The sequence below is a fragment of the Zalophus californianus genome, chromosome 5 (genome assembly GCF_009762305.2).
Source record: "Zalophus californianus isolate mZalCal1 chromosome 5, mZalCal1.pri.v2, whole genome shotgun sequence".
Lineage (NCBI taxonomy): Eukaryota > Metazoa > Chordata > Mammalia > Carnivora > Otariidae > Zalophus > Zalophus californianus.
The window spans coordinates 47961306-48033394 of record NC_045599.1 but is presented as its reverse complement, the minus strand read 5'-3'; positions in this window follow the sequence as shown (position 1 = coordinate 48033394).

The window sequence follows — 72089 nt, the reverse complement described above, 5'->3', positions numbered from 1 at the left end:
CCAGAAATGGACCCTCAACTCTATGGTCAACTCATCTTTGACAGAGCAGGAAAGAATGTCCACTGGAAAAAAGACAGTCTCTTCAACAAATGGTGTTGGGAAAACTGGACAGCCACATGCAGAAGAATGAAACTGGACCATTTCCTTACACCACACACAAAAATAGACTCCAAATGGTTGAAAGACCTACGTGTGAGACAGGAGTCCATCCAAATCCTAAAGGAGAACACAGGTAGCAACCTCTTCGACCTCAGCTGCAGCAACTTCTTCCTAGAAACATCGCCAAAGGCAAGGGAAGCAAGGGCAAAAATGAACTATTGGGATTTCATCAAGATAAAAAACTTTTGCACAGCAAAAGAAACAGTCCACAAAACCAAAAGACAACCGACAGATGGGAGAAAATATTTGCAAATGACATATCAGATAAAGGGCTAGTATCCAAAATCTATAAAGAACTTATCCACCTCAACACCCAAAGAACAAATGATCCAATCAAGAGATGGGCAGAAGACATGAACAGACATTTTTCCAAAGAAGACACCCAAATGGCCAACAGACACATGAAAAAGTGCTCAACATCGCTCGGCATCAGGGAAATCCAAATCAAAACCTCAATGAGATACCACCTCACACCCGTCAGAATGGCTAAAATGAACAAGTCAGGAAACGACAGATGTTGGCGGGGATGCGGAGAAAGGGGAACCCTCTTACACTGTTGGTGAGAATGCAAGCTGCACTCTGGAAAACAGTATGGAGATTCCTCAAACAGTTGAAAATAGAGCTACCCTACGATCCAGCAATTGCACTACTGGGTATTTACCCCAAAGATACAAATGTAGGGATCCAAAGGGGTACATGCACCCCAATGTTTATAGCAGCAATGTCCACAATAGCCAAACTGTGGAAAGAGCCAAGATGTCCATCGACAGATGAATGGATAAAGAAGAGGTGGTATATATACACAATGGAATATTATGCAGCCATCAAAAGGAATGAGATCTTGCCATTTGCAACGACGTGGATGGAACTGGAGGGTGTTATGCTGAGTGAAATAAGTCCATCAGAGAAAGACATGTATCATATGACCTCACTGATATGAGGAATTCTTAATCTCCGGAAACAAACTGAGGGTTGCTGGAATGGTGGGGGGTGGGAGGGATGGGGTGGCTGGGTGATGGACATTGGGGAGCGTATGTGCTATGGTGAGCGCTGTGAATTGTGCAAAACTGTTGAATCACAGATCTGTACTTCTGAAACAAATAATGCAATATATGTTAAGAAAAAAAAAGAAGAAGATAGCAGGAAGGGAAGAATGAAGGGGAGTAAGTCGGAGGGGGAGACGAACCATGAGAGACAATGGACTCTGAAAAACAAACTGAGGGTTCTAGAGGAGAGAGGTGTGGGGGGATGGGTTAGCCTGGTGATGGGTATTAAAGAGGGCACATTCTGCATGGAGCACTGGGTGTTACGCATAAACAATGAATCATGGAACACTACATCAAAAAAAAAAAAAGAAAAAAAAGAAATGCAAGGTACAGCATGACAACTATCACCTGACATTTACTACCCAGAAACAACTTCTTGTGTTTCTTTTGCACCGCACCCCTTTCTCTGGGCATATTTTTACATGGTTGAAATTCAACTTTCTATAAAATTTAGAATCCTTTAGTTTTTTCCATTGAGCAGCCCAGCATAAATGCTTCCCATGTGTGAATATATATTTATGAATATATACTTACACATATCCTTATGAAGTGTATCTTTCAATGGCAGTGTGCTATGTTATCTTAAGAAACATAATTACTTAAGCAGTCTCCTATTACTGTAAATAGAAGTATTTATAATAATTACTGTAAATACTCCTATTGCTAATATTTTTCTCTGATACATAAGCCAAAGTATACATGTTTGTGCAGATTTTTCTTTTTTCTGTTTCAAATATAGCCTTGGACTAGAGTTGCTGAAGTTAAATTATTAGATTAATAGATTAGAACACGGTGTCACACTCCTTCCCAGATAGGTTATATCAATTTATGTTTATAGTTACACAGCGTGAGAGTGTTCATCTTGGTATATCGTACCAGTAGCAGCTAATTTTAAAAACTGCTATTCTACTCAGCAGAAAACGTTTCATTAGAAGAATTTCCCCTTGGGGAGCCTGGGTGGCTCAATTGCTTAAGTGTCTGCCTTCATCTCAGGTCATGATCCCAGGGTCCTGGGATCGAGCCCCACATCGGGCTTCCTGCTAAACGGGGGATCTTCTTCTCCCTCTCTCTCTGTGATCTCTCTCGCTCTCACTCTGTCTCAAATAAATAAAAATCTTAAAAAAAAAAAAAAGATTTGCCCCTTTAAATTTTTCACACTAACCTTCTCAGTGTGAAACTGAACAAAACAAAGCAATTCTCACCTGCTTACTTTGTAGATGGCAATAGCCCTGACTTGCGGTACAAGGGTAAAGTGGCTACAGAAAAATGGCATTGACTTGAGCTGAACCAGAAGCCACGTGGCATATGTCATGAAGAAACTGAATATGGCAGAAACACAGTGCAAACTTAAGAGTTACTCACGATGACAAGTAAAAAAAAAAAAAAAAAAAATGATCAGTTTACTAACAGCTTGAAAGATAGCAGAGACCGAGAACAAAATAAGTACGATCTGGAGAGTTATTTTCTCTTATATGTATTTTAGTTACCTGTGTATTTGCTTGTATTTGCTCTTATTGAGTATGACTCAGTGAATCAGGATTATAGGTTTTCATTATAATCGACAGGTCTGTTTATTACCTCCATGAATCTGGTTTTATTCTTGGAATATTGCCTTAGGAAATCTTCCAGTGGTGTTGTTTTGTGCTTTGTTTTGTTGTGGCAGACCCTAGCACAGCACCATGCTTATTTTAGAGATGTCACATTAGCAGTTAGTAACACGGGCTCTGGAGACAGATAGGAGTTAAAAATCATAGGTCTTAACATTGACCATCCCTGTGTTCTTGGGCAACTTATCTAACTCCTTAAAGTTTCAGTTTCCTTATCTATAAACTGAGATAAGAACAGAACCTGCATATGGTTGGGGGAGAATTCAATGAGGCATTGCACACAGTGACATTGCTTCAGGAAAGATCTGTGAATAGTGATTTCTATCATCATTCTCATCCTTGTCATCATTCTCCTCATCACCATCATTATAATCTTTTTACCTTTTTGATTCTTTTTGTACCATGAGTTATTGTTGTCTCAACTATAAAGTCTAAAAGCTCTACTCCTACTTCCTTATCTTTTTAACATTCATTCATTTATCAACACACATTTATCTAGAATGAAACGATAGAATCTGGATGCAAGGATCTTATAATCTTGTGAAGAAAGATTATGAACAAACAAGCAAATAGATATTTAGTATGTCAGACAGTGATAAGTGTTATGGAGAAAAATGAAATAGGGCAAGGAAGACATGGAGGTCCAAACATTGCAGTGGGCGTGACATAGAGGGAGGGTAAGTTATTATTTTTACAGAGGGATAAAATCCTCTGACAATGACATTTGAGTTGTCTTGAAGAGAATGGGAGAGAAGAAAAACATTTTTGATGGAGATGTATCTGGAATGTTCAAGAATCAGGAAGAAGGGCTGTGTGGTAGGGACAGAGTCATGAAAGGGAAGAGTAAAGGGAGAGGAGTCAAAAGGAAGGAGAGGCACACCACATAGAGCCTTATAGGCCATTGTAAGGGCTTTGATTTTTACCCACTGGACAATTGTGAGCAGAGGAATGACCAGGCAAGGGCAGAAGTAGGCTATCAAATACATGGCGGGGGGGGGGGGGGGGCTCTGTTTCAATAACCCAAGAGAAGGTAATGGCTTGGACCAGCAGAAGCAGCAACAGTGATAGAGGACTGGTTGGAATATATATATATGTTTTCCATATCATATTTTATATCATATGCATATGTGACTATCATCTTTGTGTGTGTGTTATACAGCAATGTGTCTGGACTCAGATACAGGGGGGCTGAATCTCATATGTGACGTGAACATGATGTCAGAATGAGTATTAGCCGGTAGAAAACAGATATATTTCAAATGCTTGACAATTTTGCGGGTGGCAAGGCTTACAGCATTACCTTAAATATTTCATTCCACTCCATTTTGTGATCAACATTAGTACCTCAGAGTAAATATTTAAAACATACACATGCAGCCCGCTCCAGATATATTGTGCCCTGTTTTTTTCCTGAGGCTCCTTTTCTTCATCTCCAGTAATCTCATTCTCTTCCCTGCCCTCCCAGATGCCCCACTTTGATGTCTCAGTCAAGACTCTATTTCTTAAGGGTGTCATTCATTCAGTAAACACTTATTGACTGCCTCCTGCACCAATCAAGGAGCAAGCAGTAATAATATGTGATATATTGTCCTGAGTGATTTACAGCATACTGAGGAACAAAAGATAGCAGAAGACAGTAAGATAATAATTTATAATAAATCAGCTTATAAAGGTAAACTTCCCTGATTTTCCAGTTGAAGTGGAAGTTGGGTGTTTTTTAGCTTCCAGCATGATTTGCTGAGGGAATTCACCACATTACATAGAAAAATGTTTTGTCTTACACTCAATTTCCATTGAGGGGGCTGGAGATAGCATGGGCTGTGGGAATGACTCTTGGACAATTCCTAGAATTTAACTACGTGTATTTGAGTGAGCTTAAATAGGCTTGGATATTTGAGGTGCACAGATTGTATTACAGGCCTTGTGGTGAGGCATTTATGTGGTGTTATGAAGAACAAAGCTTGTGAGCCCTTCAGATGTGAGAGGTGCCATGAAGCAGGATTGACGGGGGCTTGTAGGTAGGCTAGTAAGACCCTTCTCCACTTTCATGGTTTTAGTCTTAGCATACGTTATTCGTCTGCTTGCCCACAGGATCCACCTCTTCTCCTGTCTCTTTCCCAGGTAACAAGTAACTATGTTATTTAGTGAATCTATGTTGAACCAGCTACTTCCTGCTCCCTCAGCCTGGAAAGCTCTTCCTCTGCACACGGACATGACATGATTTCTTTCTTCATTTTATTCAGATTTCTGCTCAACCATTGTATCACCTGAAATACCTCCCTTGGTTGTCCTATCTCAAATAGAAGCCTCCCATGATTCTTCACCTCCTTACCCATTTTTTAAAAGATGTATTTGTTTATTTAGTGTGTGTGTGTGTGTGTGTGTGTGTGTGAGAGAGAGAGAGAGAGAGAGAGAGAGAGAGAGAGAGAGAGAGAGGCAGAGGGAGAGAAAGAATCTCAAGCAGACTTCCCACTGAGTGTGGAGCCCGATGCAGGGCTCGATTTCACGAAGCTGAGATCATGACCTGAGCTGAAACCAAGAGTTGCACACTCAACCACCTGTGCCACCCAGGTGCCCCATCCTTACTCTTTTTTGTGTATTTGTGTATTTAGCCATTATTACAATATAAGTTCTAGGATACCTTGAAAATTGTTTCATTCTCTGTTGTATACTCAGAGCTTAGGACAGTGTCTAGCTTAGAGTAGTGCTCACAAATAGTATTGAATAGATACCAGGAAAATAAAAGAGGATGAGACTCATTCCCTGCCCTCAAGTGGCTTAATAAATAATGGGGAACAAAAATTTTTAACAATTATAGGATAATAAGAGGAATTAAAGAAATGGCTAGAAAATACTTTTTTTTTTTTTTTAAGATTTTTATATATTTATTTGAGACAGCACAAGAGCATGAGCAGGGGAGAGAGAAGCAGACTCCCCGGTGAGCAAGGAGCCCAGGAGCCTGAGATCATGACCCAAGCCAAAGGCAAACACTTAACCGACTGAGCCACCCAGCAGGCCCTAGTGAATACTTTTTAAAGCACGGGAAAAGGCACAACTCAGTACTTGGGAGGAGCTAGAGGGGGCGGAGTCTAGAAAGATCAGCTAGGCTATCTGCCTGTTTTTCAGTTGACTTGGACATATTTCCTGTTTCGATATTCCGCTCCAGCTGTCAGAGGCCGTGTATGCTGTTCACCACCTTCCTTCAGCATTGTTCGTGTGCTGCTTGGAGAGAGAAAACGGGAGTTTTTTGAACGATCATAATTTATTCCAGGGAGTGTGAAGAGTAGTGTCTCAACCCTATTGAAGATACCTAGTCTGAAAACTAAACCATTTGAATCCTGCTCCCTCCGAATCACCCTCAGGGTGCTGGTAACCACGCAGTGTCTGGCAACAGGCACGCTCTCACTCTGGGTTTGGGAGGAAAAGCGTGTGCATCTCCCTGGAGCTCGTCCCTTCCTTTGCATACCCACAGAGCCGGCCGAGGAGACACCGGGTGCTCTCGGTTGTTAGCAGTGCAGCAAGTGTGTCTCCGAGCAGGAAGACAGCCGGCATCTTTGAGTGGGTGTGGGTGTAAATATTTCTCTTGGATCTGGTTCTTTAGCTGCTGCTAGCCTTTGGGAATCATTGGAAGAGCTGCATTCCACGTCAGAGATCAACTTGTTGCCTGGCTGAAAATGCGTCTGCCACTCGGCAGATATCCGCAAGACATCTAGACTCTCCATGACCTGTGCTAGAGAGGCATGAGTGTCTTTCCTTTAACCTTGGGTGTTCTGCATGAGCTTTGTCTCCTTTCTGTAACTGGCTCAAGGAAAAACTTTGAGATTATTCGCTCAATATTCTATGCAACAGATCATCTGAAGCTTGAGTCAGAAAACACTTGTTATATCCAGGCTCTGCTAATAACTGTCTTTAGAACCATAAAAGCTTTTCATGGAAGCTTTCCAGTTCTTCAAATTAATACAATAAAACACAGTCTTTGGAATCAGCAGCTTTTGACAAATTGGAGAAATGAACCAAACAAACATCACATTTACAACTGTAAGTTGAAAGACAGTAAGTTGTGATGGCTAGAGGAATAAAAAAGGAGACGAAATTTGATACCTAGTTTTGAACTGAACACTAGCTGGCTCTGGGACCTCGATAAATCAGTTAGCCTCCAGGGGCCTGCCTTTGCATATTAATAAAATGAAAGATTTTTGTCTAGGCCAGTACTGTTTAATAGAAGTTTTTGTGATGATGGAAATGTTCTAGATCTACAATGTCCAATATGGAAGCAAATAGCCATGTACGTCTATTGAGCCTTGGGAATGTGGTTAGTATAACTGAATGAGTAAGTTTTTTATTTATTCAGTACTTGTAATGGATATTTGCATTATTTGGGGGCCAGTAATCTAGAACCATCCTGATTATCTAGATCAGTCTTATAGGGAGGCAGAGTTTATCTCTCTCTGTCAGGATTGAAAGTTCCAGATACTTGCCTCCCTTGAATTTAGAGGGTGGGCATGTGATCTAGGCTCAACTAAGTAAGATGCACCCACTCTAGTTTTTGAAATAGAAGCTCATTAGACAAAGAAGCAGAAGCTGAGGAGAATACATTCTGGAAAGGTGGTAGCCACAATATCAGGTTTCCAGGGCAATGATTGCAGTTGTGGTGGGGATCTCTTTTTCAGCACTGGTGATGGAGCAAACTCTGGTGTCCTTTGTTCACCAGTGCTGAACAATAACTTTAGGTAAACTACTTAACCTTTCTAATCCTCAGGGTGAAATCTGTAAAAATAAATGCTTATTCTCTGTCTAAACGCAAGTGAACAAGTTTGGCAAAGAGAAAGGTTTGGAAGAATTTAAAATAATCTCCTTGAAGTTTTATTTATTTCCTTTTTGTTTGTTTCTTGTTGGGGGGCAACTCTCCCTTTGTGATAGTAGTTATTTTTATCTCTCCATACAGTTTTTTTTTTTTTTTTTTAATGAATTTTCCTCTATACAAAGTTCTCTAAGCATCTAGTAAATAGGGATGCTGTGGATACGCGGGTGGCTCAGTCAGTTAAGCGTCTGACTCTTGGTTTCAACTCAGGTCATGATCTCAAGATTGTGAGATAGTGAGATCGAGCCCCACTTTGGGCTTTGTGCTTAATGGAGAGTCTGCTTGAGATTCTCTCCCTCTGCCCCCGCCCCTGCTTGCTCTTGCTTTCTCCCCCCTCTCTCTCTGTCAAATAAATAAATAAATCTGTTTAAAAAATCTTAAAAAAATAGAGATGCTAGCTATTATTTAAAATAAGAGCTCTTCTAGAAAAAAATATATTGATGGTAAACAGTGATTTTAGTGTCTTTCCATTCCTTTTGTGTGTCTTCCTTTTCTTAGTCAGTAACTTGGCTCTCCCACTGCCTCCAGTGCCCAGTGTGCCCTCCCCAGCACTACTAGCACCCTGCCTTCCCTGCCCTCTGCCCCACCAATAGGTCACCTGTACAACTCCTGGGCCCCGTTCTCAGTAGGAAAATCATATACCCATTAAAACCAAGGAATTCATGGAACATTCAAGTTTAATTAGACACCCTTCCCACACAGTTTCATTTGAGCTAAAGCCTCCTTATTGTGGTTTGAGGAAGATAATTGATAATACACTAGACCCACTGAAAAACACACACAGGGGATAAATAGGGACTAGCATATTCAATTTATTGCCTGTAAAGCTGAACTCGAGAATTTAGCCTGAATATCGTGGCAAAATGGGTTTCCTAGTGCTTTCTCTACCCCCTGTTCCTCAGCATATCATCAAGTTCTGAGCTGGAGACCCATCTGGGTGTGGGAAGTATTAGTTTGCAGAGAATGCTTATCCAGCCAGCCGCAGGGAGAATTGTCTCTTCTTGCCAAGAGCAGGGACAGGGAGCCTGAGGCCATATATTCATAAAGACCTTTAGCATATAACACTGCCAGATAGAAAAATAGGAATGAACAGAAGTCATACTCTTACTGCCTCATCAATCAGATAAACCACTTCTCACACAGGAAAAGTAACTGAGAAATGGAAAAATGTCTGGTTGTTTCTACCCATTATATACAAGAAGTCAGAGGTTCCTCTAGTATAGACAAGCAGAAATCTGAGACAAGGAGTGGATTATTCCTCCTACTTTCCTGTGCCATAAGAAGGACTTTAGAAACACAGGAAACTGAGGTGCTTTTCAAGGGCAGATCTGGGCTAATATAGGCTTTCCTGATGCCATTTAATCGTAACTTCTATGTAGAAATTTCCTGTTTTGTGATTATTTGTTATTTTACCTAGTCTCTGCTGTTCCCTTGCCTTTAAAAAAAAAACTCATCTTTCATAATTTTGTTTTGTTTTGTTTTCGTTTGGTTTTGGTTTTACTTCGTGCAACGAAAAGTTCCAGTGGAACAGCAGATAACGCATCTAACTGTAATCAGAATATTTCAGGTTCACTCCTGGTTAGACTACTTACAACAGGTAGTAAGTCTTTTGAGTTCTGAAATAAATTTTTTCTTCCCTTATGGAAAAGACCTACCACAGTGCTTAGCACATAGTACATATTGGATACTTAATAAATGAATGAATGAACCTCACCCTACTCCTTTTCCTCTCTTCTTAAAATGTTACTTTGATTCTTTACACTTCTTTCCAATTTCTTGTGATCCCAATGAACATCCTCGTTTTCTTTTCCCTCACTCATCTTTCTTTCTCCTAGGCTACTGCTTTGTCCCTGTAATGTTTATTCTGCCCTTCTTTCCTCTTACTTTCTCTTTCCATTCACACTTCCCTTTGTTTCTCCCTTGCCTTTATAATTATCTAAAAATCACCTTTCTAATCCTGACCTGTCTAACTGGACAGGAACATTATGTGATATTAAAACCAATAAATTATGGGATATGAGATATTGAAATGGATAAATTACCAGTTGGTCATGGGGAAGGGCCAGAGATCCATCTTGGACTGCCCTGAGACATAGCTGTACCAGTATCTATTTTGGTGTCACAAATGTTTTCAATGGACTGCCAGTCTTTCTCGATTGGGCATTTACTTGAATCTAAAACTCACTCCCAAAAGCTGATCTATACTTTGCTAGCATGTATATTTATGTGGATGTACTTATAGAAATAATAGGTTGCCTATTATGTCTCTCCCCATCTAAATACCTAAATTAAGAAATTCTAAATTAGGGGCACCTGGGTGACTCAGTTGGGTAAGTGTCTGCCTTTGGCTCAGGTCGTGATCTCAGGGTCCTGGGATCAAGCCCCACATCAGGCTCTCTGCTCAGTGGGGAGTCTGCTTCTCCCTCTCACTCTCCCTCTGTGCTCACTTGCTCTCTTAAATAAATAAGTAAAATCTTTAAAAGAAAGAAATTCTAAATTAACAGAAGGGATAATGCCTTTTAATTACCTAGAACAAACAGAACCCATCTTACGACCTTGTGTAAAGTAATAAATATTAATTTGAAATAAGCAATTCAAATTATAACCGTGCAACTCCCCAATTGACAATATTTTGAATTTTCAATGGATCTGAAGATATATGGAATATTTGCTGTCTTTTCCAGTAATTCTCCCAACCATAAAATTATTGAATTTGCTTATAACCCAGCTAAAGACAAAACAAATAATAAGGAACAAATACAGTTACCTGGGCAGATATAACTTTCTCATGAGGACTGTATGCTAGAAAATTGAAATGAAGCTTATTATTGGCAGATGAAAATTAAATTAAAACAAAAAAAAACCCAAATAAACCTGTACATACTTAGTAAGGGAAATTATTCAGAGGTTGTTGATTTGAGGCATAGGGTCTTAAAGAAAAGGAATAGGGAGGTAGGAGGGAAATAAGAGGGGGACCCATGTTTAAGATCTAGTTATATGGGAATGAGAAAGATTTGGGAGATTAGATTAACCCCCAAACAAATGACAGCTTGAGGAATAGACAGCAGGCAGAAATTCAGGGAGGTCAGGAGTTGACATAAGAGAAGGACAGCAGTGGTTATTGGGGATCAGTTACTGGGTTTTAGGAGCAGAACTGTGTCTATTTTAGCCTCATAAAGACTGGGGAATCATCCAAGAAACCAAAGGAAAGACTTATATAATAGGAAGAATGCGATAGCCAGGGTTTGGCTGGCAGGAATAAGAAGACAGCCTAATCAAGCTCAAAAACCAACATTAGAGCAGAAGCAGAAGTCAGGCCACCTGGCTTTTGATTCTCTAAGTTATGGTCTTCAAGGTCCTAAGATTTCCTGTGGCCAGGGACAGAATTAGTTCCAGGGGAGGGGGGGTGAGAAATAATTCTTTTTCTAGTATGGATTTTGATTTGTTTGCTCTGTGACTTGATTCTCAATTACTGGGACAAGTTTCCTATTACAAAAAACCAAAGGCAAAAATTTCAATGACATTAAATTTAATCACCTTTTTATTTACTGACAGGCACCATCGACAGGGCTGAAGGCAGAAGAAAGAGTTCAGTGAAACATGAGTATAGTTGATAACAGAAACACAAATGGAACCCTACTCAGCACACTTGCTATTCAAGAATCTGTTGATCTTCCCTCTGTTGAACATTAGATATTACATTAGTTATTAGATATTAGATATATCATTAGCTACAAAATACATCAATTAGATATATAATATATAATTAGATATATAATATATATTATCCTAATAATATATATTATATATTATCTAATAATATATATTATGTAAAGCTAATCTAGCTTTATATTACTGCAGCTTAAAACAATAGACATGTATTATTTCACTTAATAAATTTAGCAGCTTACAAATTAGCTTAAAATGAAGAACATATATTATTTTAGTTTCTGTGGGTGGGGTGTGCAGGAGCAGCTTAGCTGTTTGGTGCTAGCTTAGGGTGTCTCATGAGGGAGCAGTTAAGATGTCAGCTGGGTGTCCCCATCTGAAGGCTTGACCGTGGCAGGAGGATGTGCTTCTAAGATGCCACCCCACCTGGCTGCTGGGAGAAGGTTCAGCAGCCACCCTTGACATGTGGACCTCTGCACAGAGTGGCTTGTGTGTCCTCTTGGCATGACAACTGGCTTCTGCCAGCGTGAAGGATCTGAGAGAGGAGGAAGAAATATCCACATGTCTTTTGTGACACAGCCTTGGCAGTTGCACACTTTTACTTCCACCATGGCCTTTCATAAATCACTAAGCATGATTTTCATTCAAGGGGAGAGAAATTAGACTCTCCCTTTCAGAGAAGAATCAAAGAATTTGTTGAGTTTTAAAAATCATTATGAATATATTTAGTTTTGGGCCAAAATATATAGATCATTCTCCCCATTGTTTAATAATTGTCACTGCAGCTGTATTCTGGTCCTATAAGGTCACAGTCCTTGATTTAATAATTGTGAACAATTCTGTTACCTCCACAAAATGACTCTGTTTATGCTGCTGGGAAGGTAATGCTCTTCTTTTCTCCCTTCTTCTCTTTCCTTTCAGTTCTCCCCACTTGCTCTCACCTCTAAGCCCGTTTGTCCCTGCAGCCTCTACAACAGAAGGTACATATATGGGCTGGGGGATAGTGTATTTACCCAGATCTGAGTAGTCATGCAGTTCTGACTTTTGGATAATTAGCTATAACCTATAACTCAGACTACCTATAAAACTCTGAGAGAAAATCATGGAGCATCTGGCTTCTTCACATGCAGCACATTGCCCTTTGCAGCTTACACTCAACTTAGCCATGATGATAACACTTTTATATTCTAAATGTGTGACTTTCTGCTTCATCCGATAGTGACTGAGCCTGGATTGTTTCACCATTTTTACAGAATAATTTTTTTTTCCATTTGTGCCACTACATTCTCATTTGTTTATATTGAATTGTAACAAAAAGTTCTCAAATATAATATTTTGCCTTTCCCCAGTCATCTCTGTTGGTTGACAAGGTGTTGCCATGCCCTGAACTGTGTTCCCCCAAATTTCATTAAGCCCCCAGGGACGGAATCTGGAGATAGAGCCTGTGAGGAGGTGATAAACATTAAATGAGGTCATCAGGGTGGGGCTGTAATTCAATAAGACTGGTGACATTTTGTGAAGAAGAAGAGATACCAGAGCTCTCTTGTTCTCTGCCGTATGAGGACACAGTGATAGGCTGGTCATCTGAAATCCAAGGAGAGAGCTCTCATCAGACACTGGCCCTGCTGTCACCTTGATCTTGGACTTCTAGGAACAGTGAGAAATAAATTTCAGTTGTTGAAGCCACCCAGCCTGTCATATGCTGTTATGGCAGCCCAAGCAGATCAGTACAAGTGTCATCCATCTCTGTCCCCTTCCTCCCCCACAGATTGCCCTTTTCCAGGGAGGGGTGGCAACATGTTCTTGCTTTCATTTCATAAAATGTTCTTTTCTGTATATGGCAGTATAGCTATGCTATTTTTAAAAGTCCTTACTGTGAAAAACAAAAGATAAAAAAGAAGAAAGAATATCTTTCCTTTCCCCCTCTTGCAAATGTTGTTACTAACTTATGAAATCCCACCATCTACAAAAGATTGGACAAGTACACAGAGCTTTCTGGATTTACATGCAGGAGATTTTATTATTTTTTTTTAAGTTTTAGAAACTTGGTGTTACAACTTTATAGGGTATTAAAAACCTAATAAATGATCTTGTCATATTTTTTAAGTCTTGCATTATGACATTATATTCTTACTTAAATTTGTATGAAATTAGCCTCTGGGAATAGTCCTGGAAACTTTCTAGTGAAATGTGGATCCCAGGAAAGACTTCTAGCTAAGAAAGTCTTCATATTCTATGAATTCATTTGCTTTAGAGGTTTTAGCTGATTTCAAGTCCAGTATAAGTCAACCAGACTGAAAAGTAAATTCCCTAGAGAATGAGAAGACAAGCCACAGACTGGGAGAAAATATTTGCAAAGATATAACTGATAAAGGTCTATTTTCTAAAATATACAAAGAACTTTTAAAACTCAAGAGTAAGAAAACAATCTGATTATATAATGGGCCAAAGCCCTTAAAGACATCCCATCAAAGAAGATACACAGAGGGCGCCTGGGTGGCTCAGTTGGTTAAGTGACTGCCTTTGGCTCAGTTCATGATCCTGGAGTCCCAGGATCAAGCCCTTGTTGGGTTCCCTGTTCAGTAGGGAGTCTGCTTCTCCCTCTGACCCTCCCCCCTCTCATGCTTTCTCTCAAATAAGTAAATTTTTTTTTTAAAAAAAGAAGATACACAGATGGCAAATAAGCATATGAAAAACTGCTCCAATCATATGTCATCAGAGAAATGCAAATGAAAGTAACAATGAGATAGCATCACACACCTATTACAATGGCCAAAATCCGGAATACTGACAACACCAAATACTGGCGAGGATGTGGAGCAATAGAAACTGTCATTCTTTGCTGGTGGGAGTGCAGAATTTTACAGCCACTTTGGAAGACAGTTGGGCAGTTTCTAACAAGAACTAAATATACCCTGATCATACGATTCAGCAATTTCACTCTGGTATTTACCAAAGGGAGTTGAAAACTTATGTCTACACAAAAACCTGCACGTAAATGTTTACAACAGCTTTACTCCTAGCTGTCAAAACCTGGAAGTATCCATGCTGTCCTTCAGTAGGTGAATGGATACATAGACTGCCAGACAATGGAATATTATTCTGCACTCAAAAGAAATGAGCTGTATCAAGTCATGAAAAGACATGAAAGAACTTTAAATACATATTACTCAGGCAAAGAAGCCAGTCTGAAAAGCCTACAGACTGGATGATTCAGACTATAAGACATCCTGAAAAACTGAGGAGACAGTAAAAAGACCAGTGGTTTTTAGGAATTGGGGTGGGGGGAGGGATGAATAGGCAGACCACAGAGGAATTTTGAGGATTACTAATTACGTGTGACCTAATGACATATTTCTCAAAGTGCTTCATTTCCCCAGGGCTTAAAAATCTCTGCACACATGGGAAAGTGTTCCTTTTGCTTATGTTGATTAGTTGTATTGTTAAAGGAAAGTACATTAGAACAATTGGTGAACTAAGATGAGTTTGGAGGACAGATTTCTTTAATATATAAAATGCTTGGGAGTCATCTTATTTCATCCAGTTTTAACCGGTTTGAGACTCAAGATTTTCAGACTTATCTTTAGTTCTCCCTGTAGCATCTAGTGAAGTGCCTGGTAGACAGTAGAAATTGCATAGCTAATGTTTGGAAATAACTATTTTTTTCCTAAAATTTAATTTCCTAACCCGCTTATCCTCTTTTCCTCTGATATCATTGTCTCTGTCTTAGGAAGAGTTTTCTTACTGCAATACACATCCCGACAGGTGCTAGGTACAGTATTTGAAGATGACATTTGATACATTGTCTTCAAGGTATTGAATGTCAAGATTTGGGTAGGGATAGCCTAGTCAACTTGTTTCAGAACAGGTGAGCCACCAGCGAGAGCTGGTGTGATGGAGTAAAGGACAGACTAAACTACTTAGTAAAGATTCACAGGGTTGTACAGCGCTGCCTCCTAAGGTTTCCCCACTAACATGTCATAAAAAAAGTCAAGTTTGTCATCATGGACTCCAGAGAGAGTTGCAGGGAGCTCTGGCAGGTAGGAAATAACACAATAGGGCGTCAGAATGCAAAGTGTTATCTACAAGGAGCAAACCCATAGGCGGGGATTCTTCTATGGGAGGGCAAATCATTCAGTAACAATTATTCAGCAAACATCTTGAGCATGTAGACTGTACAAAAAACTTGGCCATGTAAAAATAGTCCCAGGGAGAGAGGAAACGGGGGAAATGGCCCCAAATTTTTTTGAAGAAATAGTAGATAAAAATTTCCCAAATTTCTTAAAAACATTAACTTATCTATTCAGGAAGCTTAGCAAATCCCAAGTGGGGTAAATACAAAATCAAACATGTAGCAACATCATAGTCATACTTGTAAAAATCCAAAGACAATGAGAAGATCTGTGATGCCAGAGAAGATAATTTACATACAATTTAATTCTCATCAGAAACACAGAGGCTGCAAGACAATGAAAGAATATCTTTCAAATACTGAAAGCAAATATGTCAACACAGAATTCAAGATTCAGCAAAAATATAATTCAAATTATAATTCAAAAGTGAGGATGAAAGTGCCATTTTCAGATAATTAAGAGCTGACAGATAATTGTGCCAATACACCTGTCTCAGGCAAACTGCTAAAAGAAGTTCTACAGGCTGAAGAGAATGCTAGCAGATGAAACTCAGATCTACGGACAGAAACAAAGAACACTGGAAGTTGTAAATCTGTGACTTAGCTGTTTTTTTTTTTTTCCTTCTCTTGGCTTATTTAAAAGACACCTGACTATTTAAAGCAAAAAAAAAAAAAAATAGTATTGTATTTTAGAATTTATAACATAGGCAAATGTAATATATATGATAGTTGCAGAAAAGATGAGGTGCTAAATGGAATTCAAGTGTTGCATGTCTATTAGTTTTACATCAAGTGGTACCATCTTACGTCTCAATGGATTGTAGTGAGGTAAGGATGCATATTTTATTTTATTTTTATTTATTTCTTTTAAAGATTTTAGTTATTTACTTGACGGAGAGAGAGAGAGGGAGCGCACAAGCATGGGGCGACACAGGCAGAGGGAGAGGGAGAAGCAAACCCGACGTGCGGCTCGATCCCAGGACCCCAGGATCATGACCTGAGCTGAAGGCAGATGCTTAACCGACTGAGCCACCCAGGCGCCCCAGGATGCATATTTTAAGGACTAGAAGCACCCACTAAATATAATACAAAGAGCTAAATGGAAAAGCCAAATAAAGGAAATCAAACGTAACTAAACAAATATTCAGTTATCCCATAAGAAGTCAGAAACAGAGGAACAAAAAACAATTGAAACAAATGGAAAATAGAATTAAACCCGACCATATTAATAATTACATAACGTGTAAATAAAAAATCAAGGACTTTAATTAAAGGGAAGAGATTTCCAGACTGGATGAAAAAGTTTTATTCCCAAAGTGATATACAATAATTACCTATCGATGAGAGAAGAAAAAAGACACGACAACTACTAGAAATGTCATGGCATCGGCCAAAGTAGAAGTTTCAGCCACTTTGCAACTGACTCTGTTTTTGTTTGGTTTTGACCCTTTTATAGTGAACTGTGAAGACAGTGTTTAAATCCAGGTTCTATTACTTACTCGTGACATGACCGTAAATAAGTCACTTAATCTTTTGTGACTCCGTTTCCTCATCTATGTATAGAGAGGGAGAGAGGGAGAGGGAGGAGGGAGGGGGAGACAGGTTTATTATCCGGAATTGGCTCATGTGATTATGGTAACTGGCAAATCCCAAGATCTGCCCGGTGAGTGAGCAAGCTGGAGACCCAGAAGAACTACTTGTGTAGCTCCTGTGTAAAGGCTAACAAGCTCAAGACACAGGAAGATCAAAAGTCCCAGTTAAAGTCTGATGGCAGGAAAAAAGTGACGTCCCAGTTCTAAGGCAGCCAAGTAGGAAATATTCTTGCACTCAGGGAAAGATCAACCTTTTTGTTCTACGTAGGCCTTCAACTAATGTGGATGAGACTGGGGTCCACATCAGACATTAGGGAAGGCAATCTGCTTTACTTAGTCTACTAATTTAAATGTTAATTTTATCAATAAACACCCTCACAGAAATACTCAGAATAATATTTCACCAAATATCTGGACACCTTGTGGCCCAGTCCAGTTGATATATAAAATTAGCCATCACAACCACTACTTAATATTAAAAAAGCAAATCAAAATTTTCATTGAAATAATAAGGGGTTAGCTAGGTCATAGTGTTCTGGTGGCCAATTGAATTAACTGAAGAACCCGAAAGGGTAAGCCATTATACTACCAGGCATTGCCACTACAGATCTGGCCATAACATATACATCATGCATAATGCGATGGCCTTACACTGCATGAATGAGAACTTCTGAGCTAACTCTAGCAACACGCGCACACACACACACACACACACACGTGCACAAACACATGTGCTCTCTCTCACAGCAAACACAACCTAAATCTAAAAAAAAAAAAATGAGCATACTAATGCTACTATGGTGAAATCATATCTGAGTTCCAGGACTTGCTACAAATTTGTCTCAGATTACATATTTTTTGTGGACTCTGTTAAAATCTCCATCTAAACAGTATAAATACTATTTTGCAAATGTAGTTTTTGAAGTGTTTGGGTAAAGGGTACCATGAAAGCTTTTCTAAATGAATTTTAAATGAAATCTGTATTTTGCCAATATGAAAATTAATTTGTGTTGATTTAAAAATTGAAATATATAGAATAGCAGAAAGCAGAAATAATTCTTCCTTAATCCCATCATCCAGTGATACTTCTGCTATTGGTTCAGTTTTTCAAGAGTAATCATCAGCACTCTGATTAATTTGTCATGTTCCTTACCAAGTCACTTCCCCCAATATTAGTGCAGAGGTAGTAAGGACCCTGGGTTGGGAAACAGAGGACCTAGATTTTTAGCTCCACTGCTTTTAATGTTTATCTGGCTGATATTAGGCTAGTCTTGGGATATCATTTGTCAAGAAAGAAGATTGGACTAGATGACATTAATTACTTATTTTGACTCTAATGCTTTATGATGTTATCATACTATGAATACCTTCTGGTAGACTGATTAATGTCTACCAAGAGAAAATTGGCCATCATTAGTTTAAGGAGTTAATGTTGAGTATAAATGCTGATATTTTATATCCTCTCATTTTCTCCTCCCCAATTCCTAGTGCTTTGTTTCTTAAGTGTTTCATTAAAGACACACTTAGGAAGTGTGTGTGTCCTTTATGTTAGGTTTATTACCCAGATTCAGGCATCAAGGGACTAATGCCCACATTGTTAATCACCATGTCACTTACCAAAAATGAGCCATGGTTGAAATCATTAATTATCCATATCTTATGAACGTACTTTGAGGTCATGCAATGTGATTTCTTTAAGAAGTTGCTCTCTGGATTGGTCAAATTTGGGATCGGGGCTGACATCACTCTGAGCCCGATTTCATCCACGTCTAAACTTGCTTCAGAAACCCAGTGTTATGATACCTAGCTTTTGAGTGCATATCTCAAGTGTTGTACAACCTACGGTCAGTGTTTCTCTAACTAGAACTTAGACCTTCATATTTTAACACTAAAATGTCAACAAATGCATTCAAGGCAATAACATTATTTTTAATTTCCAGAGTCCAACGTGGCATTTTAAAACACAGTGAGATGCTTTCCTAGAATTTAATTTAATAAGACATGGTTGAGCAGATGGAGCATAGAAAGACAAGCTGTGTTCTAGTTTATTTTCTAAGCAGTGCCATTTCCCCATGAACCAATCATTCTCTTGGACTTAGGAAAACATCAGCAAATCGGAACTATAGGAGAAGGTACCAGTAAATTAAGTCTTATTGCAAAACATTACAAGTAAAGTGACTCATTTAAAATCACGAGGCCTCTTAAGGAACTACTAATTTAGTTAATCAAGGTGATATAGCTTTGGAAAGTAAATTATGCTTAAATGAGGTTCTGATGTGGCTCTAATCCTTTAAATGGCTCCCAGAGCATGTCTCTACTGATGACAGAATTTCAATGGTAATTTCCTTGGATGCTGTGAGACCTAAGAGTTTCATGTCAGAAAGGGAAGACTGAAATTCCAAGTTAAGCTATTACATATTGGATAATTTACAAAGGAAGACTCCAAAGCTTCTCCATGAAACTGCAAAGTCGGGAATCAAGGGTACACAATCCCTGTCCTACCAAATACAGTGGGAATAAAGAGTTCTCCTTTCTCTCTAGATTCTATCACCAAAAATAGACAGTCTGTCTTATCATATGTGTTAGATATGTAAGAGCTGCATGCGGAAGTTCAGAAGGAAAAACAAAAACAGGGTGGCGAAGAGAAATTAAGTCCTGGGGGACAGAAGGATCTGGATCATCCTGTGGGAGGTATGGTCCATAACCTCCTTTTCTTCTTTTGGCAGGACTTAAAGATGGTCCCAGATACTTTTCTCTTTGGTACCAGTTTTATTTTTGGCCACCATTTCTGCTTAATAGTTGGGCCAAAAACAAATGCCCTTTGCAACCCTTTGTTTAAAATGTATCAGTCATGGGGCGCCTGGGTGGTTCAGTCATTACACATCTGCCTTCGGCTCAGGCCATGATCCCAAGGTCCTGGGATCGAGCTGCATCTAGCTCCCTGCTCGACGGGGAGCCTGCTTCTCCCTCTGCATGCCACTCCCCCTGCTTGTGCACGCTCTCTCTCTTTCTCTCTCTCTCTGACAAGTAAATAAAATCTTAAAAAAATAAAAAATTAAAAAAATTAAATGTATCAGTCATGAGAGGATTCCTGCTTCCAAACATGGTGATGCAACAAGAACCAGATTCACCTTCCTGATTTAAGCAACAAACAAAACAACCAATGTAGGAAGCAACTTTTTTCAGACATGGGACAACAGGCAACATAGAAGAGTGATCCCTAAGAGAAGCAAAACAAATGAATTAAGCCTTACCATTGCCCCAGCTCACTGCTTAGAGACAGTATCCAGCCTGTAAAAAAATGGAGGGGAACTTAAACAGAGAAAGAGTACTCTGGAAATCTGCAGAGATTCCTCTTGCGTCAAGAGCAAAGTACTGGTGATAAATGCATGCACATCTACCCAAGGCTGGAGGAAGAACCAATATAAAGGAACAGGTAGTACAATGTCTAAGGATCACACAGAGCAAGGAATAGTTCACAAAAATGGAAGGCCCCCTTTTTATTTATTTATTTATTTATCTATTTAAATTTTATTATGTTATGTTAATCACCATAGATTACATCTTTAGTTTTTGATGTAGTGTTCCATGATTCATTATTTGCATATAACACCCAGTGCTCCATTCAATGCGTGCCCTCTTTAATACCCATCACCGGGCTAACCCATCCCCCCACCCCCCTCCCCTCTAGGACCCTCAGTTTGTTTCTCAGAGTCCATAGTCTCTCATGGTTCGTCTCCCCTCTTAACATATGTGTTGTCAAGTAAAGTTCTCAGAAGATTATTACCTCAGTAATGAGACCACATTAGCTACAGACTAAAGGCTTTTCTGTAACAGTCTAACACAGCTTATAAAGGTAAGTCTCCAAAGGTTTGCATTGTTTCAAATTAACTGTGTCCCAGAACAAATCCCTAAAAATACAGGACTACAACAAAATCCAATACTCAACGGCATAAAATTTACAATCTCTGACATTTAATCAAAATTACCTAGCAAGTAAAGACAGAAGAAAGTATGATCCATAATGAGGGGGAAATCGATCAAGAGAAAGAGACCCCCAAAGGCAGAAGATGATAGAATTCATACACAAGGACATTAAAACGGCTCTTCAAATATATTCCATATGTTCAAGAAGGTAGCAGAAAATATGAGCATAATGAAGACATAGAAGAACTAAAAGAAGACACAAATCAAATTTCTAGAGGTTGAAAATATGTTGTCTTGGGACGGAAGCACACTGGATGGGATTGACACTGCAGGGGAAAAAGAGCTGCGAACTTAAAGCTTTATCAATATAAATCTCCAAATTGAAACACAGTAAGAAAAAAGACTGAAAAAAAATGAACAGCATCATCACATGGAGGGCAATATCAAGTGTGCTACAAAAATATGTAATTGGAGTCCCAGAAATGGAATGAGACATCAAAATATTTAAAGAAACAATAACTAAAAACTTTCCCAGACGGATGAAACTATAGATTTTGTTCTCTACCACAGATATAGTGAATCAGAATTTATTGGTTAGGTCTCTGTCTCTGGTCAAAAATAAACCACCGAAGTGGGAAGGTGGAATGGGAAAATGGAAAGTGCCTTTGAAGGAAGCCTGTAACTCTCAGCTGGAATAGAGAGGTGATCTCCAACCCCAGGGTTTATCATCTTGGAGTGGCATCCTGCTTTTGTGCCCATTGTGATGCATGCAGGCACGCACACAAACACAGGCACACACACAAGCACATTGAGTTGTGAATTCTAGTAAAACATATTTAATAGGTGTTTTGAAGAAAAAGTGGAGCTTTTCTAAAAATCCCATGCAAACTCTAAATGAACTCCTCTCAGTCTCTTGGCCCCCAGCTAAGTGGTTAGGCTGTGATAACACTGTTGGTAATTATACACATTGCCTCAGGGGAAGATAAGCAGGTTTCAGATAAGGTGGGAAGTGAATTAGGAAGGATTCATGCGCATTTCAAATAGATCTGCTCACTTTAGCAGGATTAAACTGAAGATGTCGTCAAGGGCTGGGCAAATACAACAGCACCCCTTTGTCCGAGAAATAGGGAGAGGAAAGAAAACACAAGTAAAGCAACTGGGTTGAAAATAAAACATAATCTAAAGAACGAAAGAAAATTCCTCATTAATACTGTACTGCAGAAGAGGTTAATAAAAGGGAAAATTCAATAAATTGAGAGACAGAAGTCCAGGAATGAAAACACCAAAATAAAATGCAAAGAGAATGTACAGAATTCAACAAAAAACCTGAGGTCCAAAAATCACTTTTACTGAATTAAAAATATGAATTAGAAATACTAAGCAATGGAATAAACTGGACTAAAATTAAATTATTTCAAGGAAGAAAGTATTAATACAATCACCTTGAACACATAAGAAATAAGCAAAGAGGGGCGCCTGGGTGGCTCAGTCGTTAAGCGTCTGCCTTTGGCTCAGGTCATGATCCCAGGGTCCTGGGCTCCAGCCCTGCATTGGGCTCCCTGTTTGGTGTGAAGCCTGCTTCTCCTCTCCCACTCCCCCTGCTTGTGTTCCCTCTCTTGCTGTGTCTCTCTCTGTCAAATAAATAAATAAATCTAAAAGAAAAAAAAAAAAGAAGCAAAGAGCTCAAAGCAATGAGGCAGATGTAATATGTGAAGGAGAAAGAGCATGGGTATAAGAAAATATGTATTGCTCAATTATAGACCATAACTCAGTGAAGATAAAAATAATTAAAAATAAAACAGAAAGCAACAACAACAACAAAAAACCAGAAAGCAACATTCCTTGAATTAATGGCACAACTGAATATAGGGATTAAAAAACACATTCGTTTAAGAAAAACTGTTATAGAATTATAAATAACAAGACATGCCTAGTTAAATTATTGAGCTTTCAACAAAAATACATCATTCTTTAGGCATAACAGTAGAAAGTACAAGTCACCTATAATGAAAAAATAATACCAGTGTTTTTTAACATTTTCCTCAGCAATAGGCAAATGAGTTAACAGGATTCTGAAGAAAGAGAGACCCCAAAATATTAGAGTTGGCCAAGTTGGTTTTCATTTGTTAGGTAAATGGACTAAAATTCTTGAGTAAAAAAGCAAGCAAACAAACTTTTTCAGATGCTACCTTGCCAGCACCTCAGTGGAAACTACACAAAACTATAAATGGAGGCTAAGGTACCATATGTCAAAATTCACAAGATTATGTCTAAGATTTTATATATATATATAGAGAGAGAGAAAGAGAGAGCTAAGAACTATAAAAAATATATTCTCTCCTCCTACCTTGATAAATATACTTCTCAAAAATCTGGTTTAAATTTAGAATTTTTCAGCTCCTCAGAGGAACAAACCAGAATATTATTGTACAGAAAGAGCCAGCCCTGGCCCCAGGACCCTTGTAAATGTTTAGAGATGTCATATGAATACCTTAGTCCACATGGGTTGTGGTGGTTTGGTCCACATTCAGGAGATGCACCTGGGGAAGACATCTGTGTAGGCTCTGGAAACAGGTTCACGGCTGTTTGGGTAGAGAATGTTGGGCTCTCATGTGCTCCAAATGCGATCTAGAATAGGCACAAGCACAAAGTCCCTTAAAGCTGCAAACCCTTTGCTCCCTGGGGAAAGATCTGAATTGGGATAAGCTAGTTCAAGGCACTTTTAAAGTACAGGGTTTGGAGCAGGACCACCTTCTGCCCAGGCTTTGGTGTGCTGGTGTGGCCATAGCACCCATGATTTCTTCCCCCACCCCTTTTTTTTAAGATTTAATTAATTTATTTATTTGACAGAGATTGAAGGAGAGCACAAGTAGGCAGAGTGACAGGCAGAGAGAGAGGGAGTAGTAGAATCCCCATGAGCAGGGAGCCCCACGTGGGACTCGATTCCGGGACCCTGGGATCATGACCTGAGCCGAAGGCAGACCCTTAACCGACTGAGCCACCCAGGCGTCCCCCATGATTTCTTCTTGAAGAAACTACTGAGGATGAACTCCTGCCAACCAACGAATGGACAGAATAGTAAAGGATTAAGCCACTGCTCATTTCCAGAAGATGGTGGAGGAATGTCTACAGAATTTAGCAGGAAGAAGACCAAGGCAACAACTTTATAACCTTCAACATGTTTTTCTAGTACAAAAGGCAACAGACTGGCGTTTGAAAGCACATACAAATTCACGGAATAGAGGAATTATGAGCCTTTCTTTAAAAACAAATGAATGATTAAACCCATTCAACCAAGAAATGACTACTGAAAAGTATAGCAAAAGGACTGGTATTTATCATTGCATCTATTTAAATATAGAAGCTTAGGCTAAATAACTGAGAGAATTATGGTTATAGAACAGAAAATAAATGTTATAAACCTGGTATCATAAGAAATTATATACCCAAAATTAGGGGGTTGGAAGTGAAGACTGAAGTATATGCAAGAGTGCTAATTTCTTTATTTTTAAAAGCAAGGAGTCAATTATTCTGCCTAAAATTGAAACATGTCATTTACAAGAAATCATAACTCTAGATATTTAATGTTGCTCCATGTCTATGTTTCTTACTCATAAAAGAGTCAGAAAATTATAAATTGAAATGAAGAAACATGTATTTAAGTTCCAGCCATTTCTTCAGCTTCCCCTGGGTTTCTTCTTTTGTTAAATGCAAAAATTAAATCTTATTTTTTTTTAAAAGCAGCATGCAGAGGACGATCAACTTTTTATGCAATTACTTTTGTCTTTTGATTAATCTATCTTTTCCCTCCCTCCCTACTGATCTATTCACTTAGCCAGATTTCTATTTACCATCTATCTGTCCACTCCTTGATCTGTACATCAAGAGATTTCTGGAGTGATAATTATTTAATACATTTCTGTAGTGGTATTTAGATTGTTTTGTTAAGTTTTCTTCATAACAAAAGCTTCACAAAAATAAGTTGTTATTTGAGACACCTGGGCTTGCGAAAAACTGAGGCAGAATATTTTGCATGAACAAATTTCTTGTGGAAGTTTTTTTGCAGATGCAGAGGACCAAGGAAGAGAAAGAATAATAATGAAGGAAGAAGAATGGGATTATTGACCTCATTGTCAAGAGCCTATATTAAACTGACGGCTAGGCTTAGGTCCTATTGATGCAGACATACAGGTCAATGTACTTGCCCACCTTTGATTAGAATTTCATTTAATTTATTTTTAAAAGATTTATTTATTTGAGAGAGCGAGAGCAGGCCCAAAGGAGAGGGAGAGAGAAAATCCCAAGCAGACTTCCCTAGGAATGCAGGATTCAGAGGTGGATTTACTGTGCACTCACATCTCTCATTCTCTCTGCCTGAGCTGGGCTGCTGAAATTTGCAATGGAGGCAGAACTGATGAGAAGCGGCCACAGGTGAGAACTCTGGCGGATGGAATGAGGAGTGCATTACCCCAGGGGATCTCTGTAAGGGGTTTTGCATTGTAGGGGGATGTCTTCCGGATTTATTATGCAGTTAGTCCTTTCTTCATTCTATAGAAAGCAAACTGAGGATAGAGGCATCTGGGGAAATGCAGTGGAGCCAAAGGTCCTGCAACACACTGGGGGAGTCAGAGGGCTTCTGGCTGCTAGGGAATTACAGAAAGCTAAAAGACCACAAGAAGACTTGGAATGGCAGAAGCAGAGAAAGAAGAAAATGAATCCAGGACCTTTGGGTTTAAATCTGCAGAGTGACATTGCCAAAATAAGTTGGACTGAGAATTTCAAGTGACATCTCTGTTCCTTAGACATGTGCATCTGGCAGCTTAATTTTTGAAATTGAAATTTAATTTCGGAGGGTGTGGGGGGTTGGTAAGACAGAATCAACCATGGGAAATTGTTTCCAGCTATTTTACGTGGTTCAACCTAATACTGACCTCACTATCCCCCTGATCTCCCCGAGGCTCAGACAGATTTGAGTTCCAGTTGTGGCTCAGTCCCACTCTAGCTGTGTGAACACTTGGCCAACCCTCTCTACAAGATTCTCACTTTCCTTATGTGGAAGGTGGGAATAATATTATTCTAGGGCTGTAGCACAGACGAAAGGTGTGCTTACTAAGTATCCCTGGAAGCATTCAGAGGCAGTTCTTACTACTTTTGTTACCATTAAACCCATCTCTCTGTCAGCCCTCCCCTCTCAAGCTCCTTCTCTGATGTTCCATTGCCCTTGAAATAGGCAATTTTATCCTTGAGATAAAATCAAACTTCTTGACATGTCCGACAAGGCCCTTCATGGCTTCTGGCTTTGGCCTATTTTGCCACCCTGTGTTTTTGCCATTCCCATAAAATCTGTAAGTTCTTTCCACACTCATGTCAAAGTGAAATCCTTCCATTCCTCAGCAAGCTGCCGTTTGCTCTCATTTCCTTGGCCTGGAACACCAGTCCCCCATCCTATCTGTGCCCATCCTATTAACAGGTGCCATTTCCCCCTGGAAACTTTTAGACTTCTAGCTACATACTAGCAGAGCTCCCTCAGGACATTGTATTTTGCTGCTCAGTTCCCTCGCTACCCTGTATTATAATTGATTGTTTTATTGGCTCTCTCCCCCTCTGGCTGCAGCTGTACCTGGCTTATTCTCCATCATCCTCCCACAACTGATAGCGCTGGACACATTTTAGGGGCTCCATCATTCTCTGCCAATGCTGCCACATCTTAGGAACTTACGTTACAGGAAATTCATTTTTTCCCTATTCTCCCGGATACTTTTTCCTTTAGACACAACTCACACATGTGAGGACGAGCTGATGAGGACAAAAATTCCTGCATCACTACCAGGTATATATAGAAGATTTAATTCATAAAAATAAGCAATCCTTAAATACAGAGGATCTTAGTTTATCTTAGTAGGGAGTCTTTGTTCAGATTTCTTTGCAATTTAAAAGGTCCATGAACACTTCAAGTTATGAATCTAAAAGAAAATGTTCTAAACATGATTGAAAAATATTGTTTACAAGATATTTAGGGTAATCAGGGAAGGAGAAATTTAGTTTTCATGAAATGATACTTTAATCAATGATACAAAATACTTAATTTTTTTCTTTCAAGTTATTGTTTTCAATTTTTTATTTGATTTATTTAACTGACTTTGCTTCATATAACTAAGAGGTTAATTTACTCCAGCTCAGTAGAAGCAAAAACAAAAAACATGCAAGATATTTGGATAAAAAAATGAACACTTTTACACTTTTATTTCAGGATGGTGTACTCTCCAATTTGGAAAGAGGCTTCAAAAAAAAACACAGTATCATTTTCCTTCACAGTACACAAAATAGTCTTAACACTTCTGTATTCTGGTCATCAAATGGGTGATAGTTTTCCCTCTCTAAGCAATTCTGAGATGCTAGGTGGGTTTCCTATAAGTTTGAGGCAATTCTGATGCTATCTACTTAGAGATACTGTCAGATCATGCAGATGAGGGGTTCAGTCCCACAAGATGGCCGCCACTTCCAATGCCAAGTGTAAGTACAAGTTGCTCTTTCTACTTCTGACAGACGGACCAGATATCAGGGTCTCCCATGACCCCCTCTTCAGGTTTGACTAATTTGCTAGGGCAGCTCACAGAACTCAGGAACCAGTTGACTCACTACATTCCCAGTTTATTAGAGAAGAATACAATTTAGGAGCGGTCAGATGGAAGAGTTGTTTTCATGCCCTCTCCCTGAGCATGTCACTCTCTCGGCACCTTCACAAGTAGGACGTTCTCCCTCCTCCTTCTTTCTGGGTTTTTTTGGAAGCTTCATTACAGAGGTGTGATTGGATAAATCACTGGCCATTGGTGATTTTTTCTCTAAGTTGTATTGAGATATATTCACATATTGTGTACATTTAAAGTGTACAACATAATCATTTGCTACTGCAAAAGGACTACCACAATATGTTAACATCCATCACCTCATGTAGCTACAAATATATATATTTTAAATTTTATTTATTTATTTGACAGAGAGAGACACAGTGAGAGAGGGAACACAAGCAGGGGAAGTGGGGGAGAGAGAAGCAGGCTCCCAGCTGAGCAGGGAGCCCGATGCGGGGCTTGATCCCAGGACCCTGGGACAATGACCTGAGCCGAAGGCAGACGCTTGATGACTGAGCCACCCAGGCACCCACTGCAAATATTTTTTTTTTATCTTGTGAATGGACTTTCGAATATTTACTCTTAGCAGCATTCATATATATAATACAGTATTGCTAACTATAGTCACCACTATATATCACATTTTCTTTATCTACTCACCTATCAATGAACACCTAGGTTGTTTTTATGTCTTGGCTAATATAAATAATGGTGCAATAAACATGGGGGTGCAGATGTTTCTTCCAGATAGTGAATTATTTTCCTTTAGATATATACCCAGCAGTGGAATTGCTGGTTTATATGGTAGTTCTATTTTCACTTTTTTGAGGAGCATTCATAGTGTTTTCCAAAGCGGCTACATAGGCTACACCAATTTACATTCCTACCAGCAGTGGAAAAGTGTTCTCTTTCCTCTGTATCCTTGCCAGAACTTGCTATGTTTTGTCTTTTCGATAATAGTCATTCTAACAGGTGTGAGGTGATATCTCATTGTAGATTTGATTTGCATTTCCCTGATGCTTAGTGATATTGAGCACCTTTTCATGTACCTTTTGGCTATTTGAATATTTTCTTAATGTATTTTCAGGTCCTTTCCCCATTTTTAAATTGGTTTATTTTATTTTTTGCTATTGAGTTGTATGTATTTGGGTATTAAACCTTTCTCAGATGAATGGTTTATAAATATTTTCTCCTATTTCATATGTTGCTTTTTCATTTTATTGATTATTTCTTTTGCTGTGCAGAAGCTTTTATACTTTGATGTAGTCACTTGTCTATTTTTTATCTGGTTGCCTGTGCTTTTGGTGTCATATCCAGGAAATTGCTAACATGACCCACATGTTTTTCCTGTGTTTTCTTCTAGGAGTTTTTTGGCTTCTGGGCTTACATTTAAGTCTTTCATCCATTTTGAGTTAATTTTTACGAGTGGTATAACATGGATATGTAGTTTCTTTTTCAAGTGAATATAAATTCTACCAACACCGTTTATTGATAAGACTATCATTTCCCCCCTGAGTATTCTAGGCTACCTTTTCAAATATTAGTTGACTGCATATGCATGGGTTTAGCTCTGTGCTCTTGATTCTGTTCCATTGGCCCATGTGTCTGTTTTTATGCCATTACCACTCTGTTTTAATTACTATCCCTTTATCATGTAGTTTAAAATCAGAAAGTGTGATGCCTCTGGCTTTGTTCCTCTTTCTCAGGATTGCTTTGGCTATTTGGGGTCTTTTGTGGTTCCAGACATATTTTAGGATTGTTTTCATATTTTTCTAAAAACTGTCATTGGAATCTTGATTGGGATTGCATTCAATCTAGAGATAGCTTTGGTTAATGTGGATGTTTTAATAATATTGATACTTCTAATCCATATACATGGGATATTTTTCCATTTTTTTGTGTCTTCAATTTCTTTGATCAGTATCTTAGGAGTTTTCATGGTGGAGGTCTTTTACCTACTTGATTATATTTATTTTTAATTATATTATTGTTTTTGATGTTACTGCAAATGGCATTGCTTTCATTATTTCATTTTTAGATAATTTGTTGTTAGTGTATAGAAACTACTAATTTTTGCATGTTGATTTTGTAACCTTTAACTTTACTGAACTTGTTGATAGATTTAAATAATTTTTAGTGAAGTCTTTAGGGTTTTCTATATATAAAATCATGTCAACTGCAAAGAAAGACCATATTACTTCTTCCTTTCCAATTCTGATTCCTCTATCTATCTATCTATCTTTCTAACTTTGTCTGACTGCTATGGCTAGGACTTCCAGTGCTATGTTGAATAGTACTGATGGGAGTGGGTACCCTTCTGTTGTTCCTGACCTCAGAGGAAAAGTGTTCAACCTTTCAGCTTTAAGTATAATGTTAGCTGTGGGCTTGTCATATATGGTCTTCATTATACTGAGGTATGTTCTTTCCATACCTAAGTTGTAGGGAGTTTTTATCATGAATGGATGTAGGATTTTGTCAAATACTTTTCTTCTATCTATTGAAATGATCATATGATTTTTATCTTTCATTCTAACTAATGTGATGTATCATATTTATTCATCTGCATATGTTCAACCATCCTTGCTCCCATGAATGAATTCCACTTGATTATAGTGTATGATCCTTCTACTGTGCTGTTGAATTTGGTTTGCTGGTATTTTGTTGAGGATTTTTGTGTCTCTATTCATCAGGGGAATCGGCCTATAGTTTTCTTTTCTTGTAGTCTCCTTCTTTGGCTTTGGTGTCAAATGCTTGTCTTACAAAATGAGTTTGGGAGTTTTCCCCCTCTTTAATTTGAGAATTTTCCTCCTGTTACCAATTTCTAGTTTCATTACACTGTAGTTGGAAAAAAATGTATGATTTCAATTCTCTCAAATTTCTTTACTCCATTAAGTTGACATCATTCTCAATGTTTACAATTAACTAATTAGATATATAGAAAGTAAAGGTTTTTTTTTTAAAAAAAGATTTATTTATTTATTTGAGAGAGAGAGAGAGAGAGTGCAAGTGCATGGGGTTGGAGGGAGGGACATAGGGAGAGGGAGAGAGAATCCCAAGCAGACTCCATGCTGAGTGTGGAGCACGCCTTGCGGCTCCATTTCAGGACACTGAGATCACAACTTAAGCTGAAATCAAGAGTCAGACGTTTAACTGACTGCATCACCCAGGTGCCCAGGAAGTAAAGTTTTTACCCATTTGCTCCTAAAGATTATAGGATATAACATGGATCATTCCTTGCATTTTCTATAGCAAACTGTTTCAATGTTTGGGGCCTCTCCTTTTGCTTGTATTTACTGTAGAAAAATGTTTTATAATCTTATTTGAAAATGTGCATTTGCTCCATTACCACTCTGTTATTCCCTTCACAAATGTTGTCCTTGGAAAATCCAAACAAAAAAAGTACTTGTGCAAATGGGACTTAGAAAAGAAATTGTATTTATTGCCTGGTGTTTAGCATTCTCAGAGGACTTTTAATAGCATAAGCTATTGATAAAAAAAAGAAAACCCCTCTGTATTCATTGCCCTTTCACAGTGTAAATGCTTAACCTCCAACAAAACATTATTTGAGATTATTCTTTTCTCCTGAGGAATACCAGGGAATAATCAAAATTTTCAAGCTTTACATAAAGGAAGGATGTTTTCCCTTTTATTTTATGACTGATTTTTCTGATCATAAAAAAATAAAATGGACATTGCTAAATATTTTTTAAACTTTGAAGGGTAGAAAGAAAAAAAATCCTTATAGTTCTACCTACCAGAGATAATACCCTTAAACTCTTCTTCCCATTTTTTTTTTTCCCTAGAGAGAGAGTGAGAGTGGTGGGGGGGCTGCTGTGAAGGGGAGGCAGGAGAAGCAAAGAGAGAATCTTCAGCAGGCTCCACACCCACTGTGGAGCCTGACATGGGGCTCGATGTCATGACCCTGAGATCATGACATGAGCCAAAATCAAGAGCCAGATACTTAATCGACTGAGCCACTCAGGTGCCCTAAACTTTCCTTCCCTTTTCTTCCCCTGAAGACAGCTCACTGTCTCCAACCACTCCCTGCCCAGCCCCTTGCCAAGCCATAGGACCCTTTTAGAAACTCCTGTGCCTGAGACTCTGCAGGTAACAACTTGGTACCTCACATTTTCCATTCCATTTTTTTTTTTTTCCTATCTCCTTGTTATCCTTCTGACAACAGGGAAAGAGTGTGTTGCTGGTGGTGCTGTCAGGCAGATCAAACTCTCATTGCCTCGGAATGTAGAACCACCCCAGAAGTGGGTGCCTGCTGGTTGATGCAGGTCATAAACTTTGGGGGTTTGTGTTAGATTGTTTCCTTTGTTCCTGATTTCAGCTTACCTTCTCATCATTGTCCTTTGGGCCCACCCCTGCACCCCATGGCTTCATAGCCTGTTAACTGCTATGACTATCATTGAACTCTTGGAACCCTAGCTGGCCATAGGACACTACTTGCTTAAAAGCGGTGTTTGGACATATGCATTCTGTGCATTCCTTATGATTTCTGAAAATGAATTTATGGGACTACCGCTGAGGAAGTAGTAATTATTCTTATGTCTCTTGATACATATTGCCAAATTACTTTTCTTATTAGTTAGTATACACTCTATGTTGATAGTTAAATTTTATCTGACATCTTTTTAAGCAAGAATTTACCCAGTTTATTTCTGTCTTTTAAAAATTTTTTTGTTCAGATTTTACTGAGTTCTAATCTTCTGCTTGCTTTTTGGCAAATATCTTCCACGGCTTTTATGATTGCAGAAGTTCTACATGTACTCTCAAGTGGCTCTATGATTTCCATATACTTCCTGTTTTCTTTAATTTTATTTATCTAAAATTTTTGCATATAGTCCAATGTGGCACAATAACATGATTATTTTAAAATTTCCAAACAGGGGCACCTGGGTGGCTCAGATGGTTAAGAATCTGCCTTTGGCTCAGGTCATGATCTCCAGGTCCTGAGATCGAGGCCCACATTGGGCTCCCAGCTCAGCTGGGAGTCTGCTTCTTCCTCTTCCTCTGCCTCTCCCCCTGCTTTTGCTCTCTCTGTCTCTCTGTCTCTCTCTCAAAGGAATAAATAAAATCTTTAAAAAAAATAAAGTAAAATAAAACTTCCAAACAGATAACTATTCCAATTTGAAACAGTAGGAAACCGATCCAGGTCAGTTCAAATCATCTAGATAATAAAGTAGAAATCACACTCTATTAAGCTCTATTGTACTTAACGTGGCTTGTACACACTTGAAAAAGAGTCAACAGCAGTTTCAATTGTGACTAAGGAAGGACTGTCTTAGAGGCTTGTTGGTTAGCTCATGGTAGCAATCCACTCCCTTGAATGACATGGTAATGAAAATTCCTGAAAGCCCTACCAGTATAGTTGGTAGAATCATAAAACTGCCCTAGACGAGAAGGCGATGGAAATGAGAATAAACATGAATGCTTGGGTTTATATATAAAAAGAGAATCAAAGATATTTCCTTTTAATGTCCCAGTGAGTGGAGTCAAAAAGCGAGACAACAGACAAAAGTGTGTGGGTTTGTATAGATAGATTCATTCAAGCACTCTTCTAGAGTTGTCTAGGCCCCTAGGTGCTGTTCTGTGAGTATAGTTCATAACCACGTAGTTGCTAACCCACATCCCCTCTCTGTTCCAAGAGTCTGTGTTCTTAGAAAAGGCATCATCTCACTCTCCTTGTACATCTTGTATGAGTTAGCGTGGGGTTGGAACCATCAAGACAATCAACTATTTAGGTGATTTTCTCTGCCATTATCACTGTCCAGGAGGCTGGCCAATGCAGGAGTATAAGACTGGCACCAAGAAGACTTGATTTAAAAATTCTGGGGTAGAGCTCAGAGTCTTCAGTGTTTCCTAGTTTTCCTGGTGATTCTTATGACTGCGTAAGTGTGAAAACCACTATAGCAGGGTCTGCCTTTAAGAGATATCGTCTTTCATTTATTATATATGATTTTTGTTGATTCTTCACTGTTTTAATTCATGTGTTTTTTGATATGTTTTATTCATCTAGTCGGGTAAGATTTATTTTAATTCTTTTTATTTACAATTTCAAAATGTGCTTTGTCTTCTATTTGTTGTTGTTGTTGTTGTCAAAGATTTTATTTATTTATTTGTCAGAGAGAGAGAGCACAGGCAGGAGGAGTGGCAGGCAGAGGGAGAAGCAGGCTCCCTGCTGAGCAGGGAGCCCAATGCGGGACTCGATCCCAAGACCCTGGGATCATGACCTGAGCTGAAGGCAGCTGCTTAACCAACTGAACCATCTAGGCGTCCCATGTGCTTTGTCTTCTAGATAAATTTTACAGTAATTTTCATGGGAATTCAGTTTGCTTTATAGTAGTGCCAGAATTGTCATTTTAAAAATATTTTTGTATGCATTTCAGGAACATAATAGATTTATGTTTGGTAAGGATTGCCCTTATTTTTCTAAGTGAAGTTATATTATTTTCTTTGTAAAGGACTATAATATTTTTACTTATTATTATCTTATGTTCTTAGTTGCTACTATGAATGAATTTTTGTTTTACCTTTTTATTTTTAACATCTTTAGTTTGGTTACTGGTTACTATACAAGAAAATAATTACTATTTTGTACCTAAGCATCTTAATATTGTCTACTCAAGCAGAATATATTTTAAATTTTCACTCACATTTTCTTGGATTTCTCCAAATAATGATACATATCTGAAAATTCTTTTTTGTTTTCATGTGCAGACTACTTATGACAAAATTCTTGGGTGAAACTCCATTCTCTGTTTCTGTATTTGGATGCTGGTTTCTTGAATGCATTCACTCTCTGAAAATTCATCAGGATGTACACTTATGATTTGTGCACATTTCTGCAATAATTTTTTTTTGAAGATTTATTTATTTGTTTCCGGGAGAGAGAGCACATGCATGCACACATGGGGGAGTCTGATGTGGGGCTCCATCTCCCAACCCTGAGATCATGACCTAAGCCAAAATCAAGAGTCAGATGCTCAACCCACTGAGCCACCCAGGCGCCCCTGCAATGACTTTTTTTTAAAGCCCTCATCAAACGTTGTATTCCTATACAAAAGGCAGAGTGTATAAGAAGTGATCCCAAGGAGACATTAAGACATTTATGACATTAAGAAGGAAACTATAGTTTGATTTTCCCTGCTAAGGAAATAAAGGAGAAAGGTACCTCATTTTCTGGGAGGTAAACAGGATAACAACAAGTACAGAAGCTGGAAGCTGTGCAGTCTGATTTTGAACTTAGGAACAGAAATGCATCTCCAAACTCATTATTAATGTTATCCATCCATATAATAAAAATGTAGCAGGTAGTCTGCCTACAGAAGGCATCGAAGACACAAACAGAATAAGTCCCACACCTCAAGGGGCTTAGGAGTTGGAAGACCTAAATAGTTAAGAACATAATGTTTAATAGGTCCTGCAAGAAAATCCCACTTAGGGAAAAAGGCACAGTCTTACTTAGCTTAGTATTTGTTTTAAAGCCTAGCCATCAGTATTTTATAAAACTCCATGGCCATTCTAATATGCTTCCAACGGTAAGAACAGTTGTGTAGGTAGAGTCATTTAAGGGATGTTTTCAATGGTTATGGCTCCAGGGTAATGGCGAGAATAAGAGCAACTCATATCCCTGGTATGGTAATTTTTGTTGACTTCCACTGGACATGGTTATGGTCCTTTTTCTTTTCTTGATTTATGACATTGACAGCAGATTCTGGTTTTTCCTCTAATTTTTCCTAAGAATTCCAGTTCTCTCAAATAATTTTCAGCAATCACAAATTTGTCTATAAGTATCTTTCCAAAGTCTTCATTGTATGTATTAGTACATGTAAAAAATCACCTGTATGAAATGAACACTCGGTAAGGGACGAATGAGCTCACTAATGTAAAGAAATTAGAATAAAAACACTCCATGGGTTTCTAAAATGATAATTCAGTGTCATGAACTTTTTATGACCCTAAGCAATCAGATACCTCCTACTTAGGAGCAGATAAAAGTTAAATCTGAGAATTCGAAACAGCTAACCCAAACAATACATAACTGAGAATACTGTAAAGAATGAAAATACGGATGCATTAAGGCGCGGTTCATTTAAAGGGTTTTGGCTGGGGATTGACTACTCAAAACTTTGGAAGATACTCATTGACTATTCTGCCTGGGCAACTTCTATTTCAACTCAGGGGCAGCCACTGTGATTTTTACTTCTTCTCCAAAGTTGTCATCTTTCCCTTTTCACCGACCTCTCCTCAAGGTTACAAACATCTTCCCTCATCTGCTGTCAGAGAAGACAGAGGCTGGGAAGGATTGAGAGTCCAGTGCTCGTTATGTGTCCCACCTTCCATCAGCTGTGTAACATCTTGTTCTTTCTGTAATTGGCTCCAACCAATTTATCCATGTCCTCAATTACTAATTTCTTCTGTGAATCCTTTCCTTTATCCATGTATTAAAAGCAAGGCAAATCATGGTATTAGCACGGCAGAAAATGAAAAGAGAAAATATATTCAATGTAAAAGTTGTGTGAGGTTTCAGTCCATTGTTCAAGGAGATCAGGATTCCTCTAAAAAAAAAAAAAAGAAGGAAAGAAAAAAATATATCCATGGAACTAGCAAAAAAAAAAAAAAAACAAAGGAAAAAGAGAACGGCTTTCTCTCTCTGTGTGTGTGTCTACTGTTTCCATTTCCAACAAGATCCCAAAGAATTTTTAAGCTCTTGCCACATGGACTATTCTCTTCTGCTGGAAGACCAGTGGATTCTTGCTGGTAGAAAGTGTTTTCCTAATATCTATATTTATCTCCCCCAATATCTAACCCTCAACCAACCCTGAAGAAAATGAAGCTGCTTTGCTGAGTCACAGCTCAGCAAAGTCAGGACCAAGACTTTCTGCTACGTGGCCCTCCACTAAGCCTTATCTTCCTCCATCTTGGAACTCTCAAGACCTCAGTAGTAAAGTGTGCTACTGCAAAGCAGAACAACAGTTTGTTTTGTACCATTCCCTGGAGCATCTGGGCATGGTGTTCCTGCACCTGAGCATCGTTGGGGGGAAGTAATGGTGTTTCCCCTTCTAGATTTCTTCCTGCTTTAATCGTACTGAACAACATGAGCCCTAGTGGCAGCTTTGATATGACCTTTGTGTTCCTCTCCATGTCATATCCTCCCAACCTGTCATTTAATGAATTAACCTTTCTTTGGAAGAGATTCCTCTTCTAGCTCTTTGGCCAGGCTTTTTGTTTCACCTTTCTCTGAATCCTGACTTGACTATAAGACCAAAGTGTATTTTTATGTGATTCATTTTCTTTTGGAGGCACCAAGGAAGCTCAGTTCTAAGAGAAGGTGTTCAGACATAAAAATTTCTAAACTTTTTCAACCTTTGGAGCTGAAATGTTTCCATGAGATTTGATCCACCTTTGTTTAGGAGATGATGTTACCCTCATGTTACCTGTTTATTGACAAGATACAGTAATCACACAGGTTGATCTCACAGTGTATAACACTCAGCCATAACACTCATCAAAAACATTCAGGTGAGACTTTAGAGAACAAGTGGTGATTGTGTTGGGCTGAGTGGAGGGTTGTTGAAATCTAGGAGCCTCGGCATATATGGCACAAATCCAAAGTTAGCTCTAAATCTCACCCTCCAGTGACAAGCTAATGTGTACTCTTACCCGCTGAGACCTAAAATCTGGACTGACATGCAATAAAAAGGTCTCTCTTCAAAGACTTAAAAACACATCTATACAGTGAAACTCTGCTTATTTTTGTTCATAAGTGGTACTTAAACACTGTCTTAAATAAAAAACTCCCCACAGCTGGGTTGCACTGGCAGCTATGTTCAAGCTGCTGGAAACCACCCTGTTCAAAAAGTCCCCATCTTTCACTGTAATACTTGATCCCAAATAGCAGCCCTTGGTGGTTTTGTTTTTCTCAAGTTGGTTTTCTGTTCCAGGCCCTGTGTGATGAAGACTGGGAAGTATCAACGTTTATTCCTTCTACCACACTGGTCCTAACTAGTGGAGTAGAAACACAATGATATCAGATAGGGCTCAAAGTATTGTCTTTATTAATAGCTGGGAAGCATCCTCAAACCCCAAAATACAGAGCTACTGAAAACTACTGCTGGATTTAAAGCATGTGCCAGTAGCTTTGTTCTCTTGACTTCCGTCAAGCTAACAACAACAACAACAAAAAGGCTCTAGCTGGGCCTGCCAGGGGCTGTGAGGTCTTTTCTAGTGGTTTGCAAACTTGAGTGTGCATCAGAATCACAAGGAGAGCTTGTTACAACAGATTGGTGGGCTCCACCCCCAGCGTTTTGGGGCCAGTAGGTCTGTGGCAGGAATGGAGAATTTGCATGTCTAGCAAGTTCTCAGGTGATGCTGGTGTTGCTGGTTTGGGAGCCACATGCTGGAAAAAGCTGATTTACTTTGTGGCAGGTGGAGGACTAAGGCTGATCAACTACCCCTGCTGCAGTGGTCCGAGAGGTTTGAATTGCTTTTTTTTTTTAAAGATTTTATTTATTTATTTGAGAGAGAGAGAATGAGAGACAGAGAGCACGAGAGGGAAGAGGGTCAGAGGGAGAAGCAGACTCCCTGCTGAGCAGGGAGCCCGATGCGGGGCTCGATCCTGGGACTCCAGGATCATGACCTGAGCCAAAGGCAGTCGCTTAACCAACTGATCCACCCAGGCGCCCTGAATTGCTTTTCTGATGCAATAACCCTGCCCCCCTTCCCACCCTCCAGAGCACATGGCCCAGTGGATATCAGATTCAATCAATTTTGCCCATCAGGATGCTTACTTTAAATGCTAGCCGGGGAAGCAAGTAGAGGGAACAGTACGAAAACTCAAAAACACGCGCTCAAGTTTTGCCTCTTTCTAAGGTATTGCTTCTATTTTGAGGAGAAGAGAAAGGTGAAGTAAGGGTTTTTCATTAACAGTTAAGAGTAGTGATCAAAAACAGTTTTGTTTCTTGAAGAATTAGGTGTGAGAGGATCCCAGAAGAATATAAATTTCGGCGGTGCTGACATGTTTGATTCTCCCGGCTAAGGAAATAAAGGAGAAAGGTAACTTACTTTCTGAGAAGTAAACAGCATAACAATATTTTGACGGGAACCCTGGGCTACTTAACCGTTTTGTGATGAGTGGATGTTGGAATTCCAGAAGACTATAGGACTCGGTGACCACTGGATTACAGAAAGGTGAGGAAGATTTCTGTGCTTGTGGGTATTACGCTGGAATTTATTAGCTGTGGGCTTGGGAAAGTCACGTAATTTTCTCTTCAGCTCCTGTTTTCTTATCTAAAAAATGAGAGTAGCCTTGCTCTGAGGAGGGTGCTTTTGGATATTAAATGAAATAATGCTTTAAAATGCTGAGTACATTGTTTGGTCTGTAATACTTTGTAAGTGACAGCTACTTAAGTAGTAAGAAGTTGATGTATGAGAAGTTAAACACAAAAGAGTTTTAAAGGGAGTGCATTAGTTTTCTAGTGAGGTTGTCAAAAATTACTGCAAACTTACTGTGTTAAAACAACACACATTTATTCTTATAGTTCTGTAGGTTACAAGTCCGAGATCCGTCTTTCCCGGGGTAAAGCCAAGATGTCAATAGAGCTGTATTTCCTCTTGAAGACTGTAGGGGAGAATCTGTTTGCTTTCCATGTCCAACTTTTAGAGGCTGCCCATATTCTTTAGCTAATGGCCTCTTTTTTCCAACTTCAAAACCAGCAAGAGTGTCACCCTGCTCCTGCTTTTGGTCATTACATACTTTTTTGGATTCTACTTGTCGTCTTCCTAATGTGATTATGCTGGGCCCATGCAGGTGGTTTGGGATTATTTTAAGCTCAGCTGATTACTATCCTTAATTTAAACTGTAACTTGATCTGCCTTGGAGTGTAACCTAATAGGTTCTGTGAATAAGATATCGCTATTTTTAGAGATAGGGGCATTATTCTGCTTTCCATAAATGGGAAAGTTCATTTTCACTGTGTTCCATGAAGATGCATTTGAGGCATAGAATTTTGTGTATTTGTTCATTCACCAGCACATTTTAAGTATTTTTACCTATTTCATTGATCACTGGAAATAAAAATGAGTAAGATTATTATAACAGGTTAGGGTCTATTAGTGGGATGTAGACTATGCATAAGTGAAATAGTGAAAAAGTATAATGGTGGAGCCAATGGAGGACCCAGTGAGGGAGTGGCACATTCTAGTGAGAATGAATTTGGGAGGACTTCAGGAAAGGTTAGACAGGAAAGATGCTTGAGTCTTGGAATTTATCCATAGAGTGGGGAGGCAAGAAAATACTATAGTCAAAGGATGCAGAGAGAATATGATGACCTAATGTAATGAGGAGTGCATGGAAAATATAAGTAATTTGGCACACCAAGAACATGCCAAGAGATAAGGCTGAAAAGATAGTGAGATTTGAGATTCTAATTCCTATTTATCTACTGCTGTTTTGGTATAACCCTGCATTACTTGAATTATAGCAGTTTGGCATTATCGTAAAGCCAGTGGGGGACAGTCACACTAGTTAGGATGAAGCCAGATACAAAAGCTCTCAGATTCCATGCTGAAGCTTCATCCTGGTGACAAAGATCTCTCACCTGATGCAAATCCTTTAATCACTCATCTTCAACTATATGCCAACCATATAAGTGTTTTTGTTCCAGAGATAAGATAAAGGAGGCCCTGTCCATGGCCTTGAGGATTCTCAAGACAGAAAATATAATTAGGGCAATTGTGGGGGCTCCTGGGTGGCTCAGTCGGTTAAGCGTCTGCCTTCGGCTCAGGTCATGATCCCAGGGTCCTGGGATCAAGTCCCATATCGGGCTCCTGGCTCAGCAGGGAGCCTGCTCCTCCCCCCTCCCCCGCTGCCTCTCCCCCTGCTCATGTTCTCTCTCTCTCTCTCTCTCTCTGTCTCAAATGAATAAATCTAAAAAAAAAAAATTAGGGCAATTGTGATCATGGAAATAAGATGTCCATGGTGCTTATTTAGCCTTATCACCCAGTGCTTTATGATCTTCCCATGTGTGTATTGGGTTTGTGTCCTTAACACTATTAATGTATTTGAAAGCAGGGGCTTAGGCGTAGCAATTGCTCAGAAAATCAGTATTAACTCCCTTCCTCCTTCATTGGTCATAACGATGGGAAATAGCTGCCATGGATGGCTTTGCATGTTCTTTTAAATGGATAATTGTTTAAAGAAACTCTTCTATCATTCTTTAGTCATGGTCAATCATTGTTTGGATTTTAGGGTCTGTCTCAACACAATCTCTTAAAAATATCTTTTTCCTTTTGTCTCCCTAACATCTAACTTCGTAAGTTTTTTGTTGGTATGTTTGTTTTTCCCTCAGTGGTAGCTTTGAGAAGTGTAGTGTCCTTTAGCCCAGTTGCACTCTTTTGCTGCCTTGAAAGGGATCTTGGATATTTTTGTTTGATAAAGTAATACACTATCATACCTCTGAACTTCCTATCCTACCTACCAATGCTAGAAACTGCTTCCTTCCTAGAACAGACCTGCATTGAGAATTTTTCTTAAATTAAATGGTTCATGTTGACATTCTTTTATAATGGACAGGTTGGAGAAGGGGCAGACCCCATTGGTCTTTATAATTCATTATAAAAAATAACTCTTTAGGGACACCCTTCTTTCCAGCTAGTTGCTGTTGACTTCTAATCTCCTGGTATTCATCACATTCAGAGAGGGCTGTATAACCTGCTAATGCTTCTTCTCTACCTGGTTACCATCAGTGAAGACTTGAGTGCCCACATAGACTATGTAATTAGTCCTTGAACCTAAAAATAAGCAGGACTCCTTGACTGCAGTGGTTATCTATGCCACTTTACTTGTCTATCTCAAAGTACATAGAGAAACTTTGAATCCTTAAAAATTACCCCATGTCTCAGTCTTAATACTGTTTGCAGAAATCTCATTTTCTCCTTTAGATCTGTCATCTGGTGTATCAATGCATTCAGGGTCTCCTAAGGAAATACCATGCCCTGGGTGGTTTAAAAAAAAAAAAAATCTTTTTTTTGCGTGGTTGAGGAGGCTAGGAAGTCCAAGATCAAGACACAGGCAGAGTGGGTCTGTGGTCTGAATCTACTTCCTGGGTCACTGTGTCCCTGGGGATCTCTGTGGTTTTTCTAAGAGCAGTAATGTCATTCATGGAGGCTCTACCCAAACAGCCTAAGCACCTCTCAAGGGCCTCACTTTCTAATACTATCATCTTTGGGGGTGGGTGGGTAGGATTTTCACATACGAATTTTGGAGAGACACATTCATTACATTGCATTCTTCCTGACCTTTGTCTGTGTCCCATAAGGCTGACCTGTTGGGACTGCATGGATGTGTTCCCTAGCTCTTTAGCTTCCAGTTTGCTTCAGCAAACAGAACTAACAGATTGGATAGAATCAGAAAAGTTAAATCCCAGAACTTCCTCCTCTTGTACTCTTCATGTGGAGTTGCTATTAGGAGGCCCTTAAAACATAGTTGTGTTGTCTTGTTTCTCTTAACTACTTCAGTTCACCACTTCAGATGGCCTGAAGTTAAGTACTCTGGCCTGGTACAAGTACTCTGCTGTCATCATGCCCAGTGAGCTCTTCCTGTGGCTTCCATACATAATGCCCTTGCGTACACATTCGTGTATGGTTCATTAAGTTCTTTCAAAACTACCCATCATGAGCATTCCATGTGTTTTCTATGCAAGACCTATTACTCGGATCTTCTTACCTTTACTCTCAGTGTATTTCTTTCAAATCTCAGCTTGTCTGTCTGCCAATATAGCAGTTTTTATCCAGTTTCCTTCCTGTGTAATATAGACCTGTGGTCTTTCCACTTTTTTGTGCTTTTTCCTAATTCTGTTATCCCTTGTAAAACTCCAGTCCTGCAACCATCCAGCTACATGAAGGATTTGATGCTGTCTCCTGACCTCTGAATGTTACTGGACAAAAGCAAACAATTAGATGGATTTGTGTCCCTACAGGTTCATGGTCCTGGTTAGCAGCTGGGCTTTCAATAATTGTCTAGTTATATTTCTCATTACGGATATTGGAAATTCAAATATTTGTACTGCTGTGTTCTTTTTTTCCTGCTTTGAGTTGATAATCTACCTGCTAATTTAACAGGAAAAGCTATATTTGAATTAACAATTCCCTAGCCTCCTCCCTGTGTCTACGGAAATTCTTTCCTTCTTAAAGTTTTGGTGGGTGCAAGGAAGATTTTGGAAAGTAACAGAGAACCAAACCCCAAGTGGCTGATGCACAATGTTATTTATGGACTTAAATACCTGTGAAGGCTGACTTAGGTGTGTAGACTTCATTATGAAATGAACTTCAAATAACCTATCCTCTCATGCTCATATCTAAGGGGAACGATAGGTCTATTCTCCTGGTAACAGTCAAGTGGAAGTTCTGGGCCTGCCTCTAGTGAGCTTCAGTTAGGGAAACTACCCATTCCTGAACCCATCTACACCATCAGTGTATGTACAAATTATTTTAAATCACTTAGTACCTGATCTCAGATCTGAAGATTTGTTCAGATACCCACAAGACTTCTGCTGGAAAATGTTAATACCTGCTTCAATTGAATTAGTTTCTAGGCTAGTGGCATAGGAGGTCTTAGGTCTAGTCAATGAAGACTGCAGCAGAGATCCCATCTTGGGGGCTAGATGGCAGGGGTACTATTTACACAGGTTCTGACCTGGAAACTGAGGAACACATTTCAGACTTCCAGACCAGCCCAGTGGCTAGGTAGTGTCCTTCTCAGTACCTAACCTGGAACCCCTGGTTTTGATTAGCTCAGCTGCCCTAAAGTTCTCCTCAGCCATATTTTCCTGCAAGGAGTAGCACAAACATTTCTTGAAGTAAAACAAATCTAATAATGTATCCAAGGTACTTCCTAGATAAAGTGTTCCACAATTTGATGATTTCACTGATGGAAATTGCACCAAAAGAAATTGTACTGTATGATATTAATAAGCTATTTCCTTTAGTACTTCTTGTTCCAACCATCAGTAAGACAAGATAAAAAATGGTTATTAGAGTCAGGCCAACAAAGAATCTAGTTTTTCTGGGGCTATCTAGTTAGACTCCATTTAATGTGTAGCATTGCTGAACATTCACTCAGAAGTCAACTGAGTCTTGATGGCTTGTTTTATTCTCTTTAATTAGATAATACATTAAGATTGGCAAAGAATATAGGTAAGCAGTGTCAGAACTCTTGGACTTTGGTGCAGTATGCTATAGACCTTCAAGGGAAACGTGGAGTTCTTAAATTCATGTATAAGTACTAAACAAAGAAAGACCTTGTGCTTAAACAAATTTCAAATATTTTAATAAATGTTTCTACTATAGTGGAAAAATTTCTGAACCACTATGTGTGCTTTTGTCTCTTAAATACCCAGATATTTTCTTAGTAGAGAGAAACTTAATTACAAAAACTGTATTATAATCAACTTTTCCATCTAATTCTGGGTCAGTTACCTAATTTTCCATTAGCTTAGGTTTTTGGCTTGATTTACAGTATGCCAGTGAAGAAAGTGAAATCCTTAATGATACAATTTCCCTTTTCCTCCAAAGCTTGGTTAGAGGGAAACAAAGTTTTAAGAAATGGCTGGATTGTTGGTTTATTTTTCCCCTCACTCAAGTCCATCATAGTTACACATATTTCTAAGTAAAAAAAAAATACAGTGAAGAATAGATGACCAAGAACCAAATCTTGGCTTTGAGTGTTCGCTTGACCACTTACTGTGAAATCGTGAAGAATTTTACCTTTCTGGAGTTAAGTTTCCTGACCAATAAATAGTTAACTCCCTGGATTATTATGTATGCATAATAAATCAAAATAATCATGTGCAATGCATTAAATAATTTGTGGTGCTCAGTGTAAGATTTTAATTCTAATTTGAGAGCATTTCTTTTTCTTTCAAATGACCTTTCCAATATAAAGAAGTAAATTAATTGTGTGGTTAATGTTTTATGGATTCAAATGCTCAGGGGGAAAAAAAAACTGTTTTGAAAATACCTTTATTCCAGGACAATTTGTTCCCTCTTGAACAAAGAAATTATTTTTTTTTAATAGTAACAATACAGCTTAGCTTCCAGTTTGCAAATTACTTACTTCATTTTGATAACACTTTTGAGGCCAAATGAGAAATAGGGGTCTGGATTAATATTCAGGGTTAGCTCGCAACACAAACTGTGTGAACTATTTTGTACTGTAAGTCTTCAGGGTCTTTCTTGGCAACTGGCATTATTTAGGTAAGGAGACAAGAAAACTATGTTTAAATATTGGAAAAATGTAAGCTGGACACCCTTCTTCTTGGAAACACTAATCACCTCAGAGATGCTTCATTTACATATTATAAAGAAAGCTCCATTTGTGTGCAGTCCTGATGGAAATGTTTATTAACCACATTCGTGGTGTGAACAGATTGTTCTGTGATAAGAGGAAATTGATATTTTTTTTCTAAGCAAATGGTGAATTTGATTTGACCGACTGTTATGGGACAGATCTTGCTGTGGTGGTCCCTGAGGCAGAGCTGATTTGTGTCCATTAACACCGAAGCAGCCAGCTTCACTTCCAAGCCTGTCCACTGCTGCTGTTAACACCTGCATACCCACCTTTGTTCTAAATCTTCGAGAGACCCCATTCCCTCATCCCCAGATTGCTTTTGTTCTATGAAGCGTTTTTATGAATACACATTTATTACTGCTAGTAGTAGTCATGGAGAGGTCTGGTTTGGAACTGGGCCTCCCCATGTCCCAGCTGTGGAACTTGGCCTTTGGGCAAGTGTCTCCTGTCCCCTCTGATCATAAATGTCCTTCAACTTTACACCTCAGATAACAATAAGGACCTTGAGACTTTCTGTGAGGAATAGATTAAATATATGCGAAGCATCTGACAGAATCATTAATGCTACAGGTGAATTTTAAAGTGGGGGTAGTCTGTATCTCTCCAGCTACCGGGTGTCGGGGTGGGGGGTAGGGGCACAGGGTTGTACTGTAAGAGTGAGATAGCAAAGTATTGCAGGAAGGGTTTTTACCACCCATAAAGTGTGATACTGGGAAAACAGTACCCTCATCTCTTGGAATGCCCTCAAATTCATTCATTTAACGTGCATTTGTATTCATTTATTTAACATGCCAATATGGAGAGCATTTTTAAAAGATTTTATTTACTTGAGAGCGAGCGAGCACATGAGCACAAGCAGACAGAGGGGCAGAGGAAGAGGGAAAAACATACTGCTAAGCAGGCAGCCAGACATGGGATCCTGGGATCATGACCAGAGTCGAAAGCAGGTGCCTAACCGACTGCACCACCCAGGCACCCATGTGGAGGGCATTTTATGTGCCTACTACTGTTTTCATTTCTGGGTATATATCTGAACGAAACAGACAACATTCCTACCCACAGGGAGCTTAAAATCTCTCAAGAACAATCGAAATGAGAGGGATAAAAGGGCCAGTTCTAGATACTGAAGAGGAGGGTGGGAAGAGTTGAGTCCCCTGAAGATGAGCGAAGGCAGTACAAATCTAGAGGATGGAAGGCAGCAGTCCTGGTGCATGAGGGGGGAGTAGAGCAAACAGCAGCCTAAGATGCTCACGGGGAGGCTTAAAATGGTGGAAGAGCCAGGCATGCTCTGATGCTGGAAAGTGTACCCCCAGAATTCTCCTGAGGAAAGTAGAGGTGAAAAGAGAGGCCTCACAACCTCTGGTACACTTGCCTGGAGAGATCCTTTGAGCCTACCAGAGTGGACCATAACTTGTTGGTATATAGGCTAATTTTTAATGCATCCTCAAACCCGATTCTCTTACTTCAATTAGGGATCAGAAGCACTACGTCTTGGAAATCTAGGAGCCAGCGTGGGGGGTGAGGAATGGAATGGGAAAGCAGACTTAATTGAACAGCTGTGTGTAGAAGTCAGCCCATGTCTATCCTTTCATGACACATTGTGGTCAAGTAAGGGGTCATTCCTGACAGAAAAAAGGATGCTTCTATAAAGAAAGTAAACCAAGAAAAATAAGGCCTTTTGTATGGGAATTAGCACTTGTGCAAATACTAGTATTTAGGTATCACCCAGAGAAGCCCTCAAAGCCCACTTACCTGAAGGGAAGTCTAAATGGCCCCAAAACCTGTGTCTCCTGTCAGTAAATCATTTATTTTCATCATTTATTTTCTCCCTTATTTACTTCCTTTGGTTTTAATTATTTTATGTGATTAAATTTTCCCTCCTGTCTTGATACACTAATTAAACTGTTAAAAATGGCTAACTTAGAATTTAAATGCACATTTTATTTATTTGACAGACACAGTGAGAGAGGGAACACAAGTAGGGGGAGGGGCAGAGGGAGAAGTAGGCTTCCCTACTTCTAGCAGGGAGCCCGACGCAGGGCTCGATCCCAGGACCCTGGGATCATGACCTGAGCTGAAGGCAGACGCTTAACCAACTGAGCCACCCAGGCGTCCCTTAAATGCACATTTTAAACTAATCTTGAAGTAACACCACACTGCCTGACATGTAGTACAGAAAACTTAAAACCCAGTGTTGAAAATCCTCCCTCTTTTCTCTTAGAATATTGATACCATTCATGTCACTTTCCTATATGCTATGGATATGGGGCCTGGAAATGACCACGCTCACATAGCTACAGCCCTTGGAAGGCACTCATAAAGTTAACTGAGGTCCTACTAGATCACCCAGTGGAAATCAATCTTCTAAGAATCCAAGTTTTCCCTTCTAAACTTCAGTTCTGTCAAAGTACAGGTGAATTAGTCAAGGATTCAATGAGATGGTAAAAGCTCTGACCCATGAACCAAAGCCCTGATATTCTTCTCTCAAGCTGTCTCTCAAGGGTAGAGTTAAAAACATTTGTTTTCTCTTGTGACAAAGATTGGATTCTTTGATTAGTCTGACAATGTCAGAATAAGTCACTGTACTGACAAGATGGGGTACGCCAAGGAAAGCACGTTTGTCAGTGTCTCTAAGATAACGGATCTGCCAACAAACAAAATGTTCTTTTGTTGCTTTTTTACCCAAGTTTTAAACAAAGTCAAGACTTTGATGGTCTAATGATTTATTTTTAGTCATCAGAGTTCATAGCCACACAGTTCACTGCAAGGCACTTGGCACAAGGGAGAAGTTGTGGCCAGTCTGCACACAGTGCCCCACCTGTCTCCCTGGAGCAGCTCCTCCCCCCCCCCCCCCAAGTTCCTCCTCAAGAAGTATGAACAAAAAAATAAAAAAAGCAAGCAAGCCATGGGCTGGAACTCCACCAGGTACCCTTGTGTATAGACCATCGTTTGAAACAGAACTTGGACTTCATTTTCATGACCTCTGAACTTGATCCTATCTCCCTTCAAGAGGACATGGTGAGGCTCTTACTGATGGTCCCAGGAAGTGTTCACAGAAGTCATCTTTCAACCTGCTTCCAAAGCCATTACCATGCCCCACCCTTGGAGAGCATGTGGGCAGGCAGTGTCTCTCTGTCCTCTCATGGCACAGTGCCATGTCTTGTGAGGCACAGGACCTCGACACCCAGTCAGCAGCTTGCCATCCCTAACAAGACCCTGGCTGCACTTCTGCAGGGAGAGAATGATCTTACTGTGGGCTCTTTGTGCATGGATCCTATTCAAAAACCCATCCATGCAACTACCCCACAGCGGACACCTGTCTTTCCTCAAGGGAGGAGGAGGGATCAGTTTGAAGATGAAGCACTTCAGTGGGAATTCTCACTCCCAATTATCAATAGCATGATTTCCTTTATGTCTTTGCAGAGAGGTAGTCCACGTAGGCAGAACCATGTCCACATACCATTGTCTGAACACTATTCCTTATCCAGCAGATACAGGCTTTTGTTTTGGAAAAATTTTTAAATGCGCATGTAGGCCTCTGGTCTACAGTATTCTGCCTATGAAAAAAATGACTCTAAGAAAATCAAGGTACTGTATACGGGCCCCAAATGAGCCTGTAACTGGACAGATGATTGTTCTAGCTACCGTATCTGAGATAATAGCAGCCACCAACACCCTCAAGGATCTCAGAACATTTTTGCTGTAGGGCTGGGGTGGCCAGTATTTACTTTCTTTTAAGAACATGTATCCCCAGAGAGTTGGCCATAAGCCCGCTGAGCACATTGGCAGGATACTCTGAACGGGTAACAGATGGCAGTCTGTTAGACTAATTTCAAAAGGACAGTACTGGAATGATCCTCTTCTGAGGGATGTCTTATGTTACATTAGAAATGGAGAGCAAGTAATTCCCATGTAATTGCCTCCCAAGGACCAGCTACAGCTCAGACGTGATTCAGATCAGCAAGTGATGGTCTGTCACCTGCACAGCAGCCAGCATTTCCTGGGAAATGAAGCAGCCACAGCAGTTGCTAAGGGGGAAGTAACTCTCATTCTGGCATAATCGTGGAGTTCGGTGGGCTAACTTGAGGGAAATGCCTTCACTGGACAGGAATAAGGACACACTTGTGGGAGGAGTGTTCGATCCCCAAAGGGGATCTGGTTTGAGCTGAGGTAAAGATAACAGGATTCTGGAAGCACCTCTGAAAGAATCGAGGTAGGCTTTTCCAGGCTTCACTTCCCCATCACCCTCTCTGCCCGCCTTACCCGATTAACAACTACTGACTGTCAGCCCCAGGAATTCTAGCACTAAGGGTTGTGCTTTTTCCAATGATTCACCTTCCCCTAACAATCCTCCCATCTCAGCTGACTGTGTTAGGGTTCAAGCTATCCTTAATAACTTAAGACAGCAGATCACAACACTTAGCCAAGTGCTGGTGACCCTGAGGCGCGCGCGCACACACACACACACACACACACACACACACACACACACACACACACACTCTTCCCTGGTGTGATGATTAACTTTCTATGTCTACCTGGCTAAGCTGTGGCACCTCATTGTTTGGTCAAACATGAGTCTAGATGTTGCTCTGAAGCTAACAGTGGACATACTTAACATCTACAATCTGTTCACTTTAAAGCAGATTACCCTCCATAATGTTGGAGGGTCTCGTGGTAGCACTTGAAGGCTTTGAGAATAAAGATTGAGATTTCTTAAAGAAAAAGCAATTTTGGCTCACCACTGCAATAGAAAAACACTGCCAGACTTCCCAGCCTGCTGGCCTCCCTGCAGGTTTCCAACTCAAGACTACGGGATCAACTTTTTCTAAATTTCTACCCCACTGGCCAGTCCTTATACATTTCACACTTGCTAGCACCCACCATCTTAGTCATGATAGTTAACATTAAATAATAATAGTTAACATTGGTAACTATTAACACCAGAAGTTATTTTTGAGAAGTATTTAAATACAGAGATATTTTGTATTTATTTATATGGATACGTATAAATACCTTGGTAGAAATGCTGAGTTTTTTCTCTATAGATAAATGAGGGCAAAGAGGGAAAGGATCCTACCATTCTGTTTCTTCTAACAACCCTGTTAGAGATGGGATTACAACAATTCCTGTTCTGTTATATAGACCTGCCTGAAAAGCAATGGTTTTCATTGGAGCATTATACAGTACCTGAAACAGTATTTGTATTTGACATAGGCTTTCTCACTGGAGCTAAAACAACCTCTTTTAATACATAAATAAGGCATCAGATTCAAATAGTTTAAGTCATTTGCTCAAGGATATTTAAATTAAACCTGGATCTAAATTTTCTAAAACTTCTGCTTTCCCACTTTCCTGCCTTAAACTTTGAAATGTGTGTTCAAGAAGCCATCTTTTCTTGTTAAAAGATGATATAAATATTAAGCTTGTAGAGATCTAAGAGAACATAAATGGTGATTATAAAGCATTTAACATACAGTGCACAATGGAAAGAACCAATACAAGTAGCTGGATCATCCCACGTCATTGTAATCCAAATTTATTCCAGGCATCTGTCCTCTACTGACAATATGCATTATTTGATTCTAATATAACTCATGTTTTAACATTAAAATCATCAGTGCTAAATATTTTCATTCCTTATAGTCACAATGACACTACATTTTAAAAACTGCACCTAGAAGTTTGTCTTCTGAAACAATGTACTACAGACTTAAGACTGTATCAATAATATAAGCCATTTACTTTCCAGACAAAGTGTGGGTTGTACGAGGTTACTTTTGTCAGCTTACATGCCCAGAATGCTCTACAACAGGGCTTCACAGTTCTATCTTCTATATTTCTAAGATGCTTCTATAAAAAAAAATGAGCATAGAAATTGAGGGTATGATTTTAAGTAATGTGCTGCCACTTATTGGCTTTGTGAATATGGGGATAGTTATTTTACTTCTCTATTGTTTTCTTCCCTATAAAATGAGGATTAAAATAGTCCCTACCTCAGGGATTATAGTGAGAGTCAAATGAGATCTATGTCAGTCACTGAGCTCAGGTCCAAGAGAGGAAATAGCCAATAAACACTAACTTAGTATTGTACCAATGGATGCTTATTTAGCATACACTGTGTACTAGGCAATGATGTGAGCCCTCTAAACTTCATCATCATCATAGTAACTTTGAGGTTTTTAACACTTACTCCCCTTTTACTGGTGACAATATTAACACACATGGAGGTGAAATGGCTTCCCAGAGTCATACAGCTGGTCAGCACAAAGGAGAATGTCCTTTCCAGCAGTCTGGCACCAGAATCTCGCCTCTTCTCACATCAAGATCTGGGCAATGCCTGACTTGTTTGATTTCTAAATATCCAACACAAACCTATGATCCTTGTGGACACTCCATTTATCTTCACTAATAATGTATGTTCTTTAAGCTTTGGCCTGGGCCAACTAATTCTACAAAGCAAACTGCAGAGATGAAGGCCTACATAGCCCCACACTCCAGCCCTGCCTCTATCTGTCCTGAGCAGAGAAAGCAGAGGTGTCAAGGGAAGTGAGAATTGGGGTCAGGGAATTGGGGTCCATCCTATCTACCTAAGATTTTCCATTTTTATTTAGAAGCCTTGGAAATAAGTCACTGGTTATGTTAAAGGGGAGATTATTTTTAAAGGAACATGAGTCTTAGATTCTGTACCCTTTGAACCAAATAGGTGTCTAGGCCACTTCTTTTTCTCTTGACAAGAGTGTGTTCTCTTCAACCTATGATCTATGTGAACTGCAATTTTTAGTTTTCTTACCTATAAAATTGATGAACTATACCTTGACTATTTTGAGATTACTTTAAGGATCAAATGGAAACAAATTTTTTGCAAACTCCTAAGTGCTCTACAGTTGTAAGATGGTGTCATCACAGTGAGTATTTATGTGAAGCAATATTAAACTCAAACTAGAGACCTTCCGCATCATGATACTCTAAACCACCTTCTGCCTCCAACGTTTTCACAAGTGCAAGTGCTAAGGCTCAAAGAGGGTAAGATACAAAGCCAGTTAGTGGTAGAGTTGGCACTAGAGTACAGAATTCTACAAAAGCTGATGAATGCTACTAACTTAAATATTTAGTAAGGTTAACTTCCTTCTGAAATATGTCAAGGAAAAAACCTACAATTAAAGTGCCTTTTTAAAATTAACTACAGTGGTATCACCCTTCCCCACTAGTTGTAGAAAGCAGGCTGTATATTCTTAATTTTATTATGTTGCTAATCACCATACAGTACATAATTAGTTTTTGATGTAGTGTTCCATGATTCATTGTTTATGTATAACACCCAGTGCTCGATTCAATATGTGCCCTCTTTAATACCCATCACCAGGCTAACCCATCCCCCCAACCCCTCTCCTCTAGAATCCTCAGTTTGTTTCTCATGGTTCATCTCCCCCTCCGATTTTCCCCCTTCATTTTTCCCTTCCTACTACCTTCTTTTTTATTTTTTAACACATAATGTACTATTTGCTTCAGAGGTACAGGTCTGTGATTCAACAGTCTTACACAATTCACAGCGCTCACCATAGCACATACCCTCCCCAATGTCCATCACCCAGGCACCCCATGCCTCCCACCCCCAACCCCTCCAGCAACCCTCAGTTTGTTTCCTGAGATTAAGAATTCCTCATATCAGTGAGGTCATATGATACATATCTTTCTCTGATTGACTTATTTCGCTCAGCATAATACCCTCCAGTTCCATCCACGTCATTGCAAATGGCAAGATTTCATTCCTTTTGATGGCTGCATAATATTCCATGGTATATATATACCACATCATCTTTATCCATTTATCTGTTGAGGTACATTTAGGCTCTTTCCATAGTTTGGCTATTGTGGACATTGCTGCCATAAACATTGGGGTGCACATAGCCTTTCGTATCCCTACATTTGTGTCTTTGGGGTAAATACCCAGTAGTGCAATTGCTGGGTCGTAGGGTAACTCTATTTTCAACTTTTTGAGGAACTTCCATACTGTTTTCCAGAGTGGCTGCACCAGCTTGCATTCCCACCAACAGTGTAGGAGGGTTCCCCTTTCTCCACATCCTTGCCAACATCTGTCGTTTCCTGACTTGTTAATTGTAGCCATTCTGACGGATGTGAGGTGATATCTCATTGAGGTTTTGATTTGGATTTCCCTGATGCCGAGCAATGTTGAATACTTTTTCATGTGTCTGTTGGCCATTTGGGTGTCTTCTTTGGAAAAATGTCTGTTCATGTCTTCTGCCCATTTCTTGATTGGATTATTCTTTGGGTGTTGAGTTGGATAAGTTTTTTTTATAGATTTTGGATACTAGTCCTTTATCTGATACGTCATTTGCAAATATCTTCTCCCGTTCTGTCAGTTGTCTTTTGGTTTTGTTGACTGTTTATTTTGCTGTGCAAAAGCTTTTTATCTTGATGAAGTCCCAATAGTTCATTTTTGCTCTTGCTTCCCTTGCCTTCAGCAATGTTTCTAGGAAGAAGCTGCTGCGGCTGAGGTTGATGAGGTTGCTGCCTGTGTTCTCCTTTAGGATTTTGATGGACTCCTTTCTCACATTTAGGTCTTTCAACCATTTTGAGACTATTTTTGTGTGTGGTGTAAGGAAATGGGGGTCCATTTTCATTCTTCTGCATGTGGCTGTCCAATTTTCCCAAGACCATTTGTTGAAAAGACTTTTTTCCATTGGACGTTCTTTCCTGCTTTGTTGAAGATTAGTTGACTATAGAGTTGAGGGTCCATTTCTGGGCTCTCTATTCTGTTCCATTGATCTATGTGTCTGTTTTTGTGCCAGTACCATACTGGCTTGATGATGACAGCTTTGTAATAGCGTTTGAGGTCCAGAATTGTGATGTAACCAGCTTTGCTTTTTTTTTTTTTTAACATTCCTCTGGATATTTGGGGTCTTTTCTGGTTCCATACAAATTTTAGGATTAGTTATTCCATTTATTTGAAAGAAGTGGTTGGTGTTTTGACAGGGATTGCATTAAATGTGTAGATTGCTCTAGGTAGCATTGACATCTTCACAATATTTGTTCTTCCAATCCATGACCATGGAATGTTTTTCCATTTCATTGTGTCTTCCTCAATTTCTTTCATGAGTGTTTTATAGTTTTCTGAGTACAGATTCTTTGCCTCTTTGGTTAGATTTATTCCTAGGTATCTTGTGGTTTTGGGTGCAATTGTAAATGTGATCAACTCCTTAATTTCTTTCTTCTGTCTTGTTGGTGTATATGAAAGCCACTGATTTCTGTGCATTGATTTTATATCCTGCCACTTTACTGAATTCCTGTATGAGTTCCAGCAGTTTTGGGGTGGAGTCTATTGGGTTTTCCACATAAAGTATCATATCATCTGCAAAGAGGTGAGAGTTTGACTTCTTCTTTGCCGATTTGGATGCCTTTTCTTTTTGTTGTCTGATTGCTGAGGCTAGGACTTCTAGTACTATGTTGAATAGAAGTGGTGATAGTGGACATCCTTGCTGTGTTCCTGACCTTAGGGGGAAAGCTCTGTTTTCTTCCCCATTGAGAATGATATTTGCTGTAGGTTTTTCATAGATGGCTTTTATGATATTGAGGTATGTACCCTCTATCCCTATACTCTGAAGAGTTTTAATCAAGAAAGGATGCTGTACTTTGACAAATGCTTTTTCTGCATCTATTGAGAGGATCATATGGTTCTTGTTCTTTTATTAATGTATTGTATCACATAGATTGATTTGTGGATGTTGAAACAAACTTGCAGCCCAGGAATAAATCTCACTTGGTTGTGGTGAATAATCCTTTTAATGTACTGTTGGATCCTCTTGGCTAGTATTTCGGTGAGAATTTTTGCATCCATGTTCATCAAGGATATTGGTCTGTAATTCTCCTTTTTGATGGAGTCTTTGTCTGGTTTTGGAATCAAGGTAATGGTGGCCTCAGAAAACGAGTTTGGAAGTTTTCCTTCCATTTGTTTTTTGGAACAGTTTCAGAAGAATGGGTATTCGTGTTTCTTGAAATGTTTGGTAGAATTCCCCTGGGAAGCCATCTGACCCTGGGCTCCTGGTTGTTGGGAGATTTTTGATGACTGCTTCAATTTCCTTAGTGGTTATAGGTCTGTTCAGGTTTTCTGTTTCTTCCTGGTTCAGTTTTGGTAGTTTATACATCCCAAGGAATGCAACCCTTTCTTCCAGATTATCTAATTTGCTTGCATATAGTTGCTTATAATATGTTTTTATAATTGTTTGTATTTCTTTGGTGTTGGTTGTGATCTTCTCTTTCATTCATGATTTTATTTATTTGGGTCATTTTTCTTTTTGATAAGTCTGGCCAGGGGTTTATCAATCTTACTGATTCTTTCAAAGAACCAGCTCCTAGTTTCGTTGATCTGTTCTGTTCTTTTGGTTTCTATTACATTGATTTTTGCTCTGATCTTTACTATTTCTCTTCTCCAGCTGGGTTTAGGCTTTATTTGCTGTGCCACCTGGATTTTGATGCCTGTTCCTTCTGCAAATTAGTTAAGTTCTCTGCTATAATTTGCTCCAGTATACCTTCTGCTCCTCTCTCACTTTCTTCTTCTTCTGGGATCCCAATTATTCTAATATTGTTTCATCTTATGGTATCACTTATCTCTTGAATTCTGCCCTCGTGATCCAGTAGTTGTTTATCTCTCATTTCTCAGCTTCTTTATTTTCCATCATTTCGTCTTGTATATCACTGATTCTCTCTTCTGCCTCATTTATCCTAGCAGTTAGAGCCTCCATTTTTTATTGCACCTCATTAATAGACTTTTTGATTTCAACTTGTTTAGATTTTAGTTCTTTTATTTCTCCAGAAAGGGTTTCTCTAATATCTTCCATGCTTTTTTCAAGCCCAGCAAGTATCTTTATAATTGTCATTCTGAACTCTAGTTCCGACATCTTACTAATTTCGTATTGATTAGGTCCCTGGCAGTCGCTATTACCTCTTGTTCTTTTTTTTTTTTTTGAGGTGAGTTTTTCCATCTTGTCATTTTGTCCAGAGAATAGATGAATGAGAGAACAAAATGCTAACAGGGTAACAACAACCCCAGAAAAATATACACTAAACAAATCAGAAGAGACCTGAAACCAGGGGAAAAGAAAGGGAAAGAAAGAAAAAGGAAAAAGAAAAGGAATATGATCAATATGATCAGGCTGGTGAATAGTTCAGTGCCACACACTAGATTTTGTGTGTATTTTGGTTTGTTAGAAGAAACTGCCTCCCAAAATTTTAGAGAAAGAAAAACTTATATATGTACAAAAATAAGGGTAAATATGATGAAGGGATGGAATATGATTGTAAAGATGAAAATCATAAAAGATTTTATAAATGGAATTGATAAGTTGGTTGAAAAAAGAAGAGAAATTAAAAAATGGAGGGAGAATGTGATCAGGCAGGAGACTAGAACAAAGCCATACACTAGAGATTTAGGGTATATTTTGGTCTGTTAGAAGAAACTGTATCCCAAAACTTTAAAAAGAGAACTATATATATATATATATATATATATATACACACACACACACACACACACACACACATGCACACACATACACACACACACACCAAAAATAAGGGTAACTACTATGAAGGGATAGAATATGACTCTAAAAATGAAAAAAAAGATTTTTAAAAGGATTGATAAGATGTTGGTTGAAAAAGGGAAAAAGAAAAACTCAAAAAGAAGAAGAAAAAAACATTACAAAAATTAACTTTGAAAGACTAAAGAATCAGGGGAAAAAAAAGCCATGAATTCTATGTGCAGTATTCCCCTAGCGCTGGAGTTCTGCCATTCTCATTGATCGGTAAACTTGGTCTTGGCTGGCTCTTCTTGCTGATCTTCTGGGGGAGGGGCCTGTTGCTGTGGTTCCCAGATGCCTTTGCCGGAGGCGGAATTGCCCCGCCCTTGACGGGTCCAGGCTAAGTAATCTGCTCGGGTTTGCTCTCGGGAGCTTTTGTTCCCTGCAAGCTTTCCGCACAGCTTTGGAGGACGAGAGTGAAAATGGCAGCTACCCAATCTCCGTCCCAGAGGAGCCGAGAACTCGGGGCCCCACTCCTCAGTGAGCCCCCAGAGAAAAGCAGTCAATCACTCCTGTCTTCCTGGTCTCCGGCTGTACTCCGTTCTCACCCGGCCTTTGACTGAGCGTTTTTATCTTTGTCACCCAACCCCATTTGGAGTCTCCAAACCCAGCAGAATCCTGCAGGAAGGAAGCTGAGACTACCCGGATCTGCCTCTTCTTGGGTCCCTGCTGGAGGTGCAGTGGCCCGACTGTGCCGCAGATCACAGTTTATGGCAACCCCGAGCTGAGAGCCTGCTCCTGGGCTCCATCTCTGCAGCCGGCTTCCTCGCTCCAATACCTGTGAGCTCTGCTGCACTCAGGCACCCCCAGTCTTTCCGTGGCCCCGAGGGTCCTGAGACCACACTGTCCCAGTGAGGGTCCCACCCCCCTGCTTAGCCGCTGGAGTGACGTCCCTCAGCGGAGCCACTTCTAAATTTCCGGTTTTGTGCTCTGCTGCTCTATCACTTGACGGTAGTAGCTGACGGAGGCCCCCTCCCCTGCCATCTAGCCTCCTGAATATCGCCTCGGATTCACTTCTCCGCACGTCCTACCTTCCAGAAAGTGGTTGCTTTTCTGTTCAGAGAGTTGTTGCTATTCTTTTCTTCGATCTCCTGTTGAGTTCGTAGGTGTTCAGAATGGTTTGATCCCTGTCCAGCTGAATTCCTGAGACCAGACGAAATCCAGGTCTCCTCCTCCGCCATCTTGCTTCTCCTCCGTGGGCTGTATATTCTTAATGTGATCACCATCCTTTGTCAAGGAGGTCCTTTTGGGGGGGAAAAAAACTATCAGGAAAATGCTGTTTAACAAATTAAGGAAGGGGAGCCTGGGTGGCTCAGTTGGTAAAGGGTCCAACTCTTGATTTTGGCTCAGGTCATGATTTCAGTGTCCTGAGATGGAGCCCTGTTTTGTCAGGCTCTGCACTCAATGGGATGTTTGCTTGGGAGTCTCTCCATTGCCTTCTGCCTGTCCCCCCCACCCCAACCCCGTGCTCACTCTCTATAAAATAAATCTTAAGAAAAAATTTTTAAAAAAGTTAAGGGGAGCTTGGGAAAACAGGGCAATGCAGGACTATGAGAACACTTGCTGATCCTGTGCATTTTAACACTATGAAAGGACAGTCATTCCCAGGGTCAGGAAATACTTAGGAGATGACTGCTATTCAGTATTTGAGCAAGTCGCAGGAGATGATAATTAAAAGCATTATGATATTCAAGTTACCATAAATGAGAAAGTCCATTCAGTTACACAGAGAGCACCAAGGAAGCCACTAGTTGAGATCAAGGTAGTATTTTTCAGATACCTCCAAGTTTGCTCTATTCTGCAAACTTACATAAAAAGTTACACGAGAAGTTAAGTTTAAAGTAATAGATGTAAAATGTACAAGTGGGCTTTTTCCATCTTTTACCTGATCATAAGGTGTGTGGGCAAGAAGAAAAGGTGCAGGACTTGTTTCTATTTATCAGGCAGTAATGACTAAAACTGCCATCACCTTCCCCATACCATCCCCCTTGTGCATGCTCATCCTCGTAAATTCCAAAATTGAGATTATGAGCTATTCTCAGAATTGATTAGGTATTATTAAAATAATCTCGGCGGCACAGGTAAAGCATCCACATCATAGGTTGAAGCTCTGATGGGAACGATGCCATCAGTAGAAGAGCTCAGATTTCACGCACTAGTCAAAGCATGCATGTGGCATATCTGCAACTTTTGGACATTCCTACTCCTCTATAATCAATCAATGCTAATCCAGTATCTTTTATAGGCTCACTTCTGTGTCAAGCACTGGTGGAATAAAAACTGTAATAGAGGACCTCTCCCTCAGATACTTTATAACTGCATAGGAAGATCACAAAATGACAATGATCAGTGCGAGACACAGTACAGTAAAAACGTGAAGGAATGTATTAAGAACCACGATATGGGTGTTCTGAAGAGACTGAAATCTAATGGCTGGAGAAGTCAAAGAAGGAAAGGGATAGAAGTCAGTAACTTGGATCTACATAAAGGAACAAAGAGTATAAAAAAAGAAAGATAAAATATGGTATTTTCTTATCCCTAATTGATATAAAAACTGTTTAATATAGAGGACCTCCGACCTACAAAGGTTCATCTTTATGATGGTCCTAAATCAATACACATTTAGTAGAAATCCTACTTCTAATTTGGGATTGTGATTTTTTTTTTCCCCCAGGCTAGCCATAAATAGTCTGGTCCTCTCTCATGATGCTGGGCAGCCACACCATCATGAAGGTTAACAACTGATACACTTCTGACACTTCTGTACCCATACAACCATTCTGTTTCTCACTTTTAGTGCAGTATTCAATAAATTACATGAGATCTTTGGCACGTTGTGATAAAATAGGCTTTGTGTTAGCTGATTCTGCCCAACTGCAGACTAATATAACTATTCTAAGCATATCTAAGGCCATGTGAACCACTGTCTGTGAGGTGCATACTTTGTCTCTTGTGTCTTGACGATCCTAAACTCCTTTCTAGATGTCTTTGTAATGATCATCTGTTTCCATTTCATTAAATATTTGTTGATAGCCTTTTTGCATTTTTGCCAGTTATTTCCCTCCTTTGAGAAAGTTTTTTTTTTTTTCCCATCTTATTGAAAGAATCTGATATAATTAGGAAGTCTTCCCCAACAGCCATTGGAAATAATAACTGGCAGTTGGGACATGTGTGGAATGAATGGCCACGCAAGAGGTCATAGCTGTGATGAGAACATTATGCCTTGTTATTGGAACTCACACCCTAGAGTTGACAGAAAAATCTGAATAATCACAGAGTGCCAGGAACAGTAACACTTGAGTCCTGTTGTAGACGTCAGTGATTTACATATAGTAAAGGCCATAGTCTCTGGGCAAAGTGAGTGAATGTGCTGCCCTGTGCCTTGCCTTTGTTTAAAAATGGCAATTAGTCTCTAATCCAATTCTCAGTTTCTGAAAAAACATCAATTATTTTTGCATGTAATAATCTCAGGTATGTATCTAGACTCTTATTCACCTAAATACTAATATTGGTCAACAGGTGGTAGTCGAACTTCCCACTGTTGGCTATCGGAAGTTAGGCTGTAGTTGAGAAGCTTTCTGAATTTTATGTTCACACAAAGGTGCTGAATACTTTTTCTGGCTGGAGTGCTTTGAACTAACCTTGTGCCTTTGATCTCACAGTCTTACAGTGTCCTCAGTATATTTTCTCATTTAGACACATGGCTGCCTTAGGAGATGGAAGGAGTAGAACGGCAGCAATCCTTTGTAGATCAGGACTTGGGATGTAGAAAATTTGACACCATATGAAATAGGCTGGGAGAGATGGAAATAGAAATTAGGATTCCTACACAACACTGAGGAATGGACTGGAATATTTTCTATATACCAGGCAAACAGACTTCCCTTGGTTCTAGCACACGTCTCTTGGGCTAGCAAATATGTGAAGGTTACTTTAATCATTCATAGATGTTCAGTTTGGAAGTCCTGAGCTCAGTTGACCTATAGTTGCAGGCAGACTATGGGCATTTTAAGGCTTTCAATACCATAATGACCCAGGCTTTTTCTGACCCCAAAACTATATATTACAAATTTATCCTTGGAGAGTCCGTACCAGTCAGAGTGATCCATGCCTGCCTATGTAATGACGATTAACTTCCTCCAGAAAAAAAAGTTTTGGTTTTTGACCACCTATTGATTATTCTCAAAATGCTTAGTGATTCTTCATCATTGTATGGCTAACCTCCACAGCAGTAAAATCATGATATCTTCTAGGAACCCTGTTCAATTACAGATTAACCTTCTGTGTCTTTAATATCGTCATATTACTCACGGTGCTGGTAAATATTTAAAACTAGCTCTCTGGGGGAAAAAAGTACATACAAACACACGCAAGTTTTTGATACAATTTACTAATATAAATAATGTGTAGCACACAGTTTATAGATAATGATACTCTTTCTTATAAATTCTTATAGCCAATAGATTTGCACAGAACACTTTGTTTTTTTGGCTGAATTCTTGTTGCTGATAAACAGTGACTGCAAATGGATGTAGTTCCAACATAAATGTTGGTTAATACTTTCATTTAGATTGATGAGGAAGGCAAAGTGAAACCGTGAAGGCAAATGTCAGGTTCAGGCTTAATTTGTAATGACGTGAGTGACTTCTTTGCAAAATCAGATATTGTGGTTTGAAACACTAAAAGAATATTTTCCCCAATCTTTCTTTGTGCTACTCACCATGAAATGGCTGCAGACGTGTGGCCATTTACATTTCTTACACATTGGTAAGTTTAATCTGCACTATTTTCTCCATTAATTTTTTAAAGTCTAAACCAGGATTTGGCAAACTTTTTCTTAAAGAGCCAGTGGTAAACATTTCAAATTCAGTGGCACATGGTTTCTCTTAGAGTTACTCAGTGCTGTCATTCTTGTGGAGCCACAGACGATACCACTTACTGTTGGCGGTATTCCAGTAAAATTTTATTTACAGCAGTAGGCAACAAGTGGAAAATAGTTTGTGTAAACAAGTAACAAAACAATAAACTGAACCCTGATCTGCAGCATTTATGTTTCCATAGTGTAAAAACTCCACCATGGTCAATTTCCAGTTACCAAATCAATGTTACTGAATGGGGAGTTGAGAATGAATGGGCAGTAGCACCCGTGATGTAGTATTTCAACCATGCAGATAAAATAGGTGGGAACAGGGGCACCTGGGTGGCTCAGTCAGTTGAGCGTCTCTCTTTGGCTCAGGTCATGATCCTGGGGTCCTGGGATCGAGTAGGAACTTGCTTCTCCCTTTACCCGCTCCCCTGCTTGTGCTTGCACTCTCTCTGACAAATGAATAAAATCTTTAAAAAAAAATAGGTGAGAATAACCTCAAGAGTATAGGTAATAAAATGCAGTACAGTCATGAGAAAATGAGGGATTTTGAGTATGTATTGCCTTTGGTTTTAATATCACTGCCTTAATTGTAAGCTCATGTAGTGTAACATCAGTTGAACATAGTTAGGCCTCGCAGTCAGCTCTGAAATTTTCTGACCATCGTGGAACTTGTTCTTGTGAGTTGGTGTGAGCTGTTGCTACCACACCTTTTCCCTGGCACTTTTCCCACTGCAGTTTCATTCAAAGCAGGACCCATAAATTCATCCCATGGACATTTTATTAGCAGACACTCTCTTGTCATTCTCTTGATTCCCCTTTGTTTCTCTCAGTTGAATTTTCTTCAGTTCTCTTGTAAAAAGCCTGAACCTTTGAAAATGGCCTTGTTCTGACTGATGGACCACTCAATGATTGTGACTTGCATGTGACTTCAGCTTCCTTGTGACATTCATTCCAAATAATTTCTTTAATTCCTATTTTTTTTGCCATTATTCTAACAACCCACTTCCATACCTGTCTCCTAAACTTAGTAGCTCCATGAATAGGTTCACCATCTTGAATTTTGATACCTTCCTTTGTGATTTAAGCCATAAATGGTATAATCTTCATAAACTTATGACGCCTAATTTTCAAGCACACTGAAATGTGAAGTGCTTGACATTTTCCTTGCCATCAGCCTGTTGGGGTTCATCTTTTTACTCACCTTGGGCTACTGGCACAATTGTAAGCAGTCTCACCAGTGTTTCTAAGGTGTCATCCTCTTGATCTACTGCCATACTTTGAAAAACACAGTCTTGGCTTTCTAGAACCATTTTTTTTCCTTCCTTTCTACCTCTGCTGTTGATCACAGGTGGTGTGGGATATAAAAATTTACGCACTTCCTGTTTAGTAACTCCATTCCATTTTCTTTCCTCATCGTTTATTGCAATTCACTCAGTTTCCTGTTCCATACAGCCTACATTCAAAGCCTGAACCTCTCTTCTCAAGCAAATGACTCCATCCCTGCCTCTCAATTTCAAGCGGGCAAGCTTGCCATTACAACTCAAAGCCTGGTGAGTGGAGCTGGTGCGACAGAGTGTGAGTCAGTTCTCTGAAACAGTTGTCTAAATCTGACCCACCTACTCCTGGGGAGAGCTGAAGACTGAATCTCAAGACCTAAATAGGCTGGGAAGGCTATGAAGAGTAGAATCTTGAAGAATCGTAAGTGATAAATAGGCCATGACCCACTTTGCCCCTGGGGTTTTGTCCTCATCTTTAACTCTGCAAACTGTCCCTGAGCAATCACACTGATGATTTTAGCTATAGCCTGAAAGCTCATGACATCTTAATTTTTCCTTTCCTTCTCTTGGGCTTCAGAATTTTACTGGTAACTACACATCGTTATCAGCAATCTCCAAAAGCAAAATAAACTTGACAGGTTTATTTCCAAAAATGATGTTTATGTACTTCAGCCTGTCCTGAGACTGCACTCTGTTCTGAAATTTTTCTCTTGGTGACAGGCAAGGTAGACAGTGGAGAGTATACTTTACTCCTCTCTCACCCTCATTTGCCCATGTCCGTAGGTTTCCATTTGCAGAAAACTGCACCTCCTAAAAATCTTTCATCTGTCTCTTCCTTCCTATCCTGCATCACCTCTCCTTTAGTTGAATGATTCTTGGGTCTTCACATTACAGTAACCACCAGACTCCAATCGCCTACCCGACTGACCCTCTGTGAGGTCGCCAGAGTAATATGCCAACATGAAAATTCCAAATTGTTTTAATCACCCTTTACAGATTATTCAGATGTCCAAAGAGGACTGTGCCTGTCACAATTCTGGATACTCCCTTTTTTGCAGTCTTTGTTTTCTAGGATCAATTCTTGTATGACTTTTTGCATTATCAAATGTACCACACCTCACTGAAAAAACAAGACATGTGAACTAACAGGTACATACAGTACCTGGATTCAGACCCAAAGTGTATAGTATGCAGAAAGTTGAGGGTTTCCTCTCTATGGCTCTTGAGTTCTACTTTAAGAAGCAGAGAGAATGCTTTTTCCATTTTTCTCCTCTTTGATCTTGCTAAATGCAGGCCAAAATTTTCATCTCAGAAACAAAAGCAGTAAGTAGATAATATAAAGAGACTAATGGTGGTGAAGTACATTTTGAGAGCTCAATTTCATTGTAATTTTCATTGTAATTGCATAAATTAAAAAAAAATGAGGATTACCATATCAGAGCATTAGCTAGAATGTTGGGAGGTGCCACCCACATGGAGCAGCAGTGACATGGGTGAAGACTCTGGTGACAGTAAATTGTACCATGATTTCAAAATAATAATTTCTGCCTAGGGGTGGGGAAAGGGGATTCTGTAGCTACAGAGTAGGTGGAAAGCAGGAGCAAAGGTAATGTAAATACACTATTGAGAATAAGTAAGGAAAAAGCATTATTTCAAAATTATTTCATATTAAGAGAAGGGGAGCAGCATTTGGAAGGCCCAAGGAATGAACTTTCTGGTAGAAATCACCTGTAGACTCAAATAGGGCAGTGGTAGCCATAGAGAAGTAGACATGGTATTGGGAAAGATGAACAGCAAATAGATAGTGTGGGCTAGTGAGACAGAGATCACCAGGATAAAATGCAAAATGAGATGCCTAGTAGGTAGAATTGATAGTAACAAAAAATCACTTGGAGGGTAGAGAAGAGTAGACTTGCCCATGAAGAAAACCAGATTTTTAAATGTAAAGGAAAACTTCCACTATATTCTGGACAGAAAGGTCATTTAAAGGAAAAGGGTGACAGAGAAAATCACAGATAAGGAAGAGAAAAAGACTCAATTTTCTTAAAGCTTCTGTTTCTGAAAGAGCCCAGAACAGAGGAGGCAGAAGTAGTAACTATACAAAATAGGTGTAATTTTCCTAAGTGGAATAAAGCAAAAACAATTGATTATACTTGAACATTCTGTCTTGAGCCTTAAGAAAATGCATAGTCTATGAAAAATAACATATAATACATTATAAAAGATAATATATACATTTTTTGGGTCAGGAAGTAGGATTTATTGGTGGACATGAACATGGAGGGAGCAGTGCCAAGATTCTCATAAATGCAGTCTCCCATTTGTCCAGGGGTCCGTGATTAGGGATGTATTCAACTCCATAGTTATCTGGGAATAGCTGTCTTTGAGCCACCATGTCTTCAAAATCTTCGTGATTAAACCTACTAAATCCCCACTTTTTGGAAATGTGGATCTTCTGGTGGCCAGAGAACTTGAACTTGTTCCTGCATAGGGACAATGTCCCATGCTCCTTGTTCTTTAATTTGATACTGATGGACATGATGACTTGGCCAATGTGGACCCTGACCACTGTGCCCTGGGGCTTTCCAAAGGCACTCCACATTCCTGTCTGGAGCCCGGCAGCCCCAGCACAGGTCAACATCTTATTATATAATATACAATAAAATACAATATATATTAAATAATATATACAATTTTTACTCAAATATAAAATCTATAAGTATGCAAGAGTGAAAAGACTTATCTATAAAGGCAACTGGTGACATTGAGGGAAGGCTTGGAGAAGTTTAATCCCCACTTTAATAATCTCCAGTGAGTTGCCAAGCCACACTACATGAAGGCAAAATTGCTCATACCCTTGCAGTGCAATCATGGTTTTAAGTCCCCAAACACCCTTTCCATCACTCATCTCCACCCCTACTAGACTGCTATACCTAATGCTTCCTTCCAGGGAAAACATTCTGAAACCAACACTCTTAAAGACATATTGAATGAAAAAATAAATGAAGAATTGGGGCCACATGATAGAAAAATTACTGGTGACGAATGCTGAGAAGTAGCCATCGAGTTTATTCACTCTGCAGATACTTATTGAGTACCTTTGATACGAGAGCCATTGTTTTAGGAACTAAGAATGCAACACATGGCAAAAGACAAGGCCCCTGTCTCATGGAGAAAAACATAATAAAATGTCAGGAGACTCTATTTAATGCTCTTATGTATGGGACATCTACATGTTTCCAAGAAAACTTCAGTAGATAAAAAGGACATTTCAAAGTGTCACAAAGGTGATGGTTGTACTTGGGATTTCCTTTGCTTTCCAGTTTTCTTTTTGAGACTTTCATGACTTATCTTTAGGGGTAAGAAACACTAGAAGCTGCAGCAGTTCCAACTTAGAGACCATTGTTTGTCCACAGGTTTGCAAGGCTCAAGCACTCCCAAAACAGTATAATTTTGGGACTAAGTTTACTTCTTAGGAGATATAAAACCATCAGTGGAATGTTATACAGGCCTCCTGCCTGAGTTGGATAGAATGTTGGAATGTCCTAGGATCAACTCGGCAGTCAGGAGAGAATGTTCACTTGGTCATTCGAGGAAGTAGTTTAAATGCTTAAAACTCTGTACTCCAAAGGCAGATCTTGGCTTTGCCATGTTCTGAGTGATTGCTGTTGATACATTACTTAACCTCTCTTACTTGTCATTTAATCTTTATGCATAAGAAAATATTTTATTTGATAATATATGTATAATTGTTGGGATTACTTCTCTGCAAATTGTCCACATTTTTTTTTAACTGTCCTTACTTACAACCAGTGCTAACTCTTGATCTGATGGATACAGAATTTCCTTGCTCAAATTATTTTCATCTTTTGTGGTTGCTTTTTGAAGCAAGAAAAATACATAGATATAAGTACATATGGAAAACAGTTTTCAAAATCAATTACAGAAGAAGGAATAAATAACCAGAATAAAATATACAATCATAGTTTTGACTATTTGGAGAACATTTACTCCTGTATTAATTTGTACTGAGTGATGAGCGCTTAGCAATTAGCAAGAAGGCTTAAGTTTTTCTGAGTTTTTATAATTGGGTAATTAACATTGTACTTTAATAAACACCACCTTTTGTAGGAATCAGTGCAATGATTTTTTTCTTTTCTAGAAGGGTTCTATGGCATGGCTGTAGATTTGATTTTTTTCCCCAAAGCAATCAAGTTCTGGAAAACTTGCTGTGTCCTCTGGAAGTTTTTATATTTCTGACATTAAATTGAAAGTTAAAAGGATGAATACATTTTCCTTTTACAAAAAAAAGCTCTTAGGTGTTTAAGGTGTCTGGGGAAAAACATGGCTATAGTTTAATCTTGTTTCACTCAAAATAAGAAAAATAATTAAATGTGAGACTTAGAAGTACAATTGCTTTGATGCTATTTTAAGATGATTTGCTTTAGATTAGAAAAGAGGTCTGATTGAGACGATGTGTTTGTTTCCAAATGCCTTGTTTCTGACATGGGTGAATAAAGATTTTTCAGTTGTTCCATGTGTTTCAAAATAAACCCTGAAAAACTAACTTTCCCTTATTGTGATGAGGATACGTTTTAAAAATGATTTTTTAAAGAGCCTGTAACCTAAACAATTCTGTAAGTATGCATGTGGTGATATTTACTAGAGATCATGCCTACAATTGGCTTATCTCCAATCTTTATATTTTGTATAAATACTAGGTCAAGTCAGAATAGCATAAAGCAGCCAGAGATGGTCAGAAATGAATCCTTCCCTTACAGGATGAGTTGGCAATTCATGGCCCACAGGCCAAATCTGAACTGTTGTTTCATTTGTTAACATCCTGCTTATGGCTGCTTTGATGCTGCAAAGACAGAATCCAGTAGCTGTGAAAGAGCTAAAGCCTAAGGCATGTACTGTCTGGCCCTTAACAGGAAGAAGTTTGCTGATCTCATCTCAATCCTCTGTTAGCCAGGGCAGAAGTTCAAATGAAGAGAAGAGGGTAACTGGGTGGCTCAGTCGGTTAAGCATCTAGTCTGCCTTTGGCTCAGGTAATGATCCTGGAGTCCCGGGATTGAGCCCCGCTTTGGGCTCCCTGCTCAGTGGGGAGTCTGGTTCTCCCTCTGCCTCTGCTCCTCCTTCCACTCATGCTCTCCCTCCCTCTCTCAAATAAGTAAAAATATCTGAATGAGAAAGAGAAGAGAGGGAAAGAAAGTGAGAGAAAGGGAGAGAGAGAGAAAGAAAGCAAGAGAGAGAGAGAAAGAAAGCAAGAGAGAGAAAGGAAGGAGGGAGAGAGAGAAAGGAAGGAGGGAGAGAGAGAGAAAGGAAGGAGGGAGAGAGAGAGGAAGGAGGGAGAGAGAGAGAAAGGAAGGAGGGAGAGAGAAAGAAAAAGGAGAAAGAAGAACTGTATAGAGAAAGAAGAGAGAGAGAAAAGAGAGAGGAGAGAGAGAGAAAGAGAAAAGTAACAATAAAGGTGACAGAGTGGGAAAGGCAGTAGTAAAGGAGCACATGGCCCAGATCAACTTCTGACCTCTGACATCTCCCAAAGGGAGGGAGACAAACTGAGGGATGCTGGGGAAATGAATGAGCCACATGGGGGGCCGTGAGGAGCAGGTGTGAGGCCAGGTAAATGCCAGGACCTGCTCTTTGATTTCCAGACCTCAGCAGCTCTCCTTTGGCCTCCTGTTGTTGCCAGGATGTTGATTCACTGGCACTCACGACAGACTAAACTAGGATCAATTTTAGAACAGCTAAGGTTTACCTTGGGTCAAGGACTTGAGCATATCCCTGTTTTCTTCCTGCATCTTTTTCAGCTTGGTCTAGTCTCCTTTGTGGATTTTCTCCTCTTTCTCCCTCTGTTGGTCCCAGGTCATTCCTTTCACTATACACACTCTCTTGTGCAATGTCGTATCATTGGATAGCTTTATGTTCTGCCTATGTGTTGCTCACTCTGAGGGCTGTACTGTTTTTAATCTAAGTGTAGTAGGCTGTATTCCTCTTCTTTGCTAAATAAGACCATACATCCCTGTCCCACTGACTTTGGGCTTGGCTCCATGACTTGTTCTGGCCAAAGGGATATGAGTAGATGTGCTATATACCACAGTAGATGTGCTATTTCCATTCAGACATGGAAATGGAAACTTTTAAGTTATGAATGGAAACTTTTAAGTTATGAGTGTGGTTTGGCTTGGCTCCTCATGCTTGTGCTTTATGCCACCAAAACAGCATGTGTCAGAAGGGGTTGCTCCTTCTGACAGTGTTGTGGAGAAGAGTTTCAGCCCATCTTGTCATAGGTCTGCTAATTGAATGTCTATTCTTGGGAGCTATGGGGATTTTGGGGGGTGATTATTATACAACAACGTTGGCTAATTAGCAAAACTTTGGCTAGATAGTTTTTCTTAGATATTTTTCCAGATATCTCAAAGTCAAAATTTCCGAAATTGAACTGGCTCTACTTGAGGTCACCCACAAACTTTTTTGTCCTCAGTGTTCCTTATCTCAGTGAAAGCTACCTTCTTCCATCCAGTTCTCCAGTCAAAACAGTTACAGTGTGTTTTCCTTCTCAATGTTGAGGAATTTATTGGATATTATTAAAAAAACAAAGCTAAACTGAGTAAATTTGAAGGTCTAATTGACTTTATTCATCAAGAAGCATTCCATCTAGCAAGTAGAGGGCGACTACATGAAGCAAAACAAATATTTAAAGGTAGAGGGCATTAAAGAAGAAGAAGAAGAAGAAAGGAATTTATTGGTAAGAAGCACATTGTTGAGGGAAAATTGCTCTCCTAAGGGGAGCAGAAAGAGTTAATCAGGAAATTTCCTAGTATTGACCAGGAAATTCCATGTTGACTGGTTAAAGGCTCCACTCCTGGGGGGTTGAAACTGGCTAGAGTTTAGGTATTAAGTCTTGGTTTACTGCCTTGGGGCCTCAACCTCAGTGGTAGTACTGTTGGCCTGTGGTATTCTTTTAACAATATCTACTGTGTTAAAAGATCACTACTAGGCACCAAGGATATAGTAACACATAAAAAAGACAAAATTGCTATTGCCCCAGAGTAGAGGATGCATTTGTGGAGGCAAACAATAAAATAATTCCCCATGTACATATTTTAGGAACATGTATGGAAAAATGCAATAGAAACTGTATAGGCATTAGAAAAATTCCAGATGCTAGGAGAATGCATGGGTTAATGGGAAAGCATCTACCTGGGGGACTCTGGTCAATCCATGCCTGCCATGTGATCACTACCTTTCAAGACTGTTCCCTTGACACCTCCTCTGTTCCTGTTTTTATTTTGGGTTCATGTCCTTGTTCACTGCAGTTACTACAAGATTGCCTCTTACTTGACTTTTCTCCACCCTATCTCTCATGTAGCAACACGATGACTTAGTTGAACCAACAGTTCTTTTACATCATTTTCATGATGGAATGGCCTCCCATTTCCTTCCTGATACTGGGCATACTGAGCATGGAACACAGGGATCTTTGTCACCTTCCTGACCTCCCTGCCTGCTTGCACGGTTTCATCTCTGGCCATATGCTCCTCCACTGTGCTTTAATCCCAATGAATTGTAACTCTTTTCTGGACCTACAGTCTTGTCAGACACTTAATTCGTTTTGAACAAGAAAGGTCAGAAACATGCCTATCCAGTACTTCCCATGGTTATTCTTAAAAATTTTTTTTTAAGATTTTTTGATTTATTTATATTAGAGAGAGGGAACAAGCAGGGGGAGTGGCAGAGGGAGAGGGAGAAGCAGACTCCGCACTGAGCAGGGAGCCCGACGTGGGGCTTGAGCCTAGGACCCTGGGATCATGACCTGAGCTGAAGGCAGTCGCTCAACCAACTGAGCCACCCAGGCGCCCCAACATGGTTAGTCTTTATCTCATCTTTGAACATACGTAACAGATAGCATTTCTGCTGGGCAGTTTTCTATAGCTATAGACAGAAATTGCAGTCCTTGTTCCTTGTCCCAGATCTCCCTAAGTTGAATTGGGTGAGACTCTAATAGACTTCTGTTCTATCCTAGGTCTACCTCTATCCATGTCACTGATCAAATGGAATTGTGTCGTCTACCAGTCTTTGGATGTTCTGGTCATTTGACTGTTCTCTCGGACTCCTTCCACTTCTTTGCACCCTTCCTTAAATACTCTCCCCACATATGTAATCCCTAACAAATTGTACTCTTAGAAAGTGACCTGGAGGTACTGGCTGGACTTCACTTAGGGAAAAGGGGCAGAAGTGGCTGAGGAGGGGTTAACATGACTACAGGCCTGAAATTCCAAGCCGTTTTATATAAAATTATACACACATGTTTTATTTTATTTTTTTTAGATTTTATTTATTTATTCATGAGAGAGAGAGAGAGAGAGACGCAGAGGGAGAAGCAGGCTCCCGCAGAGCAGGGAGCCCAATGCGGGACTCGATCCCAAGACCCTGGGATCATGACCTGAGCCGAAGGCAGACGCTTAACCATCTGAGCCACTCGGGCGCCCTACACACATGTTTTAAAAGCCATAACCACAGTCATCTTTAAGATCATTCAGAGCCACTTTTGGATGCTGCTTATAAAGGACGTAGCTCCTGTGCAAAGAATGAATCTGATGTTAAGATGGTAGACATTTAAAAATTTTTGGTCTGTTAGTCAAAATCTTTTATAAAGATAAACCCAAATACATAATTTAATTTAAAAATATAGCCAATATTGTTCATTATGAGAATGTATCTCTTAATATATTCATGACAAATACAAGAATTAAAACAAGAACTGGGAAAGTGATTTCACTCATAAGACTATTCATGATTTTTTTGTTCAGTAACTTTATTTTCAGGAAATGACCTTATATGAAACGTAAGAAGTATATTACTGTTAAATACTCAAAATATAAAAATATTAGAGATGACTAAATGTAGTTTCAGTTTTTTATGTAAATTATAAAACATTAGTAGAATGTTACTGTTACTCCAACCCTGTAATTACTGAGAATGTTCATAACAACGATAATAGCAAACATACACCGAATATTCTCCGATACTGGAGAATAAAGGAAATTCTATAATATCATTAGCTATTCATCAGAGCCTGTTACCTGACAGGTGCTACATTAGGTACTTGGGATATACAGTTGCCTAAGACCCAGGCCCTGTCCTCAAATCCATTAATAAGAGAAAGGGTATTTTAAAAGCTACCTAGAGTATGATGATATGCAGCCAGAAGTAGAGAATGACTGACTTGCACATTACTCTCTGAAGCTGCAGTGTCAGGATCTCACAGCACAGTTAGGCTGATGTTGACATCCTTGGGTAGCTGTATTTATAGATACTTAGAAAGTATAACTACTGGTTGGGGACCATTAAGATACAATAG